This window comes from Homarus americanus, unplaced genomic scaffold (assembly GCF_018991925.1).
Source record: "Homarus americanus isolate GMGI-L3 unplaced genomic scaffold, GMGI_Hamer_2.0 scaffold16712, whole genome shotgun sequence".
NCBI lineage: Eukaryota > Metazoa > Arthropoda > Malacostraca > Decapoda > Nephropidae > Homarus > Homarus americanus.
Genome location: NW_024757794.1, coordinates 769,559 through 838,232, shown reverse-complemented (window position 1 = coordinate 838,232; position 68,674 = coordinate 769,559). Strand labels below are relative to the sequence as shown.

The 68,674-nt window shown below is 42.7% G+C and overlaps 2 protein-coding genes across 2 annotated transcripts in view; one reads left to right on the top strand and one right to left on the bottom strand.

Moving 5' to 3' along the window:
* The first annotated feature begins 11,196 nt into the window (after positions 1-11,196).
* LOC121857641 lies at positions 11,197-41,955 on the top strand. Its single transcript, XM_042353701.1, has 7 exons — positions 11,197-11,517; positions 32,503-32,712; positions 34,880-35,033; positions 35,287-35,365; positions 36,293-36,388; positions 39,754-39,926; positions 40,720-41,955. The coding sequence occupies exons 1-7, from the start codon at positions 11,470-11,472 to the stop codon at positions 40,818-40,820; spliced, it is 861 nt and encodes a 286-aa protein (XP_042209635.1). The 5' UTR covers positions 11,197-11,469; the 3' UTR covers positions 40,821-41,955.
* Positions 41,956-58,531: 16,576 nt separating this feature from the next.
* Positions 58,532-68,674, bottom strand: part of LOC121857647 (transmembrane protein 151B-like) — a 14,501-nt gene continuing 4,358 nt past the window's right edge. The window contains exons 2-8 of the mRNA XM_042353709.1: positions 65,780-65,902; positions 65,036-65,194; positions 63,292-63,450; positions 62,731-62,852; positions 61,964-62,039; positions 59,925-60,134; positions 58,532-59,839 (exon numbers count right to left, since the gene is read on the bottom strand). Of these exons, the coding sequence (XP_042209643.1) occupies positions 59,267-59,839; positions 59,925-60,134; positions 61,964-62,039; positions 62,731-62,852; positions 63,292-63,450; positions 65,036-65,194; positions 65,780-65,902 (1,422 nt within the window). The 3' untranslated portion in view covers positions 58,532-59,266. The remainder of the gene's footprint in view (positions 59,840-59,924; positions 60,135-61,963; positions 62,040-62,730; positions 62,853-63,291; positions 63,451-65,035; positions 65,195-65,779; positions 65,903-68,674) is intronic.

The window sequence follows — 68,674 nt, the reverse complement described above, 5'->3', positions numbered from 1 at the left end:
GGGAGGAGAGGGAGGAGGGAAGGAGAGATAAAAGAAAGGGAGTTTCATAAAAGGGGTGAGAGTTGAGGAGAGAAAGAAAGGGAGGGAGAACGATGAGGGGAGGCAGTGACAGCTGGACAAAAAGAGAGGAGGTTTCAACAGGAGGTGAGGTCCGTTCATTCGCATCACCTGGCGGTCCACACACACACACACACACACAACAACACACACACACACACACACACACACGGGCCGGAAGAGTAAACACCGACATGCCGAAAGTGAGTAGTAGGATAAACAACTTTTTTTTGTATACAGACTGAGTGAAGTTCTATACATACATACATTCATTCATACATACATACATACATACATACATACATACATACATACACAGCAACTAAATGCAGTTAAGACACACACACACACACACACACACAACACACACACAGCTTAAGCCTAAAAGGTGATTGAGGATAAGTTACTGAGGGTCGTAGTTGGAGTTTGAGATGGGATTAGGGTCGGTTTAGCGGATGTGGATTAGAAGAGGATTAGCGAATGGAGATTAGGATGAAGGATTATATATTAGAGATGAAGGTTTGTTGAGGCTTTTGGTGGAACAATCTGCCAGAGAGTGTTGTGACGGCACCGAGTGTGAGCTGTTTCAAGACCAGACTCGACCAACACTGGAGCAGGTTCAGGTACATTCAGGAGCCAGTGACTGCCCAGTACTTGCCAACAGTGTGTAACAGAGACGTGACTGAGCGCCCGGGCTAACGAACCGTTCAGTGGCTACTTTGTATTCCTGCGTTCAAGGACTGGAGGTCTTCGGGTTGTGTGAGTGTATTATAGGACCTGACCTAACACCTTGGTATACGCATGCTGTGTATAAATGTGAGTATATGCTGACGATTTATTTTTATACTGTGTGTGTAATTTACTGTTATTTTCCCACACATGTTTCCATCACTCTCTTTATTTGAGGTTCCTGAATCCCTTGAACTCCTCCCACACAACCAACAGGATTACGTCACACACACTCTGCCTGTCGATGATGTCACTGGTCGATAGCCGGACACTGCTGCCGCCCCGAGCTGGTTAATGCTTGTGCAATAACACACCTGTAAGCTTTAGTAAGAGAGAAGAACATCTTGCATTATTTTGTTTAATTCTTTTTTAAGATATTTATGTTATCAGAGCATTTTACAAGATAACTTTTGTTTCCCCAAGTTTAGAAATTATCAGAGATCACCACAGAAAGGTTATTATCCCTTAAAATAGTCTAATATAAATATGATATATTAAATACTGAAGAATTGTAATGATTCTCAGGGCCGCCTCGCTATACAACCTGACCCTCGACACAAGCTTGGAGTGAACCCTCTTACTGCATCTAGTCTCGTCTCTCTCTCTCGTCACGCAGCTGTGTTCATTCCTATATCTTCATTTATGGGGAAAATTATCGTACGGAGGTTTTTCTATTAACGCCGAGTGTCATAACCTCACGTGTAAACAAAGAATATCGTCGGGTTTGGGAGAATTGTCGTATAAGAATAAAAACAAAATTCGTTCCTCTACATAAAATCAATACAGAAATAGGTAGTGTGTGTGTCGCCTCATATGGTAACAACCAAACAACTTCAACAAATTAAAGTTTTAACTAAAGGATAATGGGCCTTCCATGTGTGCACGGACCCTTATGTGTGCACCGAGACCCTCCATGTGTACGGACCCGTGTGCACTGACCCTCCATGTGTGCACGGACTTATGTGTGCACTGGACCTCCATGTGCACGAACTTATGTGTGCACCGGGACCCTCCATGTTGAACCCTTATGTGCACCGGGACCCTCCATGTGCACGGACCCTTATGTGTGCACCGGGACCCTCCATGTGTGCACTAAACCTCAGTTCCTTCATGTGTGCAAAAAGCCCCTTTATGTAAAAATATGGCTCTCTCTATGTACTGTGTACACTAACTCCCCGTGTGTACACTAACCCTCCATGTGTACACTAACCCTCCATGTGCACACTAAGGCCCTCCATGTGTACACTAAGGCCTTCCATGTGCACACTAAGGCGACATTAAGACCTCTTGGTCCCTCCATGTGCACACTAAGGCCTTCTGTGTACACTAAGACCCTCTGTGTACACTAAGACCCTCTGTGTACACTAAGCCCTCCATGTACACACTAAGGCCACCTGTGTGGAGAGGAGCGACTGAACTGACTCACCTGTACGGACGCTGGTGATTACAGGTGGAGGCTAACATAGAGAATCAATACCCACTAGTTGGTTTAGAAGAGCGCCCATCCCCCCCCCCACTGCTGCTGTGTTATGGTGCTGTGGTGTTGTACGTGGTGCTGTGTTGTAGCTGTGTTGTGGTGCTGCTGTGGTGTTACTGTCCATGCGGTAGGTGGTGTGTGTGTGTGTGGTAGGTAGGTCTGTGTTGTGGTGCTGTGGTGTTGTATTGTGGTGCTGTGTTGTGGTGCTGTGTTGTTGTAGCCAGGTGCTGGGTTAGGCGGTCCTGTGTGTTGTGGTGCCAGGTGTTGTATTGTGTGCTGGGTTATGGTCCTGTGTTGTGGTGCTGTGGTGTTCATTGTGGTGCTAAGCTATATCCTGTGTTGTGGTGCTGTGGTGTTGTATTGTGGTGCTGGTGTTGTGGTGCTGTGGTGTTGTATTGTGGTGCTGCTGGTGGTCCTGTGTTGTGGGTGCTGTGTTGTATTGTGGTGCTGTGTTGTGGTGCTGTGGTGTTGTATTGTGGTGCTGGGTTATGGTCCCAGTGTTGTGGTGCTGTGTGTTATTGTGGTATGGTTATAATCCTGTGTGTTGTGGTGTGCTGTGGTGTTGTATTGTGGTGCTGGGTTATGGGTCCTGTGTTGTGGTGCTGTGGTGTTGTATCATTGTGGTGCTGGGTTATGGTCCTGTGTTATGGTGCTGTGGTGTTGTATTGTGGTGCTGTGTTGTGGTGCTGTGTTGTTGTATTGTGGTGCTGGGTTATGGTCCTGTGTTGTGCGGTGCTGTGGTGTTGTATTGTGGTGCTGTGTTGTGGTGTGCTGTGTTGTTGTATTGTGGTGCTGGGTTATGGTCCTAAAAGGCGGTGCTGTGGGTGTTGTATTGTGGTGCTGTGTTGTGGTGCTGTATGTTGAAGCCAGGGTGCTGGGTTATGGTCCTGTGTTGTGGGAAAGTGGTGTTGGTATTGTGGTGCTGGGTTAAGTGGTCCTGGTGTTATGGTGCTGTGGTGTTGTATTGTAAAAGGTGTTGTGGTATGCTGTGTTGGTTGGGATTGTAAAAGGTTATGGTCCTGTGTTGTGGTGCTGTGGTGTTGTATTGTGGTGCTGTGTTGTGGTGCGCTGTGGTGTTGTATTGTGGTGCTGTTGGTGGTCCTTGTGTTGGTGGTGCTGTGGTGTTGTATTGTGGTGCTGTGTGTGGTGCTGTGTTGTTGTATTGTGGTGCTGGGTTATGGTCCTGTGTTGTGGTGCTGTGGTGTTGGGTATTGTGGTGCTGTGTTGTGTGCTGTGTTGTTGCATTGTGGTGCTGTGGTTGGGTGGTCCTGTGTTATGGTGCTGTGGTGTTGTATTGTGGTGCTGGGTTATGGTCCTGTGTTGTGGTGCTGTGTGGGTGTTGTATTGTGGTGCTGTGTTGTGGGTGCTGTGGTGTTGTATTGTGGTGCTGTGTTGTGGGTGCTGTGGTGTTGTATTGTGCTGGGTTATGGTCCCGTGTTGTGTGCTGTGGAAGTTGTATTGTGGTGCCAAGGTGGTCCTGTGTTGTGGTGCTGTGGTGTTGTATTGTGGTGCTGTGTTGTGGTGCTGTGGTGTTGGTATTGTGGTGCTGCTGTACAGGGTGCTGTGGTGTTGCATTGTGGTGCTGTTGCTATCCTGTGTTGTGGTGTGCTGTGGGTGTTGTATTGTGGTGCTGCTGGCGGTCCTGTGTTGTGGTGCTGTGGTGTTGCATTGTGGTGCTGTTGTGGTCCTGTGCTGTGGTGCTGTGGTGTTGTATTGTGGTGTGCTGGGTTATGGTCCTGTGTTATGGTGCTGCTGTGGTGTTGTATTAGGAAAAGTGTGTTGTGGTGCTGTGTTGTTGTATTGTGGTGCTGGGCTTATGGGTCCCTGTGTTGTGGTGCTGTGGGTGTTGTATTGTGGTGCTGTGTGTTGTGGTGCTGTGTTGTTGTATTGTGGTGCTGGGTTATGGCCTCTGTGTTGTGGTGCTGTGGTGTTGTATTACTTGTGGTGCTGGGTTGGTGGTCCTGTGTTGGTGGGTGCTGTGGTGTTGGTGGTATTGTGGTGCTGTGTTGTGGTGCTGCGGTGTTGTATTGTGGTGCTGTTGGTGGTCCTGTGTTATGGTGCATGGTGTTGGGTTGTGGTGCGTTGTGTCAGGTGCTGTGTTGTTGCATTGTGGTGCTGTTGTGGTCCCGTGTTGTGGTGCTGTGGTGTTGTATTGTGGTGCTGTGTTGTGGTGCTGTGGTGTGGTGCTGCTGTTGTATTGTGGTGCTGGTTATGGTCCTGTGTTGTGGTGCTGTGGTGTTGTATTGTGGTGTTGTGTTGTGGTGCTGTGGGTGTTGTATTGTGTGCTGGTTATGGTCCTGTGGTGTTATGGTGCTGTGGGTGTTGTATTGTGGTGCTGCTGCGTCCTGTGTTGTGGTGCTGTGTGTTGTATTGTGGTGCTGGGTTATGAATCCAGTTGTGGTGCTGTGTTGTTGTATTGTGGTGCTGTGGGTTATGGTCCTGTGTGTTGTGGTGCTGTGGTGTTGTATTGTGGTGCTGGCTGGTGGGTCCTGTGTTGTGTGCCGGTGTTGGTATTGTGGTGCTGGGTTATGGTCCTGTGTGTTATGGTGCTGTGGTGTTGTATTGTGGTGCTGGGTTATGGTCCTGTGTTGTGGTGCTGTGGTGTTGTATTGTGGTGCTTTGTTGTGGTGCTTTGGTTGTGGTGTTGTGGTTTGTGTTGTGGTGCTGTGGTGTTGTATTGTGGTGCTGGTTATGGTCCTGTGTTGTGGTGTTAAAGTTGTTAAATTGTGGTGCTGGGTTATGGTCCTGTGTTGTGGTGCTGTGTTGTTGTATTGTGGTGCTGGGTTATATCCTTGTGTTGTGGTGCTGTGGTGTTGTGGTTGTGGTGCTGTGGGTTAGGGGTGCTGGTGTTGGTATTGTGGTGCTGGGTTATGGTCCTGTGTTGTGGTGCTGTGGTGTTGTATTGTGGTGCTTTGTTGTGGTGTGCTGGTTGTGGTGTTGTGGTTTCAGTTGTGGTGCCAGGTGTTGTATTGTGGTGCTGGGTTATGGTCCTGTGTTGGTGGTGTGCTGTGTTGTTGTATTGTGGTGCTGGGTTATGGTCCTGTATGGTGCTGTGTGTGGTGTTGTATTGTGGTGTTGTGTTGTGGTGCTGTGGTGCTGTAATAGGTGCTGGGTTATGGTCCTGTGTTATGCAGCTGTGGTGTTGTACGCGTGCTAGTTATGCGGTAGGTCCTGGTAAGTTGTGGTGCTGTGTTGTTGTATTGTGGTGCTGGGTTATGGTCCTGTGTTATGGTGTCGTGGTGTTGTATTGTGGTGCTGGGTTGTGGTCCTGTGTTATGGTGCTGTAGGTGTTGTACAGGTGCTGGGTTATGGTCCTGTGTTGTGGTGCTGTGGTGTTGGTATTGTGGTGCTTTGTTGTGGTGCTGCTTTGTTGTGGTGTTGTGGTTTGTGTTGTGGTGCTGTGGTGTTGTATTGTGGTGCTGGGTTATGGTCCTGTGTTGTGGTGCTGTGTTGTTGTATTGTGGTGCTGGGGTTATGGTCCTGCAGGGTTGGTGGTGCTGTGTTGTTGTATTGTGGTGTTGGGTTATGGTCCAGTGTTGTGGTGCTGTGTTGTTGTATTGTGGTGCTGGGTTATGGTCCTCAGTTAGGTGTTGTGGTGTTGTATTGTGGTGCTGGGTTATGGTCTCCAAAGCGGTGCTGTGGTGTTGTATTGTGGTGCTTTTGTTGTTGTGGTGCTTTGTTGTGGGTGTTGTGGTTTGTGTTGTGGTGCTGTGTGGGTGTTGTATTGTGGTGCTGGGTTGGCGGTCCTGTGTTGTGGGTGCTGTGTGTTGTTGTATTGTAGGTGCTGTTATGGTCCTGTGTTGTGGTGCTGTGTTGTTGTATTACAAAGTTGGGTTATGGTCCTGTGTTGTGGTGCTGTGGTGTTGTATTGTGGTGCTGTGGTTGTGGTGCTGTGGTGTTGTATTGTGGTGCTGGGTTGGTGTCCTGTGTTGTGGTGCTGTGGTGTTGTATTGTGGTGCTTGTTGTGGTGCTTTGTTGTGGTGTTGTGGTTTTGTTAGGGTGCTGTGGTGTTGTATGTGGTGCTGGGTTAAGTGGTCCTGTGTGTTGTGGTGCTGTGGTGTTGCTGTATTGTGGTGCTGGGTTATGGTCCTGTGTTGGTGGTGCTGTGGTGTTGTATTGTGGTGCTGTGTTGTGGTGCTGTGGGTGTTGTATTGTGGTGCTGGTTATGGTCCTGTGTTATGGTGCTGTGGTGTTGGTATCAGGGTGCTGGGTTGGTGGTCCTGTGTTGTGGTGCTGTGTTGTTGTATTGTGGTGCTGGGTTATGGTCCTGTGTTGGTGGTGCTGTGGTGTTGTATTGTGGTGCTGGGGTTATGGTCCTGTGTTATGGTGTGCTGTAGGGCGCGTATTGTGAAAAAGGGTTATGGTCCTGTGTTGTGGTGTGCTGTGGTGTTGTATTGTGGTGCTTTGTTGTGGTGCTTGTTGTGGGTGTTGTGGTTTTAAAGTGGTGCTGTGGTGTTGTATTGTGGTGCTGGGTTATGGTCCTGTGTTGTGGTGCTGTGTTGTTGTATTGTGGTGTTGCTTATGGTCCTGTGTTGTGTGCTGTGTTGTTGTATTGTGGTGCTGGGTTATGGTCCTGTGTTGTGGTGCTGTTGTTGTATTGTGGTGCTGGGTTATGGTCCTGTGTTATGGTGGTGCTGTGTGTTGTATTGTGGTGCTGGGTTATGGTCCTGTGTTGTGGTGCTGGTGTTGTATTGTGGTGCTTGTTGTGGTGCTTTCTTGTTGTGGTGTTGTGGTTTGTGTTGTAGGTGCTGTGGGTGTTGTATTGTGGTGCTGGGTTATGGTCCTGTGTTGTGGGTGCTGCCAGCAGCTAGACAGGTGCTGTTATGTGGTCCTGTGTTGTGGTGCTGTGGTGTTGTATTGTGTGCTGTTGTGGTGCTGTGGTGTTGTATTGTGGTGCTGGGTTATGGTCCCTGTGTTATGGGTGCTGTGGTGTTGTATTGTGGTGCTAAGCCATGGTCCCAGGTTGTGGTGCCAGGTGTTGTAGCCGGTGTGCTGAGTTATATCCTGTGTTATGGTGCTGTGGTGTTGTATTGTGGTGCTGTGTTGTGGTGCTGTGGGTTAGGTTGTATTGTGGTGCTGGGTTATGGTCCTGTGTTAGGTGCTGTGTTGTTGTATTGTGGTGCTGGGTTATGGTCCTGTGTGTTGTGGTGCTGTGGTGTTGTATTGTGGTGCTGTGTTGTGGTGTTGCAAAGTTGTTGTATTGTGGTGCTGGGTTAGGTCCCTGTGGTTGTGGTGCTGTGTTGTTGTATTGTGGTGCTACATGGTCCTGTGTTGTGGTGCTGTGGTGTTGTATTGTGCTGGGGTTATGGGTCCTGTGTTGTGGTGCTGTGGTGTTGTATTGTGGTGCTGGGTTATGGTCCTGTGTTGTGGTGCTGTGGTGTTGTATTGTGGTGCTGCTATGGTCCTGTGTTGTGGTGCTGTGGTGTTGTATTGTGGTGCTAAGGTGGTCCAAAGTTGTGGTGCTGTGGTGTTGTATTGTGTGCTGTGTTGTGGTGCTGTGTTTGTTTGTGGTGCTGTCCTATGCTCCCTGGCAAGTAAAGCGTGATGGTGCTGGGTTATGGTGCTGTGTTGTGGTGCTGTGTTAAGCTGTATTGTGGTGCTGGGTTATAGTCCTGTGTTGTGGTGCTGTGTTGTTGTATTGGGGAAGTGGGTTGTATCCTGTGTTGTGGTGGGTGCTGTGGGGTTAAGTTGTATTGTGGTGCTGTTATGGTCCTGTGTTGTGGGTGCTGTGGTGTTGTATTGTGGTGCTGGGTTATGGTCCTGTGTTGTGGTGCCGTGATGGTGCCGTGTTGTGGTGCTGTGCTATGCTCCTATGTTGTGGTGCCGTGATGGTGCTGGGTTATGGTCCCATGTTTAATATAATTTCACCCCTGTTATTGTGACCCTTGATGTACATGTGCACGAGTTAATATGTGTATATGTGTATGTGTGTGTGTACCAAGTCACGTCCCGGAGCGCTGGTTGACAAGATGAGGGCAGCGCGACAGAGGATGATAAAATAGACAATCTGAGCACAATAGAGAGGTTGGCGCCACACCCGCAGCTCCTTACACCAAACTGCCCTCACACACATCCAACTCTTCATCTCCATCACAAAATTTCAGTAAATCTTGGCCACTGTGACACACTAACTGAGCCACATTAAGTAATTTATGTGAATTGGCTCCCAGGGCAAATATTTCACCACAAGAACTTCAAACACTCCGAGTCATCAACGGTTTATTGAAGCTTTAAGTAGACGTCAACACATCAGACAATTTGTATTACACTCCGTTGATTCTTTTTATTTAGTCTATGATCATTAGTTATCTATTTGGTATACGTTAGTGTCGTCGCTTGTTGGGGAAAAGGATGAATAAATTTGGCAACATAGCGGCGTGTGGCAATATCACACCAATACTATTCTTAAATATATATTTTGGGTCGAAGAATTAGTTTTGCTCCAGATATCAGTAGAGGTAGTCCTCCACACGTTAAGTAAGTATCTGTGGTGGAAATTTTGAAATTTTGATATAATTAATTCTGATAATTAAGTGTTCTCATATCAATTAGCAATATAATTAATTATGCGAATTAATATGATGACACTTAATAATCAAATTAATTATCAAAAGTCAACATTTCGACCACAGATCCTTTAGACAGAATACCACGATGAACAACAATGGTCCAACTCAAGGGGCACTGTATGAGCTCAGGCACATGTAACATTTATTAAAATAATTTTTATCCAAACATTGCTTCTATTTATTTTATTATTTATATAAATTCCCCAGATACGCAAGAGCCATAATTAAGCCCAGATAGGTAAGTCAGAAACCCAAGGTATTTCACTGATGTTGCACTAGACGGGCTCACTACCACTCGTTTCAGTACATTAAATTCATATATTATAGCATATTAATTTTCCCTCACAGTCATCACCGTCCTCATCAGGCTCAGTCTTTCCCTCGCCAGGAAAGTCACCGTAACAATATTTGATAACGAGAGCCTCTTATTGTGTTATCTTATTCGGCAACCTCTTTTAATTCTGAAGACGAGTCTTCTCACACAGGCTGCGGACTCTGACCACTAGGACCGTGAGTAATAGGCTGACAATGCTATAATGCCATGCTTTGAAAGATAACCTGCATTACCTACAAATAAGTATTACTAATACCTGCAACACGTTGAGAATGCATTCAGTGGTACCATAATAAGTGTCGGTAAATAAATATTAAAGTTAGTCTTCCTCGTGTTTACGTTTTCTCTGATACAGAGAAAACGATACTGGCAGAATAAACTGTTTGAAGGTAAACTCTTCTAGATACAAACACGTGCTAACTTGTCAAGTAAGTTAATTTACTAATTTATAATGTAGCTATCCCAGGTAATAGTAGAGTATATTAAGATGTTTATAAAGTTATAACTTGTTTATGCTTATATGAGCTTAGAATAATTAATCACTTGTTATTGCCATGATTTAATATTAAATAAGTTTAGTACTGTATATTTCTGTTTAGCGATGCATTAGAAAATAATCTTCAACCAAAATGTCCCAAAATGGCATTTTGAGAATACGATTTTGTCACGTATGCACCAACTGAAAATGCCATTCGCCAGACCTGGAGACGTCATCACCCATGTTATTTAGTCCGCAACATGTGTGCCTAACCAAGGAAGTTCGTTTCATAATACATTCTTACAATGTTACGATAGCATAACTTCTTCACGTCTGGCCAGATCAAGGTGTCACTGGAGGACACAGCACCGCCACCAACCTGCTTGATCTAGTACTGAGACTACTGCCTATCAGATGGATGACCTGTTTCTGAAAGCTTCTTACGATGAAGTGTCTTCGTGTTGATAGATGAATGCACTTCACCGATTGACTTGGGCTGAAATACAAAACATAAAAAAATAACATCATATTACACTCAGGCTTCTAACCTGGCACCAGTTATGAGATAAAGTTACATAAGCACTTCTAGAAAATTATCTCCCTTAGCTGGTGGTATGGTGCATGTACAGTACCTACGACAAATATTCATGTGTCTCTGAAAGTCTGGTCTGGTTACACACGTCCATCGCTATGATAAGTATGTTAGTAAAATCCTTCAGTACCTCACCATACAGTACTCATACTGCTTAGAGAACCGTCCGTGCCTTAGTATTTTCCCTTAATTATATTTACTGATATTACATAATTCTAATGTGTTTCCTCTATTAAATTATGAAAAATACTAATGGATTATTCAATAGTATTATCTTAAAATTCAAGTCATATTTAAAATCTAAAAATAGGGCATGGCATCATAGATAATATATGTGGTGAGCGAGTACTTGTCATACCAATTTCTGGAATTTGAAATGTTATGTACTGTACAGTGTTAAGTAAATATTTAACATTTACCTTTAATTAACCTCATTGACAGTGAAAAGATATGACCTAGTTTCAAATCATAGTTTAACAAAGATTACTGGAAGTTATCTTAATTTATCACTTGAAGCTTACAATGTGTCCTAAATGAGTAAAGAAACACTTATGAATACACATCCATGAGTCACTCACACATGGCAGCAGGCAACTTACCATCTCACTGCTCTTCCATGCAAACATCATGTAAAACCAGCGTCAACATTTTTCCTGCTTAGTGGAGTCAAGCTTTAAGGCTATTGGTCAGCAGCACATCACGTGTTCATCTACACCGTCGTGCGGCGCGTGAGTCGTCTTAGGCCACATACTAAATTACCGGCTTTTTAATATATGGGTTATACCCTTTACGTCACTTCTTTACAATACTTCAGCAAATATGAACTGGATATAGTGTTAGTTAAGGGAATTGTGGAAAAAGAGGAGTCTTAAAGATACAAGTGCCAGTGGAGAGAAATCGTACGTCCGGCAGCGTGTAAATGGCAGCTGTTGCTGAAAAACCAAATAAGCAAAACTTGTTGATTACTTATCAAGCTCCATTTTCATATGAAACATAGAATTTATTGTGCATTATGCTGAGTACATCAATGAGGTAAACTAAGAAAATAATGCTGTTACAAACAAACTGAAGGAGAGAGGAAATAAGGCAGCCCCGCCCCGGCACCCAACACCAAACTCACCAACGTGAACAAATTCAGTACGGCGGTCGCCCACCTCAGACCGGGAGTGATACTATTTACAATTTTACAGCAGTGTGCGAAAGTGACTAAGATAGTAACGAAATCATTAAACTATGGCTGTGAACAACGTTGTATCAACGCTTCGTCGAAGTGCTCCGTCGGTAAGTATTAAGCGTGAAAATGCTTACTGTGGGAGTTTTTATTTTTCACATTTAAACGTAATATTTCTATTTTTATTCCAGGAAACAGTGACGTGAAGGTGACTTACATTATAATTTTCACGTGACTGGAAGGCCTAATGGCGTTTTTCGAAGATTAAAATCAATAATGTATTCTTGGCAGCATTGATAATAAATGCCATAACTTTAAGTTAGGAGCATCACTGCACTTACCTGAGGCTTCCGTTGCCAGGTTGTCACACTCGGCAAAAGTCCATAGTGAAGAATTATATGTGATTGATGGTGACAAATGACCAAGTTGGGAAACAATGAATTCATTTCTTGTTTCATTCAGAAGTTAATGTTCAGAATACCTGTCTGACAATTATTTATACATTTTGTCATGTTTTTCAAGTTATTGATTTTAATTGGATGTCAAAGGCGTGTAAACTATGGTTCCGTAGTTTCTAAAACATTTATATTACACACACCAAGTTATAAAGTTAACGACACACGAACATAGTGAAATACAATCGTGCTTTGAGGAAAATTAGGAAACCCTAGTGCAAATGTTGAATGTTTCTAAAGTATGTCAGCTTATTGTAACTGATATTACACATAAACGTCTGTTATAGCAAGTATGTAGTTTCGCATTTTCCATATATTGTAACTAGAACGTGGCAGTAAGGTACGCATAAGAAATTACTGACAAATATAAAGGTGACCGGTCAGGAGTATCAAATGATTGGAGAGGTTAAGTAACTTGCTCGATCAGTGTTACCACAACGAGCGCCTTCATTCTAGGGATTACAATTAGGCTACAATTATTACTATTTTGTTTCTCATATGAAACTTGGATAATATTTTGTTTGCTGGTGTCTGCAAGTGTAGTGTGGCCGGGGAGGAGGGCTGTGGCTGCATGACATCATTCACCAGCTGTGGTACCAGTTACCGCCGGCCTGGTGAGTTTCTCGTCTTTTTCCACAACCTGGAATTGAGTATTCTTTTTTCTCTACCGCTTTGTTTCATCCTTCTCCTCTCTTAACTCCCCAACTTAACCCCCACTTCCAATATACCGTAGAAAGGTGACATTCTCTCAGGGCTGTGAGAGTTGGTAATGACAGGAAAGTTTTAAGGTCAGGATGTCGTCAGACTTGCACGCGAGAGAGTGTGTGTGTGTGTGTGTGTAGGATATCTTAATTATAAACGTTTTTATTTATTTTAGTTCGCCGTCTGTAGCCATTTTAATTATATGTCTTGAATTAGTTAATAAAATATTAATGTCATTGTTATTTTTATCACTGGCATCCTGACTTGTATTATAATTACATTGTTGTTGCTCTGGTACTCTCTTTAATAGAATAGGACAGTATGATATAAGTATTTATAATTTTTGTAATTATATGCTGTTCTTTCATTTATTATTTTATGGTTATTTCCGCTTTCATTATAATCATTAAGCATATTACTGTTGTCACCCTAGCGACGTTGACATACACTGAAGTTCAACGTCAATCTAGAATAAGAGTGTTTACGGAAAATGTTTGGAAGCGCTCATTAGGTTCCAGACCAGTAGCTGAACTTTAACTCCAAAATACCATCTTGGTGACATTTTCGGGTTCGTGTGCATCTCTTTGCCAAATTTCAGCTCTACAGAATCTTCAAAACTGTAGCTATATATAGCGAACAACTACACAATAAAATGAACATGTTTATAACTGGCATAAAATCATTACTTATAACCGTACCGGAATGTTTTTGTGGTCTGTTAACTGCATCTTTTGGTAAATATAATCTTTTGTTTACTCTAGGTATAAAGAGGGGAGGGGTCGGGAGGAGAGCGTTACACTGTCCACCAGAATTGTGAATGAGCTGAGAAACTTGGTGAACGACTTAAGCTACAGAGTATACTTTTTATTCTAAAGTTAGAGGGTATAACCCGGTATATTATGGAATATCTGTAGCAGAATAATCAGACAGTGTTGTAGTGTGAGTAGGTTAGGTTGCATAGGAGTCTTAGTAATGGTCTCTGTTGGACTGTGATATTTTGTTATTGTTTGCTAATGCACGTGTTTCCTTTGTCTTAGCGGCCGTCTGTAGCCTAAATTTTCTTTACTACTACTACGACTACTAATACTACTTTTTTTTTTTAACGTGGCCTCCAGCCTCCCCCAATAGCCACACCTTCGCCACCATTTATTTACCTTAATATTAAATATCCTAATACATAAGAAGCTATCCTATCTGTGTTAAATTAGTTGAGCCGCAGATCTATGCGGCATTCAGTGACTGTAGCCTCAGTCAATATCTGCAGCAGTTGTCGGAGTAGGGGCGGAAGCTCTCGTTCCCCTGAGGCAGAGCAAAGCCGACCGAAGGAGAGAGAAGGACAGTCGACATCTCATCCAGGCTGTAACATAACTTCTGGGCTGCTGCTTCTGTTCGGAGATCAGCTCCGCGAGTCTGGCGTAGAAACATCTTGCACTTGGGCCCATCCCACCCGAGGTTGTGAACACTAGAGGAGTGAAGCTGCCTTGATCAACATTTTGTATTCTCTCCCCGTATGCCCTTCTCTTGTCGTTCTCGTTCCTCCTATGCGCAGCATCGAGAGCTAGGTTACGGTGACAAACGGCCATGGGATCAAAAATCCTGATGTCGAAGAAAGCTCGCTGTCCCCGCGTCCAGAATCCTCGAGCACTGACGTCCACACGGGCTTCGTTAGAAGTGTTTGAAGTCCTATGTTGGAAGATCTCGCCATCCAGTGGAAGGAGGGTCGGTTCTACCATGACGTCCCGGCAGATTTCCTTCAACATATTTGCTGTGAGATCCCTTACCTCGTCATGCCTCATGCATATGAAGCCCCCCTTCTTGCAGACCATGGCGTGATCGCCATCATAGGGAGAGCCACACACGCATTGGGAGGGCAAACCATCTACTGGCCAACCGTACCTTAGAGCAATGTCATCTGTAAATTCTTGTTTGTTAAGGCTGAAACCATTTGCCCTTATCGGTAACGTAGTTAACCAGTTCGAGGCGCCCACCTCCTGCGCTATAGCAACTTTTTTTGTCAAATTTTCTGGAACCAGCAGCAATAGTTGCTGCAACATGTCATTTTGGCAGTGCTGCCGATCTGTTGTAATGGACCTACGGATCTTATTAACTTCGCTGGTGTCCACTTCCCCTGTTGCATTCTGGGCTATTATGTGGTCAGTGAGGGCTGCCGTGAGCTTAAGTGAATTTTGATGTTCAGAGTCAGCAATCTCCTCTGGATTAGTTAGTCCCATCCCTCCCAGTCTTGGTGGAAGTGCAAGAAGTGTTCTTTCTGCTCGGGTTAAGTCAGGGTGTTTCACTAGTTTGGGAATGAACTTGACACTGATTGCTTCTTCCAAAGGGTGGAGGAGGGGTCCGATCTCAGGGATGGTACGCATCAGGTAGTTCCAACGATGCTTGACTCCATGGGTGAATGCTGCAAAGGCCGCATGTGGCTCTGTGTTAGCGATCTCCGATAGAGCTTGGATTTCGCTAACCCACTCATTCACCTTTCCCGATACGTACTGGGTCTTGAAGTCCGTAGTGCCAATTACTGCGCCTAGATGTCTTTGGCCGTCCTTAGTTATTTTGACCTCACTTTCGCCGAAAACCTCCAAAGCCCGATCATAATGATCTGGCTTCACGATGAGGAAGGATTTACTGGCGTTTGGGTGGTACCCTATTTGTGGACCTCGCGTTGTTACCAGGTCCCACCACTTTTTGATGTCCTCCACTTTTCCTGCTCCTGTGAGGTCATCAGCATATGCCACTTGTTTGACCCCAGTTGTTTCAAACTTTATTTCTTGTTGGAGCACTGATAGGCCTATTGCATACATTGCCATTGCAACGGGGTCCCCCTGTGTTGTTCCCTCAGTCGACTGCAGGATGGTATCACCTCGTAGAGCCTTGTTGTTTACTATGTAGAGGTCTGATGGATTCCTATACGAATTTTCAACATACATCGCAAAGCTAGGACACTTGATCTTGATGTTGTGCAGTGCAGCCTTGCGGTTAAGTATGTTGAATGCGTTTGAAGCATCCACCAGGAGAACGGCCTCACAATCACGCTGCTCGAATATCAATCTCATGGCGTGAATGGCCGCCTCCCCACCAGCCTGGTGGCCAGCACACACTTGTAGGTTCCCTGCTGCTGCCCTGACATCGTCCTTTACCACCTCCATTATGCACTTTCCGATAATCCGCCTCAGCACTTCCCCCACCCCTATAGGTCTACATCCTGGTTTCTTTTCCAGAGGAATAAGGCGGCAGGCCGTCAGGGCCTGGAGATGATGGCAGCAAGAGGATGCAAGCTTTCTTGTAAGGGCGGCAATGGCAATGGCCTTGTGTTTAAAATTCTTGGCTGTTAAACTGTTCTTGGTTATTTAAAAATGTTGTTTAAGGAAATAACTTTGTATTGAGTGGCGGGAAATGATTAACAATAGTAAACAATTTATCAACAGGTTGTGATATGCTTTTGCTTGGGGGTAGTGGGAGGTGTGGGGGTTGGTTGGGGGAGGGGACTGGCAACGATGCTCGGGGAGGAAGTCTTGCCAAGTCAACGATAAAGTGAGTTAAGTGTGCACAGTAACAAAGCCGGTTCAGTCAGGCACCTGTAACTCCGTCTGGCAAAACCATTCACTGCCATTGGTGCTTTATTGTGCTCTAACATATATCGTCTTCATCCGGGTTGTTTTTATTTATTTTTATATGTTTCTTCTATATTTGTTGTCATATTAATCTTCTGATTCCTTAGTTTTTAGTTAACTCTCGTCATCTTTGTATTGGGGACAGAGCGACCTACTCTTGTCTCTATTCTAAACAAACGAAGTAAACGTCCAAAACAGATTGTGTAAGTATTTAGGTATTCCTCTTTATAACAAACTCCTCGTGATGTGTGGAAACAGCACTAATGAAGACTGGTCGTATATTAGTATTCTTTACAGATGTTTGCAATTTATTTTCGCTGATTACTTGGAGTTGTGGAGTTTGAGGCAGCAGTGAAATATTCCAACAGCGCTGCCACAGGTGGGTGAGTTGTACCACCACTTGCTGTGTCAAGAATGTAATTACTCGACTCCTCGGCCAGACAGCGACAGGTTCCCGCCACACTGGGCAGGACTAGGCTCCGGTGACCTTGCTTCATCACTTGTTACTACCCGCAGCGTTATATAATAGCTGTGGTTCCCAACTGAGCTTCCCTGGCACAAGAGGGAGGGTTTCACACGTGTCTTACAGGGTTGGCAACACTGATTTATAGCACCGTCAGTTGCCCTTCACAATTCCTTATCCCTCATGCCCTCCCCTCCAACCTATCCCCTTTTCCCTATTTTCTTTCCCTTTCCTAACTTTCCTCCATCCTTCCTCTTCCATCTTCCTCCCTCGCTCTTCTGCCTTCCTCCCATTCTTATCTTACCTCCTCTCCCGTTTATCTTAGCTTCTCACCTTTCCTATGCTCCTACCTACCTACCCTTTTCCATCTCAGTCCTTCCCCACTTCCTTCCCTCCCTCCCTGCCTCCCACCTCGTCAGTCCCATCCCATTCTTCGCTGCACCGACTCTAGTGAATTTATATCCATTCTATAATAGGGGCACCAGAACTGAACCGCATAATCGAGGTGTGGCCTGATTATGCGGTTCAGTTCTGGTTCCCCTATTATAGAATGGATATAAATTCACTAGAGTCGGTGCAGCGAAGAATGACAAAAATGATTCCGGGACTTAGAAACCTTCCATATCAGGATAGGTTAAAGAAACTTAACTTGCATTCCCTAGAAAGACGAAGAGTGCGGGGAGATATGATAGAAGTATTTAAGTGGGTGAAAGGAATCAATAAAGGGGATATAGATAAAGTTCTTATAATATCCGAGCAGGATAGGACTCGGAGCAACGGATTCAAGTTGGATAAGTTTAGGTTTAGGAGGGAGATAGGAAGGAACTGGTTCACAAATAGGGTGGTGGACGAGTGGAACAAGCTTAACAACTTTGTAGTAAGTGCGGGAACTCTGGAAAGTTTTAAAAGGAGGCTAGATAGATTCATGGATGATAGAGAGTGGTAGTAACTCTCGACAGGAGCTGCCATGCACAGGCCAACCGGCCTATTGCAGACTCCTTATTTTCTTATGTTCTTATCTGTACGTGTACTGCCTCGCCCTTCCCTCCCTGCCCCCCTCATCCTTATCAATTGTCACATTTCTCCTGATACTTTTGTGTTGTCCGCCATCTTTATTGCTCTACCAGTGTAATAAAACGATTGTATCCGGACGTAACTACAACACACACACACACACACACAGCTTCCGGGCTAACTCTTTTGTTCCTAAACAACTTGGGTTACAGCCACAACTGCCTCGACAGCAGTCACCTCTCGTCTGGCACAATGTATCAGTCTTTGGTCACACATCCTGTACCTCTCTAGTGCCTAACCATAACATTAATTAATCTGTTATACCTTTATCGACAGTTCTTGACGGGTGTGTGGGGGGGGGGTCGTCATGCATCCCTACATCACACTCAAGACGTAGGAAGGTCACTTAATGTGGTCAGTTTTACAAGAGTCAGAACCCAAATAGTTGTCAGCGTCGGTTTTGTTATTTAGGGCAACAAGAAGACTCGCCAATGTTATGAGTCAAAAGTTTAACATTCTAGAGTGGGGGAGCTGTGATGACTACTGTGTGGGGGGGGAGGGGGGATGGTAATTTTTTAATATAGTTTGTTAATAAAATGCGTAAATTTATAAACTGAGACGTTTATTTACAAGTGTAGTGTTATATTTTTTTTAGCGGGGGACAAGATTGGTGTTAAATACTGCCATATTTTTTTTATGAGTGGTCTTAAGTGTTATCATAAATCTGATAATTACGGAGTTATCTTATAATAAATTAATAAAGCTATCTGGCGTAAAAGTATAAAAAAGTAGGTTTTATACTGTTATAATTCAGCATCAGGGTAACGTAGAAACAGACAGCCTTGGAAACCTGTGAAGCCTAGTAGAATTTTGTAGTCAATTAGACCTCAGCAGAATATTACAACACACTATTTCACACACACACACACACACACACACACTATACCGCCCTTCAGGATTTATTGAACAGTCTCCAAAACTGGGACACCAACAACCATGTCACCATCAACCATACCAAACCATGGTTATGCACATCAACCTCTCCTCCGACATTGTCCCACTTCCTTCCATTACTCTAGGTCCGAACACACTCCAGGTTGTAGATTCCACGAAGCTCCTCGGCGTCACCATAGACAACAAACTAAATTGGAAACCACACTTAAGTGAAGTTGTCAAATCCTCCAGTTTCCGTCTCCACCTCCTCCGCCGACTCAAGTCCTCGGAGTTCCTGCACCGAGCTCCTCAGTGTTTACACAACATTCATACTTCCCAAGCTCACCTATGCCCTCCCCCACCTGGTCTTCCTCCCTAAATGCCACACAACGTAAACACCTAGAAAAGTGCAAAAGAGGGCATGCAAGATTATTCTCTCCCCTTCCTACTCCACATATCAAGAAGCGCTCAACACACTGACCCTTTCGACTCTCACTGACCATCACCACGACCTCATCTGCAAATTTGGTAAGAAGCTTCTACACCATCCTCGACACCGGCCCTACTACCACCTGAGATCCCTAGCCCGAGAATTGCTGTTCGACACCACAACCGCATCCAGCCCATATGTGCACGAACTGATCGCTATAAGAACAGCCCAGTCCCAACCATTGTAAAAATTATCAATAACTTGTAATAAACCAGTGTATTCACTCCCAGTAAATACTACTTCTTGCACTGTCACTATGTTGAAATGCACTGTAGTTTGAGCTTTTCCCCATCTAGTTATTATATGTCTTATTTGTATCACTTATGTTACTTGTATATTATTTGTAATTCGAAACCCATTCCCCAAATATGTAACTGTATATTTTCAGCCTTCTGGCTGCCAAGCTCTTTCAATAAACCGTTAATTATTATTATTACACACACACACACCCATACCTACACACGTACTCATACACCTAAGTCAGGATGGTACAGTAGTGTGTTAAAATAGATAAGCAGGTAAAGACGATGTGTGTGGTTGGCAGCAGGTGGTGGTGGTAGTGGCTATTACTATATTGGCTTCTGTGACTCAATCTACACCTCCTCCTCATGGCCGGGTTCTAAGTAGCTACCCCTCCGTACCCCCTCCTCGCCTAAGTAGCTACCCCTCCCTCCCTACCCCATCACCGTCTAAGTAGCTACCCCTCCGTACCCCCTCCTCGCTACCCCTCCCTCCCTACCCCATCACCGTCTAAGTACCTACCCCTCCCTCTCTCCTCCTTCCCCCTTCCGTGCTGGTTTTTCTATAATATACTCTTGATAATTCCCATGACTCGATTTTTATTTTACTACAGAACAAAAAATATCTAAAAGGAATCAATATTTGAAAACCTGCCTTGCCAAAACCTCGGGAGCAACCCATTTAGCGTGCGGTAGTACTTGGTTGCATAAATCGCGCGATAAATTAGAACCAATCAGGGCCTATGTTGGTAAGTCACATGATCAGTCAGTCATGTGACTCGTGTAGTCAGTAATAGATGGAAGTGAACTCTGTGAACTCTGTTGTATGTCTGTTCCACTGTAGACGTCATGTTTTTTTTCTTCATATACTAGAGGCTATCCTTAATGGTGTGTGTGTGTGTGTGTGTGTGTGTGTGTGTTTCTCTAAATGTTCCTTCCCTTACTGTTGTTATTAAACCTGATCATTCCTAATCTTAACCTTGCTTACCTAACCTAACCCAATCCAACCCAACCTAACGTAATATAACTCACCGCGACCCTCTGTTAGTTCTGGTAGTGTTCTCTCTTCACCTTTTATTATGGGACACTTTTATACCCCCAAACTTTCGGACATTAACTATAAAACCCAGTTGTTTGTTTTCGGACACCCCTCATATCTTCCCTGCTTGTTGACAGTCGCTGTATCGAGGTTGTTTTCGGACAGTCGCGCCACCACACTCCTCCCCCCCACAACACACATTACGCCACACTGACCAATGAGACGAGTGTTGAGAAATTGAAATCAAACTTTGTTATTGCTACAGGAGTGGGGGAGGGAAGGAGAGGGTGAGGGAGGGAGGGAGGGGATGATTGAGGGAGGGTGTGAGTAAGGAAGGGAGAGCATGACAGATGTATTAGTCAATCTAGGATGGTAAAGGGAGAGGAATCCAGCCTTATCGACCACTGTGATGACGTCAGTGACCTCTGGATTATACTGTATACCTGTCTGACTCGGTGAACCTCGTACTGGTGGTGCAGCCCCGTGACTCCTCTTACTCCCGGGTCTACCTCATGACGGAACTTTTCCTTAGGGGGGTGTGGACGGGATGAATTGTGTTACCTTAAATAATTATGGTCAGTGTCATTATTTAAGTCTTGGAAGGAGTGAGTGAGTGAGGTAGGCCAGGAAGGGGCACTCAGCAGGAGGTGACTGAAGGTTATGTCATGTGTGTCTTAGTTGGTGCCAGGGACGATGTCTCAGGGTGTCAAGTAGCAACAACACTGGCACCAAGGGGTAACGGAGAGGGGGGGGGGGTCAGCAACGGTGTATATAACAGTAACTAGCACACACATTAACAATAATAACAGTAGCAACAGAAGAGCTTAGTATGCCCTTAGCAAAGTTGTTTAACATGTCCTTAAAAACAGGTGTAGTACCAGAATCCTGGAGGATAGCGAATGTAATACCGATTTTCAAGAAGGGGGCTAGATCACTATCCTCTAACTACCGCCCAATCAGTCTAACATCAATAGTAGGCAAATTACTGGAAGCAATCATTTCAAACTCTATTCGAAATCACCTGGAGAAGCACCAATTGATCAATGATTCCTAGCATGGCTTCACAAGCGGGCGTTCATGTCTAACTAATCTTTTAACATTCTTTTCATCAGTTTTCGAATCGGTGGACGAGGGGCACAATTATGATGTGGTATATCTCGACTTTAGCAAAGCCTTCGACAGAGTCCCCCACGAAAGACTAATTAGAAAGGTAGAAGCTCATGGCATCAAAGGCAATATCCTTAAATGGATTAGGGCGTGGTTACAGGACGAAACAGCGAGTGAGCATTAACGGCACTAAATCCCACTGGAGCAACGTCACTAGTGGCGTTCCCCAAGGCTCAGTACTTGAACCATTATTATTTATTATATACATAAACGACATAGATATCGGCATAGACAGCAACATAAGTAAATTTGCTGATGACACTAAAATAACGTGTTATTAAATCTGACGAAGACTCCGCAAAACTACAGGGAGATCTAAACAAATTTTTCGAATGGTCTGAAAAATGGCAGATGAAATTCAACGTGGACAAATGTAAAGTACTCAGTATAGGAGATGTAAACAGGGAAACCAGATACCAGATGAACAACGATGCCATAGAGAAATCCGACTGCGAGAGAGATTTAGGAGTAATGATACACTCTCCATGACACACGCTCCATGATACACGCCCCATGACACACGCTCCATGATACACGCCCCATGACACACGCTCCATGATACACGCCCCATGACACACGCCCCATGACACACGCTCCATGACAAGCTACGTGGTGACTCAGGCTTCCTTATAGAAACTCCGTGGCCTAGGCTCCGTCGGGATCCCTAACACAGGGTACGTGACTCCGCCTTGGGATCATGACTTGCCTATAAGCCGCGAATCATATGACTGACCGTGTGTGTGTGTGGGGGGTGACTTAGTTAACATATATACGTGTGTTTGAAGTGGCTGGTGTAGTGTGTTTGAAGTGGCTGGTGTAGTGTGTTTGAAGTGGCTGGTGTAGTGTGTATGTCATGGCCGTATGATTGTTATAGATCAAGTAATAACATAAACGCCGGGCCTTTGTTGACCAACCCCGTCATTACACGTGAGGGCTCTTATTTATGTACACGGAAGGCTTGTCGGCAGTGAGAGAGAGTCACCATCAGAGAGATCCTCCTCCTCGTCATCATAGACTGGCAACATATCTTAGACTACATACAGTATAGTGTATATGAACACATGTCACTATCATACTGGACGGATATTGTGTACAGTATAGACCTACAGTGTACCATCCCACCATCCCCAGGGCTGGTTCACCACAGATATATACTGACACATCACACTATAACCAGTGGTGGGAGTATAGTGACACGTGTGCCTGGGTGACAGCTTCACCCAGGCACCATAACGTGAGTGTATAGTGACAGCTTCACCCAGGGCTACAGTATAGTGCTAGGGTTGGTGTTAGTGTTGAAGCGGAGTACAGACGGTTAGTTGATGTCGACACTTAACACTGTCTTGGAAAGCCTTAGTTGTGTGAGAGGGGGAGGGGGGAGACTTGGAGATAATGTACGGTATATATCAGGTGCAGCTCAGGCTGTCAACTGGCTCAGCCATGTTAATATTGTTATTATTATCCACTCTGTACCTGTGTTTTTCTGGCTATGTAAACTGTTTCAATATCAAAGGAAGGGAGAGAGGTGGGAGAGGGGGTAGGAAGAGGGAGGGGTGGGAGAGGGGGTAGGAAGAGGGAGGGGTGAGAGAGGGGGTAGGAAGAGGGAGGGGTGAGAGAGGGGGTAGGAAGAGGGAGGGGTGGGAGAGGTGTGGAAGGAGGGGTGGGAAGGGGGAGGGAGGTGGTAGAGAGGTTGGGGAAGGTATTTATGATAGCAATAATAATGGAACAAATTTGAATATATTTGTTGAGAGAGAGTTTAATAATTAACGGTTTATTGAAAGAGCATGACAGCCGGATGGATGAACATATACAGTTACATAATTTAAATTGGGGAATGGGTCACTATAGACCAATAATATACAAGTGTGTGTGTGTGTGTGTTGGAGGGGAGCGGGTGGGGTGGGGTGGGGTGGCGGTGGGGGTATTGGCCTGCCGAGTTATTGTGCTTGTACCTAATGATATCAGGAATGAGGGAGGGAGAGGTGGAGGAGAGGAATGGAAGGGGCGATGGGAGAGGTGGAGGAGGTGTGAGAGTAGAGTCTGTCTGCAGTTTCATCACGTGACACTAAACCTCAAAGCTCTCTCTCTCTCTCTCTCTCTCTCTCTCTCTCTCTCTCTCTCGCCATGTGTCTTTATTGATGTAACATTTCGTCTGTCGTAGATATAAGCTTGAATAAGAGAGAGAGAGAGAGAGAGAGAGAGAGAGACCTCCGCCACCACTTTATAATAAATATTTACTTCCCATTTGCCAGCCGCTTGAGTTGATCGTAAAACCACACTCATTTATTATTGTTCAAGCTGTAGGAGAGTCCCCCCCCCCCACACTGAGGAGGGGTAGATGTGAGGTAAACCACATAGGAACATAAGAAAATAAGGAGTCTGCAATAGGCCGGTTGGCAGCTCCTGTCGAGAGTTACTACCACTCTCTATCATCCATGAATCTATCTAGCCTCCTTTTGAAACTTTCCAGACTTCCAGCACTTACTACAAAGTTGCTAAGCTTGTTCCACTCGTCCACCACCCTATTTGTGAACCAGTTTCTTCCTATCTCCCTCCTAAACCTAAACTTATCCAATCTTGAATCCGTTGCTCCGAGTCCTATCCTGCTCGGATATTATAAGAACTTTACCTATATCCCCTTTATTGATTCCTTTCGCCCACTTAAATACTTCTATCATATCTCCCCGCACTCTTCGTCTTTCTAGGGAATGCAAGTTAAGTATAACCTATCCTGATATGGAAGGTTTCTAAGTCCCGGAATAATTTTTGTCATTCTTCGCTGCACCGACTCTAGTGAATTTATATCCATTCTATAATAGGGGCACCAGAACTGAACCGCATAATCGAGGTGCGGCCTGACTAGCGCAAGATATAGCTGCAATAAGACCTCTGCACACTTGTTACTTACACTTCTAGATATAAAACCCAATACTCTGTTTGCCTTATTTCGAACATTAACGCACTGTTTTCTAGGCCGTAGGTCCGGGCTTACAAGTACCCCTAGGTCTCTTTCACAAGTCGACTTCTCTAGGTTGATGTTGTTAAGGCTGTATACATTATCAGTATTTGTTCTTCCAATATTAAGTACGCTGCACTTGCTGGTGTTGAATTTCATTTGCCATTTTTCAAACCACCCCTGCAGTTTATTTAGATCCTCCTGTAATGCATTTGCATCCTGCCCTGAATTAATCTGCCGCCCTATTTTGGTGCCATCCGCAAACTTGCTTATGTCACTGCTGTTCCCAGTATCTAGATCGTTTATGTAGATTATGAACATGAGTGAGCCTAGTACTGACCCCTGGGGAACCCCACTGGTTACACGGCCCCACTCAGATTTAACACCATCTATGCTGACCCTCTGCGTTCTATCGGTGAGCCATGACTTTATCCAATTTAAAACTTTCCCCTCGATACCATGAGCCTTAATTTTTCTCAGAAGCCTCTGATGCGGTACTCTGTCAAATGCTTTGCTAAAGTCTAAGTAAATAACATCTTAATTTTCGTCATTATCTACTACCTCAAAGACTTTCCTAAAAAACGTCAGCAGATTTGTTAGACAAGATTTTCCCATTGTAATCCCATGTTGAGAGTCGTAGATAAATTTGCTTTTCTCTAGATGCGATCGGATGCTATCTGCTATAATTGATTCAAGAAATTTCCCCACTACTGACGTCAAACTGGTTTACATGAGGAGGCCATTACAGAGACGGGGTGTGGTAACGTCTGGCGTTGCTGACTTAGTGGGGTTGAAAATATATATCGAGAAACATTGATTGATTGAAAACTGTGACTAAGTCCCAGGTTGCTGATCTGACTTACTGCCTCATTTACACGCAATTGCAGGGTTTCAATTGTTTCTCTTACTATTGACAACACAACAAACATATATTGTTTCTCACTTTTTAATTTTTTTTTAATTTCTGCATTTTATGGTTCTTTATTATTATTATTATTATTATTATTATTATTATTATTATAATAATAATAATAATAATTATTACATTTTCGCCCCCCAGGCCTCGATGTTGGTCAGTTACCTGTGCCCGGGTGGACTAATCCCCGTAAAAAAAAGTTACGTCAACATAATGAATGCGTTAAATCGACGTAAATTATAAAATAAATCAACAAAAATTCGACGGAAACAAAAAAAAGAAAAGAAAAAATATATAAACAAGTGAAACGACTGCTAAAAAAATATTATAGAGGTTAGTTTAGGTTGGGGTAAGAATTGAGGTCTCTGGCTGGCTGAGAACATTCCCTGTTGTATCTTCCGGAAATGTTGTCATATCCTGTTCAGGTTTGGGGATAGAAGAGGAGGAGGAGAGGAGGAAAGTTAAGTTGGAATAGAGTGTAAGAGATGGAGGGAGGGATGAGGAAAGAGAAATTGAACCTTGAGGGAGGAGGTGGGAGGGGGGTAAACGAGCGCATGCCAACAGAATATGTAAAACACAATCTAATCTTAGTACTTTCCTGTTTGGATTATTATTTTTTACCGAAAAATGTGACAATCTCTCTCACTCTTTCTTCCTCTCGTGTGTGTGTGTGTGTGTGTGTGTGTGTGTTGCCTCAAGAGTCAATCACTACAGCTTGCAGACACCTGGACAGCTAACCAACTCAAGGAGGCAATGGCAGGAGTGCTTCTTTCACTCTCTCTCTGGGGTTACAAGGGAGGGTGCAGGTCAGGGGTGTGAGGGAGGTGCAAGGTCAGGGTGTGAGTGAGGTGCAGGGGTGAGGGTGCAGGGTGAGGGTGTGAGGGAGGTGCAAGGTCAGGGTGTGAGTGAGGGTGCAGGGTGAGGGTGTGAGGGAGGGTGCAGGGTGAGGGTGTGAGTGAGGGTGAGGAGGGGGGCCTGGTAGAGGAACAGTGGGGGGTGGGGGGGCAGGAAGACAAAGACGACGACCCCTGTAGTAAAGAACTTGCAGAGTCACATGAACTCAATTTTGTCTTGCGGTGTTTTCCTTTGTGTGTGTGCGTGTGTAAGTTAATGTACAGAATACTCAACCTTAGTACTCAATGAATACTCAACCTTCGTACTCAATGAATATTCAACCTTAGTACTCAATGAATACTCAACCTTCGTACTCAATGAATACTCAACCTTAGTACTCAACCTTCATATTCAACATTAGTACTCAACAAGACAATGTAGGTGGCGCTTAACCAAGCACCGTACCCATCCACAGTTGGGTCGACTGGGGTTGGTCCAGCTAGTCACCCCATTTATATTATCGATATACTGTTAATCTGTCATCATCTTTGTTAACTGTATGAACTAATTTGTACTCTTTATATCTTGATAATCTGATAAACGAATTACTATTTTTGCTACTATAGTGGTTCAATTCCTAACATAAATAGGCTGGGTTGGGTTACGTCGTCACTGTACTGTACTGTGTTTGAACCGTTGCCTGACACACACAACCCTGTGTATATTGATTTAACCCAGTTCCTCGCGAATCGTCCCACGCTCCCTATACTGTACCACCACCCTCACTCTCCCTTGGTGAGGGAGGGGAACAACAGGTGATGGAGGGGAACTAGAGGTGGGTACAACAGGTGAGGCGCTACCGTTCACAACAGACGGTAGGGACAACATTAAAGCTCAACAGGTAGGTGCAGCATGTGAGGCAGGAGGAGGACTGGTGGTTGAGGGGGAGGAGGGTGAAGGGGAGGGAGGAAGGGTGAAGAAGAGGGAGGAAGGATGAAGAAGAGGGAGGAAGGGTGAAGAAGAAAGGGAGGGTGAAGAGGAAGGAAAAATGGAGGGGGTGGGGGGAGGGGGATGAGGGAGGGAGAATGGAGGGTGGGATAGGATCAACCATTAGAGAAGCAGGTGCTGTCATTGATCTCATTCTTGTGCTGTATAGTTCCTGAACAAACAGTATTACCAACTCCTCTTCCTCACGTACCTCTCCATATCTTCCTTAACCTTGGCCTCCTATTTTTCTTTATCTCGCTTCACTTTTTATACCTCTGCGTGTGAATATTTATCCCTCGACGTTGGTATAAAATCGTCAAACTTGAATGCTGTCTACAGGGCCGTCCCTAGGAGGGTGCGGGGCCCGAGGCAACTCAGCCACTGCGGGGCCCCAGAAAATATATATACGGAGTCAGCTTATGCGGTCAGAGGAACCCACCCCCATCAACCCCCATGGGACTGTCGCTATGGATGGTAAGGTCACGGTTGCGATGGTGGCGTAAGCCGTCAGGTCAGATTAACCAGTCAACAGGTAATGTGTCCGAGGTCACTGGGTCTAGTGCTGGGCCCCGCGGGGCCCCCACACGCGCGGGGCCCCGGGCGGTCGCCCCTGTTTGCCCCCCCCCCCTAAAGGACGGGCCTGGCTGTCTATGTTGTTAGGAGAAACGGGAGACCTACCTGACGAAACTCACCTGGGTCTCTCGTCTACCTGTTGATGAGGGAGACCTACACCTGACGAAGCTCATCTGGATATCTAAAGGTGACGTGAGAGGGAGCTAGTTAACTACCTCACCTCAGCCATGGGCAGGACCCGTGTGGATGGTACATGTAGTATTGATCCTCCAGAAGGCCAGAGGTGAAGGTGTTGACTCACCTATTAAAGAGAACACTTCGCGACCCGCCCCAGACTGGACCCTATCAATGGGGCCCACAGTCCTTCATTGAGGGATCTCTTTGTAAACTATAAATAATCACGGAAAAATAATCTATATGACAAGGATGGGAATCTCTAGTGTGGCGATAGAGTCTTTAACAAACACTTTATTACACTTTTTACCCACTAGGGGATCGAACGTGGATCCTGAAAACGTTCGTCCAACACCTGCACTAAGACGTTATCATTTTAACACAAGACTGCTGCTACTAGTCAGACCATCACCAATATTTAGTTCCAACTTCGACTTTACACTTAAGACCCTCGCACATTATATCCAGCCTGAACCCCGTGGACTGACTATTATGTTGGTTATCGTGTGTGTGTGTGTGTGTCGTTAACGAGGCAATTGTGAGGATGTGTGATGGTTGTGGCCTATTACACAGTTTTTAGTTACAATTTTAGGTGATGATCTTACAAGACTTTTCTATGTAAAATAAAATTCATAACGTTGAATTCATAGGCAGTTTTAACCAAAATACTATGCATACAGTTTTATACAACACTTCACAACCACCACCACGCCACCATCCCAACAACCACCACACCACCATCACAACAGCACTACCACCACCACAAATACATTACCACGAGGATATGATGAAAGCTAACCAGATTAGGGATTAAGTTAATAAGTGTGGGGAGTTGTAGTGGTGTGCTGACCATTGCACGCCATATTTCTCATCACGACTCATGTTGACGTAACCAGGCGTCTCTCTCTCCGTTTTTGGTGGTTCTTTGAGAAGCCTCCGAGCTAAGCGAGAAGAACACCATAGAAATCGATGGATCTTTCATCCAGTAACATATACTTTTACTATGTTGTTTTTAAGAGACGAGTAGAACATAACATAAAAATTATAATATTGAATTTAATAATAATTATAATGAATATATACAGTACGATAACTTTCCCTCCTTCAGTACGATATATTCATCTCCTTGAAAATGATGACGTCACATCATTGCATACAATACCTTACCCATTTGTGTATAACTTAAATAATCCCTTTGAGTACGATAACTTTACCACTTGATAGCATTATACCTTCACCTTCTTGTGTACGACAACTTCACCGCTGCCAGTACGGTACGGTGAATTCGTCTCTTGGTTACCACTACGTTTATTTATGGCTTCAAACTTTCCAAGAAAATTCTAATGTTCTTACGTTTTGGAGACCAGTGGAGCTTGTTTTCCTACTTCAGATATTTCAGGGAAACAGTGTGGTTAATTCTGGTTTTATTTTCCGAATACCTGTACAGTGTATCATTTTTATTTAACAAAATAATTAAGAATAAAATGGCAGGTAAGCTGACAATATTGGTGGAATGGTTGTGTTAAGCTGACAATATTGGTGGAATGGTGGTGTTAAGCTGAGAACAGAGGTGGAGGGGGGGGGGGTTTAAGCCGAGAACACGATAGGGAGACTTATCCTTAAGTGGCGTTCCTGTTGACTGATGATGGGATTAGGTAACTTAGGAGATGGATAATGGTAGACAAAGAAACGATTTAGTAGGAATTACAAGTAGACAAAATGTCAGTGGTTTATGGCTATCGCAGGGCACAGTGCAGTATTGTCTTGTGTCATCAGTTAATAAAAATTTTGGACTAGTAGGATCTGGTAGGTAACGGTTGGGTTAGTTGAGTGATCCAGTGTACTGTGTCGCCACCACCCCGCCAGCTGCCTTCAACCGGTAGGTCTCGTTAAATATTGCATCATCTCCCATCCCTGTTACGATGCCAACTAACTTGACTTGTTTTATCTTCATTTCCAGGAATTGTTTTTTTTTTTTTACTTCCTGTCCTACTTTATCGGTGTTGTCAGTTTTGACATTAAGATGATGTGATTATTTATCCTCTAATGTATTTCGTGGAAGCTTTAGTCATTGTTGCCAACCACAAGTTCTCTTCCACTATTTTTTTTCTTGATCTCGTTGTGTTGTTAAGGTCTGGTTCCGGTACCATTTGCAAGATTGTTAGTCCATCTTTTCGTTTGTTATGTTGTTTTAGATTGGTATATTTAATAGAGAGAGAGAGATGTACACATACAATAAGCAACGCCAACAAACTGGCCAAAATAATCTATTACTTCACCCTCCATAATTAGCTGTGACACACCACAAACGTCTCCAGCGAACCCCCCAAGGTTAGGGTCGGGCCCGTGATTCGTAAACAACACTTACTAAGAATTAGTTTTTTAAAAGAAAATACTATTCTCTCCTTTACTGGGCTTAGTTATTGCAGTTCTTCTTCAAACTAGTATCTGTATCATAACTTTTATACCGGTTAAGGTGTTTGATAATGATTTTCAGGGTGATAGGAGGGTCACGATGACACCACGTGTACCATAAGGTGTTCATAATGACCCCAAGTGACTGACCGATGTGGAGCAGCGTAGAGTATATGTGTAATTGATGGTATACGAGTATAGTATAGCTGGCATCTTGTGAGGCCGTTGATATATTAATATACTACAATACTGTATTTCAACAACTAAGGTCTTTAACCGCGTAAGCTAGATTAGTAAATTAACTAAGTTAGTTATTAACAATTGAATTACGTTAAGGTAGTATTGACTCGCTGAATCTTTTAGTGGCTGAGCTTTTCCTAGGAGACCTTTCTGCTGGAGTTGGCACTAGCTGAGGCGAAACAAATTTTCGGATTTGGTTCTCTCGCTTGGTGTATCACTGTGACACTCACATTCCACTTAGTTTACGTGCTCTCGGGGAAGTGAACTGCACTGTTTACATACTCTCAGGGAAGAAAACTGCACTTTGTTCACATACTCTTGGGTAAATTAGTTGCACTTTGTTTATGTACTTTAAAATGCAATTTTGATCATAAAGTGGGCAGGGCTTTGAAGTACCAGTAGGGGAAGCGGTGAAAACACGCAAAAAAAAATGACGAAACCAACCTGAAACAACCTAACCCGACTATTTCAGGAAACTTTAAATATAGTTATATTTAAGAACAGATCTCCGGGGTAAGGAGCAGAGTTAAGAAAATTTTTCAGAAGAAGAAAATTTCTACAGTTTATGAAAAACATCCCCAAACAGGTGGAGGAAATGAATTTTGGCCGAAGAAAAAGATCATCAAGAACGTAACCTAAGGACTCTCAAATATCAATACAGGATGTAATGTACTGTACACCTCTAACCTATCCTAACCAGAGAACCAGAACGATCTTACCTATCTCCTAGCCAGGGGAGCTCTGCCTTCCTGGACCCCCTGGGTAAACCTAACTTAACCGAACAAGATAAAAAAAAATGAACCTAAAGAACCAAACCTGAAATTGAAAGTCAGAAGAACTTGAAAAGTATAAATTTCCGACGACAATGCTGTATTATATTTATTTTGGGCAATTTCCCTTTATACAAATCAATATAGTTCCATGGTTGACCTTTTCCGAATCTTAAGCAAATACTATACAGTACTGTACTGTACTTACAATATTATTTCTGTGTTGATGTTATACTGTAATGTGGTTCATTGTGCATAGCAAGAAGTGTCAAGGTAATCAATGCACCAGCCGTGTTGCAATGGCACCGAGTGTGAAGCTCATTCAAGACCCATATATTCAGAAGCCAGTTCATGCCCAGTACAGTACTTGCCAACAGTGGGTAACAGAGAGGTGACCGACCGCCCAAGCAGCTAATGAGCCGATCAGTGGCGAAGAGGATAGAAGTAAAGTAAGCCATGCAATTGTGGAAAACTGCCTTAAAACATTGATGATGAAGGACCCCCCCTGCCTCTCAATACTGTACATGTCTCGGTGACTAATGTTTCTGAAATAACACTGGGTTGCTATCTCACTAAATTTAATGCTTTGGTGCCATTACTATGCAGGTATTCACTTATTTACTGGAGTGCTTTGATAATGTATTGCTGGTGACATCATTTTACAATATATTCATCCTCATAATGTTCAGTACAGGGGGTCCCCGGGCTACGAACGGGTTCCGTTCCTGAGGACGTTCATAAGTCGGATTTGTATGCAAGTTGGAACACATGCTATGTGCATACCATACTTGCAGAACAATGTTTAAAATCCCACTATATCACAGCCCAAGTCCTTATATACATCTAAAATCACTTAATTTAAGACAAAAGAAGAAATAGAATGACAAAATACAGTAAATGTAAGTGAAAAATAAGTCATCTGGTAAATAAAATACAGTAATGTAAATTTTGAGTTCAACCACATTCGTATCAGCGGGCGTTTGTAAGTCAGACCCCCTGTATGTGGATAAGATTCCTACTCACATATGTTGTTTTAGTATGTTTTCTTCTTTTACATGTGAAGTGTTTTGGTTCAGACTTAAATGTACAAATCCTTGTTCTACAGGTTGTGGAATGCTTCAAGAATGCTCAATTGTACCGACGTCAAAATGTATCGACTGATCAGCCGAGAGAGATGGTAGTGCTCTTCACATGGCTGGGAGCCAAGCAGAAGTACGCCCACAAGTATGCTAATTGCTGGACACACCGAGGACATGATGTCTTGCATGTCACAACCTCTGTGATGGATCTCCTCTTTCCTAGAACTGGAGCAGAGGTTTGTATAGTTATTCCAGTTATGGGTGAAGTTCTTTTGATTACACATTTATAAGTACAGTACAGTACTATATTGTACGGTATTAAGATTCCTGTGGTAAAGAAGAAGTAGGATAGAATGTCAATCCTGCTGGGTTGTTATGATATAAATAAAATTATTTAAATCTTGTGATTTAAATCTGGGTGGAAAAAAATCATGATTTAAATCAAAATTATTTTGTTTACCAATAGTACATGTACAGTACAGTACTTTACAGTAATTGAAATACCTATACAATACATCTTTTTTCCTGTGGGTTCTTTGTGGTAGTTCATTATAGCTACCGTGGATAATATACATTTACAGTATTTAGGATGTAGTACAGGGGGCCATTGTTAGACGATGTGCCGATATACAGACCGAAACATTGTCATCAAATATACTGTAATATTCTTATTGTGTGGATGTTTGTTTACCAGATTTTCAGACACTGAGGATTACCTAATGGACTGTACTGTACTATATTAGTGCAACATTATACAAGTGACTAGGAGACCTACTTGAATGGTAAGATATCTCAGTCACACTAGGTAGAGAAAGAGTTTTCTTATTGTGAATGACATTTGGGGAATAAAAGGGAATCCTTGAACTGTGTTGATTTATCATTAAACTGTAGAAACATGAGGACATTGACTACTGTACAGTACAGTATTTGTAATGAAACATTCTTTAACTCTCGATTCTTATAATTTCCAATTTTTACAGATTTGCAATATTGTTTAAATCCTTTTTAGAATATTAAGTACAATACTGTACAGTGCACTGTATTGTTTCATGTACAATACTGTACAGGTATGTTTTTATGTACTGTACTGTATGAGTTTTATATATATATATATATATATATATATATATATATATATATATATATATATATATATATATATATATATATATATATATATATATATATATATATGCTAAGGCCTGCTGGTACTGTACTTACATTACCATAATTTTAGCCAAGGCTAGTCTGTACAGGCCCATATCCAGACCTCCAATCCGACCAATACAAATTCTCTATTTACATCACTGCTTCCTGCCTCTTGCATTTAAGATATTTTAACTGTAAACATAATTTTGGGAAGGTATTTTATTATATTGCAGCTAAAAACTTTGCTGTGATTAACGTGAACATGTTGTTGTTATAGTATTATGACAACGAAGGTCTTATAGCGCATAACAAGGTTAGTAATACACTACTGTACTGTATTCCGACAACAATTAAAAATTATGAGATTGAAGTCTCGGTTGTGTGAGCACAGGAAGTTAAGGGTTACAGGTTAAGACAAGTGGAGACAATGATAGCCAGGTCATCTGACTGACCCAACCAGCTACTGTACTCTACCTGCATCTACCTATGTTAATGTAACTTAATGCAGCTGTTCTGTGTCTCATTACAATCTTTGTTATGGTTGTGGGCTTAATATAGTGTACAGTACAGGTGGTTAGGTTTGGGCCCATCGCATGACTTGCTATTTATAGACTCGAGCTGATCATCAGTCATCATCACCATTGTACTTCTCTATATTCCACTGAAATTATGTCTATTTCTTCCCAAGTAGCAGCACATTTACATTAAGTTTACATCCACCCGACACCTGGGTATTACTCCACTCTCAAGGCTGCCAAAAGTGCATTCTGATAAACACCCTTCTTCCATAGTGTTTGCAGGGTAACTGAGCAGCTACAAACTTTCTTGTGTGAATTATTGGTGCTGGCAACATACAGCTTCCTTACATGGCTTATGGTTGTTCCAGGATATTTGAAATGATTACATCCCACTTGGATGATCGTCTATTTTATGCAATTTAATGTAACCTAACGTAATGTAACCTAACCAGATCCTTTAACTAAAGCTGGTAAAAATCACATAAAACAGATGATCATCCAAGTGGGAATCGTTCAAGTGGGATGACACCATTTGAAACGGGGCGAGAAACATCAGCTTACGTATAGTACTGTACATGAGAAGGACTCTGGTCCCAAGTGTATGGGGTACATATGTGCAGTGAACTGAAAGGATTACCAAGCCATTTTCTTTTAATTTTTCTTAGTAAACATTATATTAAGTAGTTTTATTGAGGTACCTTTGATATGACATCTAACAAATTATTGATATAAACAGCAAACAGCATCTCGAGTGGTGGACTTCTTGAATGAAAAGGACAAGGACGTCATAATCCACGGTCTGAGTGTGGGTGGCTACCTTACTCAAAGGGTTCTCATGACGGCTCGTGACTCCACGGTGCGCATCTCACATCTAATATACGACAGTTTCAGTAAGTATTTATTTTTTTTAATGAGGCTTTGTGATGAAAGTACAGTACAGTATATTAAGTGTAAATTTCCTAAGACTTTCGGAATCTTGTATCATATCCCAGAATTTTAATTAATGAACACAAGGCCCAAAAATGAACTCAAATTTATATCCTTTTAATGCTTAACAGACTTATACAATGTATTAGATGAACGATCTGAATAAACATCCGACAATGAAATTCTATAATTCTGTAATTTGTTGAATCATTGCAGCAAATTGTGTAGGCATCGAAGCAGGGGTTCAGAATGCTGTCCATCCAAACTATCGCTCCTTGGCCAAAGTTGGTGTAAGGTAAGTACAAATATAAACAAGATGAGCAGGATCAGGTGCAGTAGTGTAAAGGCTTATACAGTGGTCCCTCGGTTAGCGAGCACAATCCGTTCCAGCAGGTTGCTCGTTAACCGAGGGACCACTGTACAGTATGTAGACAGGTATCTCTTACTTAACAATGGGGTTGTGTTCCTGAAAATATGACGTTAAGAAAAATTATCGCCAAACGAGGGATAACAGCGAAGCACGGAGGGTGAAGATCAGGTTCAAATGGCAGGGCAGTAAACACTGAGTACAATATAGTATTCCCTCCTTTAAAATGAGTTCATAATTAACAGTTTCAAAGTTAAACAATTAATTTATTAACACCAAAAAAATTATATGTAAATGATGTGGATCAGAGTTAATGATTTAGTTAACACAAGATGAGCCTAATTTGAACAAACTGCAATGTCAAAAATTTGCAATAATTGTTATGATGCACAGTAAAATTGATACATAGTACGGGCTATCAGAAAATATGTCTTGTTTATACTGTGCGTCAGGATATGTTGCAGAGAAATGCGATTTTTAGTGAAAAATTTTACATAGGTGATGAGGAATTTTCCCCCATAAGAATTAATGTAATTAGGGTTTAATTACTTGCTCACATGCACCCAACATCCTACATATAGAAAGTGCAAAAAAAAAAAATAAATAAAATTATTTTAAGGTCAGAAACATACCCGTAACAGACTTGATCTTAAATGATAACGACCTGAACTCGTCCATTTCGTGAAACATTTAACAACAAGGTCGAGATTTTACAGTAGCCAACAGTGATAAAAAAAATTTCTTGAAACAACTTGTGCAATAACCTGCCCTTATATAACTACAGTATTCTTTATTAATGTGGTTGTAATCAGTCTAAGCATGAAATTTAACTAGATTTTTTTCTCTGTTTTTCAGGGCTTATTGTAAATTTGCGGATTTATCCAGTATAAATGAAGCACAAAACTTTGTCTTAACTTCTCCATACCGTGCACCAACCTTGTTTATTCACAGGTGAGTATATCTCTACAGGACTGGGAGGGGGAGTGTATTACTGATGTAAAAGCTTTGTAATATTGTACCAGAATTTCCATTGTTCTAAAGTTTACCTCTGTAGTAATTAGTCCAGTTAATTGATGGAGTACTTATTACTGTATTTTCTTTTATATACCTGTATGTGTTTTTAAATTACAGGGAATCTATGTAACTAAATGTTTTTTGTAAACCCTAAAATATTCAGGAATTTATCACCACTGCCATCATCACATATTACGTGATATCTTTGGAATTTGATATTTTCATGAAATCACTAATTTTTAGGTTGTCTTGTTACAAGAAGTCCCAAACAGCTTAGTATCAGTGAATCTATACAGTACAGTATGTGATGGTGAAGAACTGTAACTAACACAACAAAAGAACATTTAATGGTTAGGTTAGCAGACAGTTGTTGCAATTACATTTAATTCCTGAACTCTCTCTCTCTCTCTCTTCGTGCATGTGTCACTTGTACACGGTCAAGTAATTGTGACCCTTTTGTGCACAGTCTGGATTCACTTATTCATGGTTTAGCATGGTTATGGTCAGCACTTGGACCAGAGGAGCACACCTTGAGTGACCCAAGCACAAGTGAGGAGGAAGTGCAGGAACCAATTCAACCAAGCACCAGTGAGGAGGAGGAGGTGAAGGTGGTACAAAGCTGCGGCTAACACTGAAGAGAGTAGATAAGAGTTTTTGAATGGCCAAGAATATCAGAGACTTTATTTTTGCTGAGGAATAATTTATGGGATGGTGCTTGATATTAAAGGGGGAAATTGAGGGTGTACTTTGTCTTTACATTATGAAGCCAAACAAATGATCGTCAGTTTTTCTTTCACTATCAACACAACCACCCCTATCACTATCAACACAACCACCCCTATCACTATCAACACAACCACCCCTATCACTATCAACACAACCACCCCTATCACTATCAACACAGCCACCCCTATCACTATCAACACAGCCACCCCTATCACTATCAACACAACCACCCCTATCACTATCAACACAACCCCTATCACTATCAACACAGCCACCCTATCACTATCAACACAACCACCCTATCACTTATCAACACAACCTCTATCACTATCAACACAAACCACCCTATCACTATCAACACAACCACCCCTATCACTATCAACACAACCTCCTACTATCAACACAACCACCCCTATCACTATCAACACAACCACCCTATCACTATCAACACAACCACCCCTATCACTATCAACACAGCCACCCCTATCACTATCAACACAACCACCCTATCACTATCAACACAGCCACCCCTATCACTATCAACACAACCACCCCTATCACTATCAACACAGCACCCTATCACTATCAACACAGCCCACCCTATCACTATCAACACAGCCACCCCTATCACTATCAACACAACCACCCCTGTCACTATCCTTGCAGCCACCCTATCACTATCAACATGCACCCTATCACTATCAGCACAACCACCCTATCACTTATCAGCAGCCACCCTATCACTATCAACACAGCCACCCTATCACTATCAACACAGCCACCCTATCACTATCAACACAGCCACCCTATCACTATCCTTTAGCCACCCTATCACTATCAACACAACCACCCCTATCACTATCAACACAACCACCCCTCACTATCAACACAACCACCCTATCTTTATCAACACAACCACCCTATCACTATCCTTTAACCACACCCCTATCACTATCAACACAACCACCCCTATCACTATCAGCGCCCACAGCCACCCTATCACCTCAACACGTACCCCTATCACCTCAACACAACCACCCCTGTCACTATCCAACCACAACCACCCCTGCTATCAACACAACCATCCCTATCACTATCAGCAGCCACCCTATCACCATCAACACAACCACCCTATCACTATCAACACAACCACCCCTATCACTATCAACACAACCACCCTATCACTATCAACACAACCACTTTATCTTCATCAACACAGCCACTATCACTATCAACACAGCCACCCTATCACTATCAACACAGCCACCCCTATCACTATCAACACAGCCACCCCTATCACTATCAACACAACCACCCCTATCACTATCAACACAACCACCCCTATCACTATCAACACAGCCACCCCTATCACTATCAACACAGCCACCCCTATCACTATCAACACAACCACCCCTATCACTATCAACACAGCCACCCCTATCACTATCAACACAGCCACCCCTATCACTATCAACACAACCACCCCTATCACTATCAACACAGCCACCCCTGTTACTCTCACCCCTATCATCATCACCATGTTTTTTCACAAGTGCAACACCACACATATCTATGGAAAAAAAAATTCCCAAAATGTCTTAAACGATACAAAATATATTTAATGGAAATTTGGGTGCACACAATGATTATAGGTCAACAAAATAACCCTTGACAAAATTATCAAGAACAAGAGAGGCCACTGACCTCCTTCCCTTAGTATGACCGCTTCTAGTGGGTGACCATAAGGCAAAATAATACATAAGTGAAATAGACACAGTGGAGGGCACACAAGTTGGAGAGAAACTGTACCACGGGTTGTGAGGCCCAGCCAAGACGTGATTATGGTCTTAAATTGGTAGTGACGCACCAACAATGAATACTTCATACTGTACTGTACATATATACAGTATACATGTTGAGATGCTTTCACTGGATTTGATTTTAGTTGAGGTTTTATCTGAAGAGGAAATGTTGAACTTATCCATTTCACATTTTATTCTCTCTATTGATATCAGATCATACTAACTTATCAGTGTTCTCTCATAGTGATCCTGTGAACCATGATAACTGAAAAATTACTGTTTTTTATTTCTGACTTACTTTATCACAGCAAAGAACAGTACAGTACCATATGTTGTTTAGTTTGTTCTTATAAACTGCTCAGGTCTGGTACACGAAGCCCTGTGGTGTCTGTACTAGCATTTCAGCATCTTCTAATGCCACGGTGAAAAAATAATAATTGTGACTTTGGATTTTTTGTGTATAGAGAGTCATTGTTAATTGAGGACTGTCTACTATTGTCTTACTGCCACAAAAATGTCCTCTTAAATTTCCATCCAGTGATAAAGTTGAACCGTGGTAAATATACCCAAGATACCCATGACATCTACACAACATATGTCCATTTATGTAGAACTTATTTAATGGGGTCAATTGCAATTACAGTACAGGTGTATTTATATTTCTAGCCAAACATATAAAAGCAGCATTTACACATGCAGATTAAATGCTGTACTGTATAGAGTTTATACTTATATACTTAAAGAATAAATACTTAATGCTTTTAATTCTTTCAGTATGGCTGATCAAGTTTCTTTATACCCGGACATGCAACCAGTTATATGTGCACAGGCGCAAGTTTCCCCAGTCACCAAATACATAATTCCTCAGGAACTGCAGGTTCCACATGTCACAATCATGAGGTACCTCGGAGAACAGAAGTACATGGGATTAATCGACAGTTTTGTAGGTAAGACCTTATTTAAACATGTAAACTAATGTGTTGTGCTGTTCATTTGATCTTTATACTCAGTCCAGGTGAGTGGTGTTGGCTTCAGGTGAAACATGTTAAGCTTTTCACCATAAGCTTCAGGTATTTTTGTGGAGGCTACTATTTTTATGGCTGTGAACATGGTTCATAATCAAACTACCTTGGGAAGGTCTCTGTAAATTCTCTGTTCTTTTTTAATGTAACAAGAGATGTACATAACTTTAACTGATACAGTTTACTTATACTGATGTTTATAGTACTGTACAGTATACAGTTCTCTCTCTATTCATAAGGAAAATTTTATGGTTACTTACATACCGGTACTCATATAACACTTTCCAATAAGTTTTCTTGATTATTTTGTAGTTTTCTATACCTACAGCCATTTTTATTGAGGTTTAAAGTAATTCTCATTTCTAACTGAGTGAACAGCAAGGAATGAGAAAAAAGGAGGAACAGGAAGCTGTGCAAACACAATGACTCATGAACACCAGTGTGTGCAAAGACCAGAGAAAAATATATTTATGGGACATGCAATAATTTCTGGGTCCAGGAAAGCATCCCAATACAGTATGTCACATGAGAAGTAAACTTTGATAGAGAGAAAACAAGAGAGATTGTTAATTAGACCACGAGAAATGAGAATGCAGTGTAGTCATTTGTTGAACATACTTTTAATCATTTGTAATTTGTATTTGTTAAGTAAATCAGTTATTTTACTGTTGAAGTATAAATAAACTGATTTATTTATAATTTTTCTTGTCTTTTGCAGAAAAACACAGAAATTATGTATCTTCAAAATGCCAAAGAGACGTGTCATCAGTGCCAATCAACAACACTCCAAGCTCAGAAGCTGCCATACTCTCAATGTAAAGACACTAAGAATAATAATATATATACTGTATCTTGTACACCTTTTATCTCTGTAACAGCAACAAGGTGACCCATGTGAAGTCTTCACCAAGGATTTGACTGTTGACCATTTTATTAGTCAACAGAACTCAGAACCAGTGCTCAAAATATTTGGTGAATTCTGCATGTTGGTCTGGCTCTCACTAATGAGAGTCAGGTCACCAGTTGCTGATACTTAATTTAATATCACTGCAAAAGAATAAAACAATTACTAACTGGGACCAATTTATTTTGGTGTTTCATTTCAATAACTTGCACAAGGAGTTTATTTTTGCAGTGAGTTTGCCATCCCTCTTGAAGCACATGAACTTCACTAGAGTTGGAGAAACAGACGAGATTTTGACCTATACTAATGAATGTCAATTGAAATATATGAACAAGAGAGTTTAACTTGTGGAGCTTTTACTGTATATTGAAGAAACAAACTTATTTTTAAATGATGAGGTATGACGCGACAGAGACGGCCAAATGGCTTTGCCTTTTTGTAGTTTATCGTCACTACCATTATTACTTTTGTTTCTGGACCATATTTGAGCTGACTGACAACACATTATTTTGAGGTGATATTATCACCTTTTGTTAATTTTAGTATCTTAGTTTTTTTTATATATCTAAGGCTATTATATTCTTGAGAAGGATTAAGTCTTTATGCTTTTAATATGAAACAAATTTGTGTTAGTTTACTGTACTGTTTACTACATTATATTCACTGCATTTGGGTGATGGTGCACTGCAAGTAAAATTTCAAAACTGATACATATTCGGTATTCTAAATTTTAGATTTTCACCGCATTCTTAGTTTGAGATTATTTTAAGTACGTACATTTATCTCAACCCATTACTTATCACCACACACTGTCTTGGGATGTTGTCCCTAGAAGGTCCTGTACTATTATTATTACATTATTATTATTATTATTATTATTAGTAGGCCTATGTTTCTTTGTACCACAACAGCTTCTCAAACAATCTGCTTCAAGTTTGGACTCGTAAGCCTTGGTATTGTTAACTATGTTGTATTATTTTCTGGGGGTAATGTTTCCTTTTGCTTGTTGTAACGATAACTGTACAAACCAAAGTAAAATTATCTTCCCAACGGGTGTTTAACTTATACAGTGTGTGTGTGTGTGTGTGTGAAGAGCAAACCTAATGGAAATTTAGTTACCATTTCTGAATAGATAAGTTTAGCAATTTTGATCTACAAAAAGTTAATTCAAGCATACTAATATTATTTTTTAAATTTATTCATTTATTTCTTATTTTGTTTGTATATATGAAATTACATCTCAACAACAAGAAATATATATATTTTTTTAATGTTACAATTATTCAGCTTGTTTAATTTTCTATACACATATACCACTAGTATGCAGGACTGGGTTCCCTCCTCCTACATTAACCCTTTAATATTCACCATTAAAATGACTGTTACTGGTGGTGTTGGCTGTTGTTGGAATAACTCTTTTGTGAGGTAACATCCTAACGATGGTTATGAAGTAAACTACTGGCTGGTGAATGATAAGAATCAAGGGATCAGCACCTGTCTGGTCGATTACATTCACTTGAACGACTGTCTATTTTATGCTATTTAACATAACCTAATCTCATCTAACCTATCTTTTAACCAAGATGGTAAAAATCTCATAAAACAGATGATCGTCCAAGTGGGATGACAATGTGTGGCCATCCTCTTGGAAAAAGCTTGCTAGTCTTCCCATATGACCCCTCCTGCACTATAATACAGGTTGAGAGGAACTATACAGCATTTTGTAATTTTTATTTATGCCTAAAATACTTGATGCAAGGTGGTTGGAAACGAACAAATACACTGTCCCCTCACTTAACATAGGGATTGTGTTTACATCTAAATAATAATAATAATCATACAGTACTTTTAATGTATTCACATATGAAGGGTATGAAAAATAATGGTGGTGTAGGATGTTGGTTGGTGGTGATAGCAAGCGAAAAAAGGAAGTTAATCCAAGTGAAGTTTTTGTTTGTGGCTGAACCAAGCACTAGCTAAATTCTGACCCCAAATGGCATGGTGATGCTACCAGTGGACTGTAATGGACTCTACTGCTGGCCTGCATAAAACGTTTTCTAGCTAACTACGTTCAGCAGAATTTTTCTGTGTTAGCCCAGCTCGACCCTCGTTCAAGCGAATCTCCGCCCCGTGTTAAGCAATACCGGGTAGTAATAAAAAATCGTGTCGAGCAAATGCACGTTGAACAATCCTGCGTTAAGCCATGGGGCAGTGTACACATACATACACACCCACACATTATACAGGTGCATTGTGTAAATTTATCTTTCAATCATTTATTTTATTTCTGTTAAAATGTCTTACTATAGTAGTATCCTTCCACAATAAATCCCCAATTTTTTGTTTTTACTTTTTGTCAAAGGTGAGAGTTTCTTTATATGGGCCAACTGATGATTGCCATCCTTGTTGCTGTACTTTACACCGGCAGTAACACAACAGAAGTAATGTCATGCTATACAGTCTGTCTTAAATCACAGAAACTGTATCTCTTTCCTTTAGTATTATTCCTTGTTTTCTACGTATAAAATATAAACTAATTAGCTGGACCAATTAAAGCACAGATAGTCGTATCAAAACATCAAACACAATAAGAAATCAAGTACAGTACTTCTGTTTCCTACCTCAAACAACATTGGAAAGATAGGGCTCATAATTTGTCGTGAGAGGATTATACAGTATTTGCCGGCCATATAAAATGCATCCCTATACAGTATTACCCGGTACATGAATAAATTTTGAAAAAATACAACTCATAATACTGTATTGTACATGTATTGAAGCCAATTGTATTTTTTTTTCCAAGAGAAAAATACTAGATTTTTGTACCTGTACCGGTAAATACAGTACAGTATTACCCCGCCTAACGCGGTTTCACTTAGCGCGTTTTTGCATATACGCGGTGCCTTGCCAGAGCTGAACTTTCACTTAACACGGATTTTTTCCACATATACGCGGTGAGTGTCCGTCTCGAGATGCTATTTTTAGATTTTGCCCACGCGCCACCCGCCCACCCGCCTGCCTCTCCCTCCTCCTCCCTCCGCTTGGGCAAGCCGCGCGGTAAGGTTGCGCAGTGTGTGTCTTTGTTGCGTTATCACTGACGTCATATGACGTATCGGACTGTGATTGGCCATGCATCCCTACCCCCCTCTGCTGCTAGCTGTAATTGGCTTAAAGTATTATGACGTGACCACCCCGGGGAGGGAGGGAGGGAGGGAGGAGAGACGACGCTTGACCTAGCCGCGGCAGTTTCATCCCTCAAGGCCACCCCGGGTTAACGCGCATCCATTGTTCCGTAAAATGGCTTCCGCCGGACCACCACCGCCCCCAGAGAGAGACCTTTCCTTACCTGGACCCAGCGGCACTAAGCCAAAGAAGACACGACGTTCATTAAGCTACGAGGTGAAGTACCAAATTGTTCAAGATTTGGAGAAAGGAAGACGGCAAGTTGATCTCGCGCGCCAGCATGGCGTCAACGAATCTACGATTCGTACGATCAAGAAGGATGCAGCCAAGATCAAAGAGCACATGAAAATCACAAAGTCTGCAGGTGCTTCATCTATCAGGTATTGCCAGAACAGGGTGCTGGCAAAAGTGGAAAATTTGCTGGTGAGTTATTTGGTGCGTCAGGCGCGACGCAACATGGCGGTGGACACGCGCTCAGTGCAGGAGTACGCACGTGAGCTATACGCAGCAGTGACACGTAAACTGGGAATTGCAGAGCCCAAACCCTTCAATGCTTCCTCTGGTTGGCTGCATAGGTTTAAGAAGAGGAACAAGATCACCAACATCAACATTGGTGGTGAGGAAGCGAGTGCTGACCGTGTGGCGGCTAGAGATTTTCCTCCGTTTTTACGTGAGATTATGGAGGAAGGACAGTACAGTGACGACCAGGTGTTTAACATGGACGAATCTGGTCTTTTCTGGAAAAAGTTACCTTCCAAGACCTTCGTTGTCCAGTCTGCCAGCAAGGTAAGGGGTCGGAAGTTGCAGAAGGAACGCATCACCGTCCTGTTTACCACCAATGCCTCCGGTACCTGTAAACCAAAGTTATCGGTGATTCACACAGCCCGCAAGCCGCACGCCTACAAGAATATGGACATGAACAAGCTTAATGTCCACTGGCTAACCGCACGTAAGGCGTGGATGTCCTCTTCTCTGTCCCTCTTCTGGTTTGACAACTGTTTTGTTCCCGACGTGAAGAAATTCTGCGAGCAACAGAATGTTCCATTCAATATTTTGTTGCTCCTTGACAACGCACCTGGACACTCGCCCCTACTTATGGATCGTCACCCCAACGTAAAAGTGGTCTTCCTTCCTCCCAACACTACGTCATTAATCCAGCCCATGGACCAGGAGTTGATCTGCAATGTGAAAGCTGCGTACTCTGCAAAGAAGTTCAAGCTCCTGAACGACTCTACCAACACCAAGGATGAGTTGCGTAAGCTGGGTGACACCGACAGCGAGAGCAAAAGCGACGAGGACAAGGAACAAGAGGCGGTGACTCAAGAACTTCTCGTCAAACAATTTTGGAAGAAGTTTAACGTTAAACAAGCTGTAGACTTCTTGGTGGAGGCATGGGATCTGCTGACTATTGCTACGATTCGTCACGCATGGAGACATGTGTTGCATGGCATACCAGGTGAGAGGAGGAGTGAACCTGTGACTGGTGAGGTTCAGACTGTTGCAGTAGCAGTGGACCTTGCCAGAGAAGCTGCGCTCAATATTACAGCTGAAGGCTTCTCCGAGACCACCAACGAAGACATCCTGGAGGTGATCAAAGATCCTGAAGTGACTGCCGACGAGATGTTGGAAGAAGAACACGCCAGTGAAGAGGAGGAAGAAGGTGCGTCATTCTCCGAAGAACCTAGTTTAAGTCATAGTGATATTAAGTGTGTCATAGAGTTTACAGAAAAAATTAAGTCCGTCCTTTCCCGCGACAATGACGATGAACGCTATGAAGTCTTCCATACCCGACTGGTGCAGGCTATGGAGCCGTACATCAAGGTGTATCACGACAACATCAACACCAGCCGTCAGCAAAGCATAACCGAGTTCTTCGCCCGCAACCCACCACAGCCAGCCCAAGCCAGTGATAGTGAAAGTGAAGTTGACTTTGAGGGATTTGTCAGGGAAGCCCTGACAACTGTAAGTGACAGTGATGTTGATTCACCTAGTAATGGTGATTCACCTGAGGGCCAGTAATCTGCCCTCTGCCTCGGAACCAGCCTCCATCCCCGTATGCCGACCCATCTCTTCTACTACCGTAAGTGTTCCACAAAATTTTTCGTTTTTTAACCTATTCTTTATTTTTCCTATGTTAACCTTTATCTTTCCTAACCTAACCTCTTCTATATTACTTGTTTTTTCATACCATCATAAAGTTAAGATAGAATTTTTACTACAACATAGTTATGTGTCGTCAAAAAGTGGAGTTTGGGGGTCGGGCTGGGTTCTATTGGAATTAATCCCATATGTTCTGTTGTTCACTTAGCGCGGGACCCTCTGGGTTCAATTGACCGCGTTAAGTGGGGTACAACTGTATGTACCAGAATACTGTACAGTAAGAGTAGGTAATTATAAGTTCTGGATATGTAATAATATTCATCATTTTCGTGGGTCATTTATGGTGAACAATAGCTACCCTAGATATATTTTTGTTGCTACATTAAGAATAGAACCTCATTCACTATATATGCCACTTTAAATCTGAAAATACCTTTGCATCAGTTAACATCGCTGGTGGCATTTTTGTTAAAGTTAGAATCACTACTGAAACAATATCCCCCTATCCCTCTCCCTACCTTCCTGAGCTGTGAGCTATGTTATGGTTATTATTCAACTCGTAATTTTGGTTACATGCTGTATACTATACGTAACTTTCTTCATAATATTTTATTTAGTTACATGCACACACAATCCTACATACAGAATGTACAAAAATAAATAAAGGTAATAATTATCATAAGGTCAAAACAATATAGGAAATAAACATTTCTTTATGTGCGAGAGCTTGCACACTGAATGGGGGAGCAGGAGGGAGGAGTGGAGTGAGGAAGCCTGGTTTTGCTAGGGGGTAAACAGAGGCAGCATCCTAGCTAGTCTCTATTGCCATATCACATGTTGAAGTCAAGCAATCAGCCAGCATTTCTGAGACTGTCATTTTCTCAGTCATTCAGGAGCTAACTCCCAAGATGTCTGAGAAAATGGCTGTATGATGCAGTGTGTACATTAATTGTATTATTTTTTTTAAATGCTTGTTTTATTGCTATTCATATGCTTTTGTTATTTCTGATTGTAAGCTTACAATTTAAGTTATGAATACCATATATAGCAAGCAGCAAAAAGTTAAAATAAAACAATGTAGCATAAAGGTTTTATTCATCATCCTCAAAGCCTGGAAGTTCACTATCCTTGAAGACTGAAAAAAATATCGGTCTTGAACTTTATATTGCAACAGTGTCTTCATTGCTTTTGAGCCATAGGATAATGTAAATTTAAGCGTAAAAACTTAGGGGAGGAAGTAGAATGCCACTCCAATCTAATTGATAAGCTGTGTTAGTTATGAATGTTTTGTTTTGGTTGCTTATTGCATCTTTGCAAGTGGTGATTTTGTTAAACTTTCATTTAGCTTATCTTTGGTGGTTTTAACTTAATTTTTTTGCAACTTGATAGTATAGAAATGTTGCTTGAAGCAGCACAATTGTTAAATAACTTTAGAAATGTAGGTATGATTTGTGAATGTTGTATATGTTTGAGCGGTACCAGGGAGAGCCTATGACATCACACTGAGGGCAACTAATTTGCTTTTCACAACTGTAGTTATATTGTTACTATGGAGCCTGCAGAAGAATGTTAAAAGATTACAACCAGTATGCCTATCGATATGGGAGAAGGGGAACAATGGGAGCAACTCAAATGCAGGAAAAATATAAAACTATTGTTTGGAACCCCTGAAAGTCAATCAGAAGAAGCTGAAATCAGGAATGACAAGGAGTTTTGTGACTGGCCGCCCAAACAGCCAACGAGCCAATCAGTGGCGAAGAGGATAGAAGTAAAAAAAAGTAAATGTATTATTTGTATAGAGGCTCTACACCTGTCAGCTCCCCGTTATGCAGTGAGGAGGCTAGGACAGACACAGGGAATAAGCCCCACTCCCTCAGGATCACGCTAGAGAATGAGGAAATGAAATGTGATGTTATTTGGCAGGCAAAAAAACTTAGCAAGGAATGAAGCATTTTGGAACATATTCATTAAGTCTACATTGCAAGGTAATACAGAGGGAACAGCACAAAGAACTGATGTGTTTGAGGCTGAAAAGGGAGGATTTGATGCGTTACCATATATACTGTACTTGAGACAAGTGTGTCGGTACAGAACCAAGAGACAGTGAGGCACCCCTGCCCCCCTAGACCTCCCACCCAGGAGGAGGCACACACCATGTAAATGGTGTCATCTCTGGTCACCCTACAAAATATGGTGAGTTTAGTAAACGAGGCAGCTGCTGAGAATAGTGGGAGGCCAGAGTCACTACCAAGACCAGAGTCGTTACCAAGATCTATTTCCGGCTTGATTGTTATGTACGGTCTCACACAAAAGTTAGTCAACTCTGTCTGCTTCAGATGTTTGAAACTGTCTCAGTACCAACCAGAACATGAAACTGATACGAATGAATCTAAAGGTTCGAAGTAACAGACTCAAGTTTCCGGTTCCTTAGCTAATGGCAGGGGCGAATCCAGGAATAACAAAAGGGGGGGGGGTCCAAGAAGTTGTGAGTGGGGGGAAAATGGCGAGCGCAGCAAGCCCACCTAGGTCAGGGGGTGTCTGTAGCCCCTCCGAAATTGTTTTGAAATCTGACCAATATCACAGGCATTTTAGGGCCATTTTGAAGCCAAGCGCACTAAATATTAGAAGATATTCTGAAGTCAATAGTAAATACTTTTTACAATACAAAAATGCCTGAGTACAATGTTGTATTAAAGAAAAAATACTGGAGTTTTCTGGTGAAAAGGGAAGGGGTCCGCACCACCAGGACCCACCTGGATCCGCCCTTGAATGGGAGTCCATGTGTCTACAAAGATGTCATAGGAATGCTATGTAATAACACTTGAACCTTTTTTTTCAACTGGTAGAAAGGCGGGAGTGAGGGCCATTGAGAGAAAATAAACAAAACGGAGAGGAGAGAGGCTGGCGGCACGTGGCGTGTATGTTCCTGTTTGCATGACACGACTGTTTACATGTTAGAAAACCCAAAACGTTTTACTCTGATTGTATAATGTTATCAGGTTGTTTGTCTAAGCTATCTTACACATTAAAGTACTCGACAAAGAAGTAAGCAGCGCCTCCCATCCCACTCGTGACGAAAAAAAATATAAAAATAAATAAAAATGTGTACTGTACTCACCAACCAGTTAGTAGTCAAAAGGCTTCCCATTCCTTATACACTCCCTCAGTTGTAGAGGAACAGACGCAGATAGATTCTTGTAGAGCTCGGGGTCCAAATTAGTCCACTCTTCACGGATGGCGGCCTCCAACTTTGGAATTGACACATCCCTCCCATGCAGTTGTCGCTTGATGACTGCCCAGAGGTTCTCAAGTGAATTGACTAGCCAATCCGCAATAAAGTTCACATGACAATCACGATGCCACCCAACTACTGACTTGGCTGTACGCCAATGTGCACCATCCAGCATAAATGTATTGGCATTGCACTTTTCAAATGATCCGGGGCAATAATCACACGAAAGCTCCAAGTAGTAGAATTGATTAACTGTTCGGTTTGGGCAACACAACCAAGTCACCTCCACCACAGTTACCAAAACAACCCCACACCATCAAAGAGACAAAATGTTTAACAGTGTGGCGCGTATATTTAGGGCTCAGTTCATCACTACCTTTCCGGGGGTAAACCTTGCCAGCCCTGTAATGCTAGTTACAGACAAGGAAGGTCGCTTCATCACTCCATAGTATGTGTTTCCACTTAGACCTAGACCACACTTGATATATCTTGCTAAAGGCGACCCTACACTCTCGCTGCTTATGGGTGGCGAGTGGCTTCTTCCGTGGGCGGTGGCTGAGATACTTAAGGTCATCGAGAAGGCCCCGGTGAACGGTCCTGAGACTTCACTGAAGATCCTGGGGTTCTGTTCCCTTAAGTCCCTTGCGGTTTATCTTGGATTTGACTCAACTTGCTTTTTGATTACTGTTAGAGGACGTGAAGTTTCCCTGCTCCTCCCAGGACCTATAGCATGGACCAGTGTCATCCTTGAATTTACTGATCCATCTTTGTACAGATCTCTCACTCACACGAACAATTTTCGGTATTATTGCAGTTTCAGCCCAAACTTGGTTAGGGCAATTCTGCAAGGGGGTGATAATTCAATAACCACTCAATTGCGAAGGAAATAAAGGTCAAATTCGTATGAATTGGCCAAATATCATGAAAACAAAAATTAATGGTTGAACAATAGTTGGGGCCGAAACTGCAAATTTGCCCAATTTTCGCAATATCTTTTCACTGACTTATTTCTGCCTTGTACAGACCGATCATACACACAATCTATTCCTTGGATAAGTGACTATTTCCCCAGCATAATCGTATAAATGCCAAAGGGGTGCACATCAGGGGGGCGGGAGAGTTGAACTGCTTATAAAAAAATACACTGCACTCCACGAGACAGCGAAACACTAGCCTAAGCCAGGTTGGGAGACTGTCACTAGACTGGGTAGCGCACCTGCCGCACCAACACCTTTGCATCACTGCCAGACGTACGACAATTGCTATAACTACAGGTGGTAGGGGCGACGAGAAGTTTCTGCCAGAGCAGTAGTCGCTCGTCCCCCTCCTGCCTACTTCTTTGTCGAGTACTATACTATATTTTTCATTCTATTTTATTCATGTGCATATGCATATTCAGTATTTAAATGAATACATTGTCAGTGTAAGCTAAGTATAATAGAAAATATTGTGTTTGATTTTTTCCTACACTTCCATCTCTGCAAAAGAAACAAATCTACGAAATTTGAGCAAAGCAGAATGTATGGGTGACAAAACGCCCAAAATAAATAACAATTACAAAATAAACACAGACCTTTTCACCACATACAACACTCACATATACAAAGTAAAACTGTCAGCTAACATCATTCAAAGACATGATGGGCTGCAACACATAATCATTCGTCTTACTTGTTGGGTCTCGGTGTATGGCGTGTGACTGTTGCTACCACTCAGCGACGAAGTATAATTATTGCGAGTGTTGGCAGTTATTAAGATCACCATAAATGGGAGAAAGGTTATTCGAATGATCTGTAAAAAGCAGGAACTAAGAGGATAGATGATAATAAGTGAATTGTGTAAAAAAAAAGTCATTATTTTCGTTTTCGGTAACTTTCCATCGTGTTTACTTTTCTCCAATTATTTCATTTCGTTGTCATGTCTTTTACCATGAATTCATCATCCTATTTTCTAAGCTATTTTAACCTTTAACACAACACAGGAGGGATAATAAAACTAGACATGAGTGCAATAAATCTCTTACTAATCACAGTTCAACTTTGTCTCTGCCATCAAGCCTGGCGGGCCACCACGACCACCATCACCATACACTACGGAAGCACCTCAGAGATAACGTTAGAAATATATAAACTAACATACAAAGATAAATGAAACAAAATAGAGAATGCGCAAAAATATGATTGTTTAGGATAGAGGATTATGTAACCATTAAAATTATATAAATCAGAGTTGTGTACAGTGGAGTGCGACCACCATTCCCCTGAGCACATAAGACATTGGAGGGCGTGTGATAAGCTCTCCTGAAAGAACTGGTATAGCCATCTACATCTCGCTGTGTTATAGACCGTTTATGAACTCGTTGCATTGGAGAGATCTACATGCAGTAAACGTCAACCATTAGAAATGAAATCCATATCACAAGACGGAAACAATAGTTTTAATGAGCAGTGAGTGACATCGTTGTGCGTTGTCATCTGAAGAGGATGTCACTGGTTATCGACATTGTACTGTTATGGTAAAAAGTTTAATCTTTTGGTGTTGGTTTACTGTGAATCTTTTTTGTCTTTTTTAACACTTTTTGTCTCCTTTGTTATATAAGATGGTCATTGACTCGTAACTGCTGTAGAAGACTGTGGGTGATACCCTCCACAACTAGGTTCCATAACACCTCTCTCCTATACCCTAACCTGTAGCATCACACATGTTTGCAAACTTTATAACAAATTATTATCAAGCATTGTGAGGTTAAGACACGACAGATTCCTCCTTCACTATGAGCTTACGGCAACGTATTGATTACTCTTTCCCGTCAGGCCTCAGTAAGTTAATCATTCTCATTACTGTCAACATTATCTAGCACAGTGTATATCACTCTAGAGGCTGTAAAATATAAACTAAGGTGACAGTTCTCTGGTAAACTAAGGTGACAGTCTCAGGTAGGTGAAGGTGGTCTGGAGTGGCTGGGCACCGTATAGGCTGTGAGGCGCAGCGATATGTACAAACATCTGCAGCAGCCGGGTGGACCATTAATTAACTTCCCTGTCTCTCCTCAAGGTATCTTTGGACGTCCTTAGGTACCTTCAGGTGTCCCAGGTGTCCCAGGTACCTTCAGGCGCCTTTATTTACACTTTGGTATCCTAAAGTACCATTGATGTTATAATGTTTAAGCACATAAATAGTTTAATAATTACACTAGTTCCATCAACAATTACAAAAATACAAGACATGTTACTCTTGTGTTATATACCTGTGAGTATTCTCGGCTGCGCTCGGCTTTAGGTCCAGCTGACTTTCAAAATAAACAATGGCAAATGATCTGGAGAAAACATCGGGCGCTTGGGAGGTTTGGACCATAACAAAAACCACCAGATCACACCTGGGACTAGAACATCCCAGTAAGTGTTTACCCTAATTCACTTTTCTGTCTTATTACAGGTAAAACAAGACAGTAATTCAGCGACAGATTCTCTCCTGATGGTTTTATGTAAAGGTTGAAGGTACAATGGGCTCTCCCAGCACTAACTGTTAGGATTGGGATTCTCACTATTACCAGGACTTGTTAGGATTGGGACCCATTAGTAGCAGGACCCATTAGTACCAAGACCTGTTAGGATTGGGGCCCATTAGCGTCAGGACCTGTTAGGATTGGGGCCCATTAGACTAGCCACCATTATACAGTAAGTGTGTTGGTGGAGAAGTGACGGTGTTTTGGCCATCTCCTGAGGTAGACGCAGTGAGCAATGTGCCTGGAAAATGTTCTCTGCTACTGGGGTACCCGTGTGATCTGTCCTCCCTCCCTTCCCTCGTAAAATAATCCTCCACAAGCTCCACCACTCATGGGTACTCGATTCACAAGCCCTGTTACTCTAGACGAGGTTCTTCCAACTCACAATGTCTGTTTTCATAACATTACTCTTGGCACGAAGTCCTTCCTACTCAAAAATAGTAACCTCATAACACATGGGTTTTCTCTACTCATAAAATACTTAAAACGTCATTACTCATACTATTCTTGATATAGTATTCTTTAGACTAGAATTACATACTCAAAAGTTTCTTTACTCATAATGGTCTTAGTATGAGATCCTATTGACCTACAAGTAAGTAACTCATAATATGGTCCTCTTGACTCACAAAAATCTCTCCACAAGTCGATCCATAAATTATAATATTTCAGGAATGAAGTCCTTTAATCACAAATGCACAGGAAGTTCACAAGTTCAATTACTCACACATCACTCGTTCTGATGTACAGTACGTTGGTAAAAAATACAAAGTTCAGCTACCGTCACTCACCAACATTCTGTCACTCACCAACATTCCGAGTCATTTGTTTTTGCTGTCAAACCAACAAATATATTTTGAACTACTTTATACACGAGTATTGTATATCTTTCCTGAGCTTTACTCACAAATCATAACAACAACAAAACACCGTTCTTCGTCGTTCATTATGATTTAAAGTGTTCACCAGTCACCCTCTCTCTTGGGACAATTATCATCACCACACTTCCTCGGATTCACTATTCACAAGAGTAATCCTAAAAACATTATAAAGTTATACGGACTATATCATAGGAGACGTTTCTTGCTCTATCAGGATAAAACACTTTCCGGATTACTGTCACATAATCACCATCACCTCGAGGTTCAAAAATTGTTACAGTACTTTATCCAGATCGGTGTACTCTTTCTCTTTGCTAATAGAGACCCAGGCAATGGAACTCTCAGCTCTAAGGCTTTTAGGTTTTACAAACAATGTTTTAAGTTCCGTTTTAGACCAGAAATCACTTAACTGTTTCTTTAATAATGTTCTAAAGTCCTTCTTCGGCTAGAGGTCACGTTCATACCTCTTAAACAACACTATAGTTGCTTTTTATATCAGGGATCACTTCATTATATCTGCAAAAATGCTCCAAAGTCCATATTTGACCAGAGGTAACGTAAATTATCCTTAATGAATAAATCTAATTTCCGTCTAGTTCACAAGTCACTAATACACCTCTAGGAAACACCTTTCGTGTCCTCTGAGATGTACGACACGTTTTCCCTCATTGCCGTCCTGACCGACTCAGTGTCTCGCCAATAGGGAACACTTTTTATACCTGTCTGAAACTGTTTGCTGACTTCGCACACCAACATAAATTTGCCTTATTGCGAAGTATTATCTCAATAAACTATTCCCCTTTAACTTCCCCTTATCAAAAGAAAGTTAATGGTTACATAATCGGCGACTCGGTGAGGATTATAAATACCATACTTAGGTTTACAATAAATATTTACCATTTTACCCTAATCTAACGTAACTTCACCTAAATTACGTAGCGTTAGGTTAGGTCAGCTTGAAGATTAAGTTAGGTTAGTGTAGCAATTTAGAATGGGCTGTTATACATGCTAGTTTAGGCTTAGTTTAATAACATAAGCTTAGGAATGTTTAGGTTAAGTTTGGTTTCATTTGCTGGTCAATGTTTTATGTTAGGTTAAGGTTTAAGTTAAATTTTGATTTGGTTTATTTAGGTTAGATTAGGCATTAGTTAGTTTAGATTTTGTTTGGTTTGGTTAGTTTAGCTTAGCTTAGCTTGAGGTAGATCAGGTTAGGTTAGGCTTAGTTGGGTTAATTTAGTTTAGGATATCCAGTTTCTAGATTAGCTTAAGTTGAATCAAATTAGGTTAGGTTGTATTAATTGTTTAGAATAAGTTTAGTTTCTTAAATTTGGTTAGGTTAGGTTAGGACGATAAATATTCACCGTCTACATAAATCTGTCAGATATTCGTCTCTGTGTCGCTCACTGCTCACTCGGTAACAACAGACACCACCACAAGTCAACAACACGGAACACTGTACGATGCATCACCTGGGATGTTGAATCTGAAGCTGATCTGTGTTCCTCTGATGCATTGGTCCATAGGTTAGCGTGGGTTAGGGTAGGTTAGTCTGGGTTAGCGTGGGTTAGGGTAGGTTAGTCTGGGTTAGCGTGGGTTAGGGTAGGTTAGTCTGGGTTAACGTGGGTTAGGGTAGGTTAGTCTGGGTTAACGTGGGTTAGGGTAGGTTAATCTGGGTTAACGTGGGTTAGGGTAGGTTAATCTGGGTTAGCGTGGGTTAGGGTAGGTTAGTCTGGGTTAGCGTGGGTTAGGGTAGGTTAGTCTGGGTTAACGTGGGTTAGGGTAGGTTAGTCTGGGTTAACGTGGGTTAGGGTAGGTTAGTCTGGGTTAGCGTGGGTTAGGGTAGGTTAGTCTGGGTTAGGTGGGTTAGGGTAGGTTAGTCTGGGTTAGCGTGGGTTAGGGTAGGTTAGTCTGGGTTAACGTGGGGGTTAGGGTAGGTTAGTCTGGGTTAGCTGGGTTAACGTGGGTTAGGGTAGGTTAGTCTGGGTTAGCGTGGGTTAGGGGTTAGCGTGGGTTAGGGTAGGTTAGTCTGGGTTAACGTGGGTTAGGGTAGGTTAGTCTGGGTTAACGTGGGTTAGGTTAGGTTATTTAAGGTTAAAGTAGGTTAAATTTGGTTAGGATGGATTGGATTGGGTTTGGTTTGGTTGAGTTAAGTTAGCTTGGATTAGGTTAGTTCGGGTTTGATCAGATTAGTTTGGATGGATTGGGTTAGGTTGGAATGAGTTAGGTTAGTTTAAGTTAGTTCAGGTTAGATAAGCAATTAACCTTGGTACCAATGAACCGTTGGAAGGTAGCCTGGTCACCCCGGGCAACACTATAGAGGCGAGAAGCGTCACGTGTGTACAACAGCACCATACATGAAGCTCCACACACAGCACCATAAACAGTGAAGAATGATGGTGCTTCTATTAAACACCGTCTCGCGCCATTATGCAGATCAGCGGCAGCGGCGGCGGCAGCAAAGGCGCTCTATATCAAACTAAATTTCACACCATAAAGGCATATCACTGAGGAAGCGCTCTATAAGACTCGTAACGGGGAAATTATGCGCTGACAAGCAAATAAAGAACTAGACTGTCAATAACAGAGAAATACTGCACCACTTGGCAGTAAGGGAGGCAGACGCTAGAGTTAGTGTTCAGGTGTGGTGTAGCGTAAGCCTAGTGTGTGTTTCCTTACGTTCTCAGGACTGTTTGGTGGGAGAATGAGTTAATGTTCTTGCTGCGAGAGTTCTTATTCCTCGTTTGATAGTTTACACTGTACAAAGTTAATAATGTGGTATTATAAGTCATAAATGCCCAGTTGTTGTTGTTATCGTGTGCAGATGGGGGGGGGGGGTGTAAAAGTCATACTGAGCTCTTGTGTTTTGGTTTATCTGTACACAAGTCACTGTTCTATGGCCTCATGCCGCACATACTGATAATCTGATATAGTGTTTATTTAGCATCTATACCAAGAGTAAACAGGCGTGTGTGTTTGTGTATGCAGCTCACCGACTAATATATACTGGATTCCTCTCTATAAAAACCTCTTCCGACTATGTTTTTCAGTAAGGGTAGACGTCACGGCACCCAAAATTTACGCTATTAGAAACATTTACAAACCATGATTATCACAACCATAAAAAGAAAAGATTAATCCAACAATATCCTTTCCTATCCATAATTAGGGCAGTATAAAATGGGAGTCATTATAGCTCTGTATGGGTGTTAATTGATCTTTTAATCCAATTATAGACTAACTGACAGTGTAAAAGCATCTCGTCACATGGGGGAATAAACCTGAGCACTCTACAGTCTGGCGCTGCCTTCTCTTGTTGCAGCCTCTTGTACATGCTAGAGACCGAGGAAACTATAATACAGAATCTTGGTAGAAAATCTGTACTTTAAATTTCAATTGATGCTAAAGGAACATATGTACAGTAATTAAGGTCGAATTTCAGTGTTATTTTGATACTAATTATGGACACCTCTTCGGTATTACAGCCCAAGGCAACCAACCGTATTAGGCGAATTATATTAAAGAATATATTTCGCCGCGAACGTTTGAAAATCTTGTAATGACGACGGTTTTATTTGGCATCTCTCTCTCGGTGATGACTAACGTGATTTATTCCATGTTTTCTTGTACACACTTGTTGAACATTCATCAAAGGTTGTGTGACGGGTGGGGGTGGAGGTAGTGTGGGGGTGGGGGAAGGGGGTGGGGGTGGGGGGGTGGGGTGGGTGGGGTGGGGTGGAGAGGTGGGCAGTGGGGTTGGGGGAAGAAGGGTGGGGTGGGGTGGGGTGGTATGGGGTGTGGGTGGAGGTTGTGGTGTCTCCTAGGATCTGAACTCTTCGTTACTCATTATATATCTGCCTTCCTGACTACTCCATTCATCCTATACCTTCTCTTTCATTTAGCCTCTCTTCGTCTTTCCCTTTTTCTGTTTCTCCTCTACATATTCTTTCTCCTTCTTCCTTCCGTTGTTCCTCCTCCTTCTCTCCTTCTCCCCAGCTCCTCTTTCATTCCCACCTCGTATCCTCTCCTCCTCCGCCTCGTCCTTCCTGCACCAGCCCTTTTATGTATACCATTTGAATATTTACACACCCAAGGGCAGGAGGGGAGACGACGCCACTCCTGGGAGATCTAAACACACACACACACACACACACACACACATATTACTAATACTACTTTACTGTCACTCGTAATCGAGTATGACGATCATCCAGCTATGATACAATGATATGAGTTATTAGGGATGTCACCTTCGTTGGTGAGCTCTGAGGTGCCTAGAGAGGCCGATACGGGACCGGCAAGGTCGTCCACAGATGTTGCACATGTGGGGGGCTACATCTAGTGAGGGAGGGGCGGCTGCAGCGTCTTTCTGGGGTTGGCGCTTGTCTGCCTCGTTATGTAGTTGGGCTAACTCGAAAGTATTGACACCTTCTTGTGTGGTGCTTCGCCAAGCGTTATGGTGTGGAGTGATCGTCTCCCAGGTGAGGGGGTCGATTTGGCACTTTTTCAGGTACTGTTTGTCTTAAGACTGTCCTTATACCTTTTCAGTTGCCTGCCGGCGTTACGTTTACTATTCGTTAGGTGACTGTAAAGTGGCTGCTTTGGCAGTCTACTGTCGTCCATGAGGGTATCATGGCCAGTGCAACGTAGTTGTTCATGGATAATGGTAGCCTCGTGTGTGTGTGTGTGTGTGTGTGTGTGTGTGTGTGTGTGTGTGTGTGTGTGTGTGTGTGTGTGTGTGTGTGTGTGTGTGTGTGTGTGTGTGTGTGTGTTCAGCTCCGTACAGTTTATAAAATGGTTGTCGTAACTCAAGGGAGACAGTGTTCTTTCCAATGTAACGTCATCACAGGTCTTTTGTGTGTCGCCTTTGAAATTCTAGAAAGTCATTTCCTTGAAATTGAATTTCTATCGCTACGGTGATTCTTAAATTATGGGAAGCGAAAACTGTGTACGTGTGGTACATTGACAACTATAGTAACAGTCTCTACCGTGTGTGTGTGTGTGTGTGTGTGTGTGTGTGTGTGTGTGTGTGTGTGTGTGTGTGTGTGTGTGTGTGTGTACAACTGGGCATGTGCAACATTCAACAGTTTGTATATCATCAGGACTGAGGTCTTTTAATAAGCGTATATTCTGCGTAAAAATTTACTTATTTATTAACTTGAATAAAAACGTTTGTGCGTGAGTGTGTTGTCAGCAGTGTCTCTGTGTGGATTAAATTAGGCGTTATTCACGTACGTGTGTGTGTGTGTGTGTGTGTGCGTATTGTGTATGCTGTAGTGTGGAGTAATGGTGGTGTGTGTGTCTCGGAGTGTATTAAACTTGTGAGCTCGCATAATTACTGTTGGTGTGTAGGTGTACATGAGAGTGTGAATGGGTGTAAGGGTGTGTATGGGCATCAGGCTTGACCCTACACGACCACGCTGGACAACACAGGGGTCCGGCGGCGCCAGTGACAAGCGGCGGTCATAGTTGTGTCTCAAGATCGTAGTGACAAGAATGTCGGGGAAGTGCCAGACGCGGCGTGGAGGGGATGTCCCTCTCTGTGTGTGACCTCCGCATTGGCGACGGTGACATCGTTCCTAAAAGCGGTGCGGAGACTCTGAGGGCGTCGTCGTACGTCGGGGGGTTCTCTGTAGGTGTGGTGCGGCGTCGTCCCTGGAAAGGATCGGTGGGGAAGCAGGGCATGAGGGGTGATGGATGATACAGAATATAACCATTGTGTAGGGAGGTTCTGGAGGCTGCCGGGCCAGTCGACGACCCCGGCAACAGTTCTGAGCCGACGCTAGCAGACGACGCCGCCGCTGGCAGACTTCCTCCGCCGTTCTGAATGTTGCCGTTGGCGTCGACAGAGGGCGTAAGGATAGAGGTAGGCGTGGCTCCCGCCTCCATTAGCAGCGCCTCGCTGTAGGAGGGGATGAGGGTGCAGTTGTTGGCGATGGTCAGCTCCAGGTCATGACTATCGGTGGTGGCTGACCCTCGTGACGCCCGACCACCGCTCACCGGCGTCGTGTAGTTCACACCAAACAGCTTGGTTACCTGCAAGTGTACAGGAGGGATTAGTGGCTGACCACACACACACACACACACACACACACACACACACACACACACACACACACACCTGGTAGTGGACATAAGAAGTGTTGTACTCTATCACGAGACGTAGAGGCCACGACAGCAGGAGCAAGGAGGCGGCCCAGAACACGGCGTGTCTACTGTACCAAGGAGGCCGTTTGGTGTCTCTCCGCGCGATGACAAACTCCTTGAAGTTCACGTTCGTCAGGTCCAAACCCTCCCTCAGCTCCATGTAGTCGTCCCGCCGCTCATTCTCCTGCGGGGGGAACGTAAGGCAGGGTGTGAAGAAGGCAGGTCGTTCGTGTGGTGATGTGAGGAACGTAAGGCAGGGTGTGAAGAAGGCAGGTCGTTAGTGTGGTGATGTGAGGAACGTAAGACAGGGCGTGAAGAAGGCAGGTCGTTAGTGTAGTGATGTGAGGAACGTAAGGCAGAGCGTGAGGAAAGGGTCTAGTTATCCTGGTGGTGAGGAAAAGTGAGACATAATGAGGATTAACTGTTTTATTAAGGCAGTTGAGGACAGATGAGGTGGTTAACTCGTTTAACTTGGTGAGGTGGTGAGTTGAGACAAGAGAGAGAGAGAGAGAGAGAGAGAGAGAGAGAGAGAGAGAGAGAGAGTAAAGAATGGTGATCAAGTTTACCTGTACAGTTGGTCACAAATCTGGTCCTACACCTCCAACAAACTACAGCTCCAACTATGTACTCAAAAAGGTCACACAAGGGCATCCAATTCCAGCACTACACAGATGTCAACAGATGGCTCTCAATGATCCTATTATTTTGACGACTATTGCTGTTATTGTGGGCTGTTCAACCTTATTACTGTACTACCCAGGTTGTACTGATCCCCCATTATACTTATGGTTTTCAATTCCACTGTAATTTATGTATATACTTATAATATAAATAAAAAAAATTAACTAACAAAATAAAATAATAAATAAATAAAATAAATGAATATTGAAGTGATAACCGTGGTAACATTATGAGATGTTCTTATTACCACCATGCTATTGTACTATTCCAGATGATACTAAATGTTACATAATACTTCCTTGAGATAAATGTACAGGATATATCAGGTGCCTAAAAGAGAACTCAGGTTCTCAACTGGCTCAGCCATGTTAATATTGTTATTATTATCCACTCTGTACCTGTGTTTTTCTGGCTAAATAAACTGTTTCAATTCAATGATGCTTGTTAGGAGGAGGAGACGGAGGGGGAAGAGGAGGGAGACTGTGGTGGGTGGACTGTGGGTGGAAGAACAACACCCAATCACAGGCAACTTAAAAGACAGGAACAATTAATATGAGAGGAAAGACGAAGAGGTTTTAACAAGACGGGGGAGAGCTGGTCGACCGGCAGCTTCTATCGGCCAATGTGAAGTCCAATGGAGAGGCCTTGTGTCTGTCACCCGGAGGGCTCTTGTGGGCCTCTTGTGGGCCTCTTGTGGGCCTCTTGTGGAGCCTCTTGTGGAGCTTCTCGTGGAGCCTCTTGTGGAGCCTCTTGTGGGCTTCTTGTGGAGATCTTAAGGATCGCTTTTGTGGATTCAGATGCGACATAAGGGGATATCGACTCCTTCCCGCACTCACTCAACTCACTCACTCAACTCACTCACTCACTCACTCACTCAACTCACTCACTCACTCACTCCAGTTTTTCTCCCCGTTAACTTCACTTCCTCTCCCCTCCCGTCATTTACTCCAGTCTATTCTCCCTGCCACTCCCCTCCCCTTCCTACTCTTCTCCCTACTACAATATTTCTCCCCACCACCCCACCCCCCACTCCCCACTCCCCCTTGCCAAACGCATAGTAAACAAAGAAGAACAATCCACTAATGAGGGCTCAGGTCCCTCCCCAACGCCACCTTGTTAGCTCATTGGCACATTCACCACCCAACCAGTGTGTGTGTGTGTGTGTGTGTGTGTGTGTGTGTGTGTGTGTGTGTGTGTGTTTTTCCCCTCCTCTCCTTCCATCAAACTGTGTTCTTTTTACTCAACTATTTACCGGATTTTTCTGCTTTTCTATTCATATCTCTCTCTCTCTCTCTCTCTCCAAATACATACAGTAAGAGCCTAAGACCTCACCTGGAAGAAGCGAGCTCTCTGTTCCTCAAACTCGTTGGCAGTCTCCAGGTTGGCGAAGGCGAAACCCTTGGAGAACCTGTAACATCATCATCTATTAACACTGACGCAGCATCAACACATTATTAACAGTGACAGTAGTATGGGTTGTAAGGACAAACGTTTATTGATACTCGGCTCAAATACACAGGTATGAGTTTACAGGTAATGAGGTACAGACGTGGGTACACAGTACAGGTACAGTTATCCTCATATGACGACAGTATCAGTAAGGAAGTGTCATAGACCTGTATTACCCGGAACCCAATATAACTGTTGTCATCAAAGAGTTTATTAAAGACCACAAGACACCATCAGACGTCCAGAGCCCATCACCCCCTGCCACTACGGTCCCGACATGAGTAAACTAAACACAATTTTTTTTCCTTTACTCACAAACACTTGAAATTTACATATCAAAAAGGTATTGTAAGAGCTGTTGATCCTCGTGGGGGGGCACCTGCGTGGGGAAGGGGTGAGAGTTTTCATTACCCAACAGCAACACGGAAGATGAGGAAGACTTTGTGAGTGTATCGAGGTTCTTGTGTCAACAGAGGGCGTGGTAGGTAACGTGACTATACCACACCAGCCCTGCCACACACACTGTAACTGAGTGGGAAGCATCCAGCGCCACCTGTTACTGAGTGAGTGTACTACTGAGAGAGACCGAGACCTGAAAAAATGGTCTCGAGACCTACATCGCTGTTGGACAGACAGAGCGCGTACAGTACCTGATCTTGGTACAGGAGTACTTGGAGAGGTTGACCAGCTTCTTGGAGATGTCCTTCACGCCACAGTTGGAGAAGAGAAAACAGGTGCCGGCAGCGTGTGAGTTGACCCGCTCATAGAACACCTGTAATTACCAGCACCAGGTGAAATACCCGTGTGTACAGTGTATGTGTGTTTGTTCATATTATTATTATTATTATTATTATTATTATTATTAATATAATTATTATTATTATTATTATTATGAAGACTAAAGACGGTTTAAATACAGTAGCAGCATATATATGAACCTTAACACTGGCTTACGCACCACATATATTATACAGTATAAGTGAGGTGTGTCTCTGTAATATGTGTCTCAGTGAGGTGTCCTAATTATGTCTCAATGAGGTTTCACAGTATTATATCTCAGTAAGGTAGGTGTCTCAGTAAGGTAGGTGTCTCAGTAAGGTAGGTGTCTCAGTAAGGTAGGTGTCTCAGTAAGGCAGGTGTCTCAGTAAGGTAGGTGTCTCAGTAAGGTAGGTGTCTCAGTAAGGCAGGTGTCTCATTAAGGAGTTACCTACCTGGGTGGAGGTATAAGCGTCGCCGTTGCGGTACCTGGTGATGTGTCGAGAGCGTCTCACGTAATGGTAACACATGGCCTTCCACCAGATAACAGGCTGGGCGCTCCTCATCGACTCTATCATGGTGGATACGTGGGAGGCCGGCGTTGTGTGGGTCAACTGTGGGGGAGTGGGCGGTGAGAGTGAGGCTGGGGCTTATAAGGCCGCTAGTCAATCACCATTCATCAGAAGTTAGGTATTAATTAATTGTCTTCCGAGCGTGGCGGCTGTAACACCTGTATACACCTGTATACATCTGTCCACACCTGTATACACCTGTCCACACCTGTATGAGACGAGACAAGTGATGGACAGACAGGTGTGACACATTCAAGTAATTTTTAATCTTAAGTCTTTTGTTTTGACAGAAATGTTGGAAAAATTGCTCCATATTAAACTTCTAAGCTAAACAGAAAGTTCTTATCGTAATTTACGGTGGATTAAAACTCCTTTGTCCCGGGTACATGACGTCAGAGGCGCTGTTGATAAAATTTAGCCAATCAGCATCGACCTATCGAGTCATACGAGAATTTGGCCAATAAAAACCAGGCGTACAAGGAGAGCAGCAAGGGCAGCAGTGTGCAGCCAATAGACTTCTATTTTCTTGATGGAAATTTGGCCAATAAGAAGGATTTTTATTACACAAGAGGATAGACGTGAACCAATCAGCGCTCTAATACAATGTCAAAGAACCAAATAATGAAAATTTTGATTCGCCAGCTTACGTATGACGTCAGGGGTACCAAATGACATGACTTATTCATTTTTTTTCATATAGACATCCTTCCTGATCTGGCTGCTGGATGTTGTGTGAGGGAGAAGGATGTGTCGTTTTGTCCTATAATTGACGTAACATTCAGTGACCAAATACCTTCCTTCGACTCTAATTAAGGTAAAGAAAATTAACCTGATATGTTTAATTTCTTCTTTAAGTAAAAATTCCAGGTTTGGGGTTCACAAATATTCTCAAACTTTTTTTTTTTTTATCTCTATATTGGTACAAAGTCAACGGTTCTACTTAACATTGAGTCTTAGTTGCATTATGACGCCATTTTGGATGTTATTACGTCAGAAGGATGTGGTCTTAACGTCACCATTCAGGAGGAAAATTAAATCTGTGAACTTTTGAATTGACTTTGACCTGATGATGTTATCTTAAAATGTCCATCGACCAGACTCTGTTTTATTAACCACTTCAACCATATGATATTTTACGTGTGTCTTATGAGAAGTTGTCGACCAGTAGGCAGCACAGAGCGTAAACCCGTCAGTTACCGCTAAATGATCAACCAAACAGCCTCTTTGGATCGCTTACTGTCTCAAATTCGACCAGACAACCAGAGAACCTTTCCTGTACCACCTACCATAACCCATTCAACCAGACAACCTCCCATGAACAGCCTACCATAACCCATTCGACCAGACAACCAGAGAACCTTTCCTGTACCACCTACCATAACCCATTCAACCAGACAACCTCCCATGAACAACCTACCATAACCCATTCAACCAGACAACCAGAGAACCTCCCCTGAACAACCTACCATAACCCATTCAACCATACAACCTCCCCAGAACAACCTACCATAACCCGTTCAACCAGACAACCAGAGAACCTTTCCTGTACCACCTACCATAACCCATTCAACCAGACAACCTCCCCTGAACAACCTACCATAACCCATTCGACCATAGAGTGACTTACCTGTATCCTGGTAGGGCAGTGGAAGCATTCGACCAGGTACACCAGGTAGAGCATAGCGAGGAAGGCTATAGGTATGTACAGGTAACCGTCCTCGCAAGGGCTCAGGTGACGGGTTCTGGTGATGGGGAAGGTGTCGAAGTTCACAATCACCTTTGTTACCTGTACGGGACGACCAGAGATTAATTAGTGGTGATTAGAGAGATTGAAGGTGATTTGAGAACGACGATTGCATTAGATTATGATGGATGGATGTGATTGGTTGTGATGAATGTGGTGATTAGGATAGATTAATTTGGACACAGGTAAACACAGGTAGACACAGGTGAACACAGGTAGACACAGGTAGACACAGGTGAACACAGGTAGACACAGGTGAACACAGGTAGACACAGGTGAACACAGGTGAGCACAAGTAGACTGGGTGAACCTGGGTGGAGCCTGAGAGTGGGCACAGGTGAACACAAGGTGAACCTGGAGTGAACACAGGTGGGTACAGGTGAACACAGGTGGAGCCTGGTGGGCACAGGTGAACTGAGGTAGACACAGGTGAACACAAGGTGGGGCACAGGTGGACACTGAGTGGACACAGGTGACACAGGTAGACACAGGTGAACACAGGTAGACACAGGTAGACACAGGTAGACACAGGTGAACACAGGTAGACACAGGTGAACACAGGTAGACACAGGTAGACACAGGTGAACACAGGTGAACACAGGTGAAAGATAGACTAGAGTGTGTTACCTGGGTGAGTCTACACCAGGTGATGGCAGCCAGACACGACACTATCAGTAAGGTCAGGATGAAACACTTCCAGTTGGCCCCGTGGCGCAGAGTCTCACATACCGTCTGCCGTACTGGCCGTTGCTGTGAGACAACACGGATTAGTTGAGAGAAATGTAATCTTAACCTAACGTAACCTAACCTAACTTAACCTAACCTAACCTAACCTAAAACTACCTTAACCAAACCAAAAACTAACTTAAAACTAGCCTAACCTAAAATTACCTTAACCTAACTAAACTTATTATATAATTTTTACAACGATATTTCGAAACTAAAGTAATAATAAAAATTTAAAGTGGAAATATTTGATACTCCATTATTTTGTAAAGGCTTAAATGAACAGTTAGTTACGTGTTTCCATTGTTTACTAGGAGAAAACTGAGGAATATTTGAGAATCCAATATCTTCTCACAGTTTAGGCTAAAGAAGCTTATTAACCTACGAAACTTAGAGAGAATTTATCTTTATAAAACAAGTGAACGACGTAGCTAAGTTGTAACATCAGTAGTTAGGGGAAAATATATCGTAGGAACATTTGAGACTTTGAGGCTGAGGGAATTATCGCGACACACACACACACACCACACACACACACACACACACACACACACACACACACACACACACACACACACACACACACACACACACCTCGGCCCAAAAGTATCTTTACGATTTCGTGTGAGACAATGTAATGCAATAGACGAAGGATTTTGACAACCCTGCCGAGACAATAGGAGTTACAGTGTTCATTTTAAAAGTCATTGAATCCCTCCGTGAAGATATTTTCTGGAGCGAATATTTTGTACACACACACACACATACAAAAGATACAAACACCGTTACGTACATAAATACACACATACACAGGAGCCTCACATACATACACATCACTACACAAATCGTCAGCTTTTACGCTTTTAGGATTAACCCAGTATCGGAACGTTCCTGATACTTGCCAGTGAACGCTACAATTACTTAATTATTTTTATCATTTTATCTTGTTTCAGATTATCATTATTAATATATTACATCTTATACTTATTGAAAAAAATATTGCGTCAGTTTACAAGTAGTGTTTTTATGTTTTAAAGTGAAAATAAGTAAATAAAAAAGTGAAATTTGTGAAAACGTATAAAAAAAGGGTAACTGGCACCTGCAGGAGTCCAGCCGAAGTAATATGCGATTCCGTCACTTTGTAGACAGAATGTTACCAACGGCGTGAAGGATTTTTATATACAAATACTTTTTTAAATTCATATATACAGAGATTTGGATATACATGAGAGAGAGAGAGAGAGAGTACAGGACATATTGACCATTGGACTAAGTGGAGACTTCCCCCCTCTAGTGGCTAAGAAAGTGGTGGGGACAGGAGAAGAAGGAGGGGAGTATAAGCTGCAGGAAAAGAACATTATCTAATTCCCCTAAACAACTACAGGACACTACCTACCCTCACCGTCCCTCTCTCTCTGTTCTTCAGCCTCACACTGTACACACAGAACATTTTACCCCGTCCAAAAAGTTGAATGACAGAGCGTTTGTCAGCGTCCACACAGCGACACCTGGCCGGACCAACAATGACTGATAGTTTAAGAATAGACTGTCCACTGTCGTAATTGTAACTGCAGACGAAGACAGATCCTCAGCGACAGACAGACAGACGCTGAGAATGAATCAAAATCTCTCAGAATAATTTATGACCCATCATCAGAGGTAAAAAATACGACACAGTTCACCACTTGGCGCTCGGTCAAAAGATTTCACTCAAGTTTGTTAGGTTAGGTTAGGTTTGGTAAGGTAAGGTAAGGTAAGGTAAGGTAAGGTAAGGTAAGGTTAGGTAAGGTAAGGTAAGGTAAGGTAAGGTAAGGTAAGGTAAGGTAAGGTAAGGTAAGGTAAGGTAAGGTAAGGTTAGGTAAGGTCTGTTATTAACTCAGTCAGTAATGGAAGGTTTTGGGGACTTTATTACGTCATGTTTTGTTGTGCTAATAATTGAGAACATCACATGAGGCTGATATAAACCCTGATGGTGAATCTCCACTCTACTCTACTCTACTCTACTCTACTTCACTCTACTCTACTCCACTCTACTTTACTCCACTCTACTCTACTCTACTCCACTCTACTCTAAACCGTTTTAAAATATGACCTTCTTAAACAACAGGGTGAGTGGCCAGCGGCTCTTTGTCAGCAAGTTCCAATCATGTGTTACTGTATTACTGAGTTTACGTCACACACACACACGAACAGGGGGTGGTTACTTAATGGGGGTGGTGGTGCAGGGTGGTGGGTGGAGGGTGGTAGGAGGCGTGGGTGGGAGGTGTGGGTGGAGGGTGGTAGGAGGCGTGGGTGGAAGGTGTTGGTGGTAACGCCAGTACAGACAGTGTACTCGTGCCAGCTTGGGTCAATAGCCCACCCACGCCTTGTGCTGGGCCAAGGTCATTTGATCTTGGTCTAACCCTTGTGGTGGTAGTGTGGTAGTGTGGTGCGGTACTGTGGTGGTGGTGTGGTAGTGTGGTGCGGTACTGTGGTGGTGGTGTGGTAGTGTGGTGCGGTACTGTGGTGGTGGTGTGGTAGTGTGGTGCGGTACACTGTGGTGGTGGTGTGGTAGTGTGGTGCGGTACTGTGGTGGTGGTGTGGTAGTGTGGTGCGGTACTGTGGTGGTGGTGTGGTAGTATGGTGCGTACAGTGGTGGTGGTGTGGTAGTGTGGTGCGGTACTGTGGTGGTGGTGTGGTAGTGTGGTGCGGTACTGTGGTGGTGGTGTGGTAGTGTGGCGGTGAAATAATTCTCTAAGATAGTTTAGATTTTCTCTCTAAGATAGTTTAGATTTTCTCTCTAAGTTACGTTGTGTG

What these genes read in the sequence shown, in the direction of transcription:
- LOC121857641 (XM_042353701.1), top strand. Translation starts at nt 11,470, where the DNA reads ATGGCTGTGAACAACGTTGTATCAACGCTTCGTCGAAGTGCTCCGTCG. An exon ending in TTCCTAGAACTGGAGCAGAG is followed by an intron (nt 32,713 to 34,879) that starts GTTTGTATAGTT and finishes TGATATAAACAG; the next exon opens with CAAACAGCATCTCGAGTGGT. An exon ending in CCAACCTTGTTTATTCACAG is followed by an intron (nt 36,389 to 39,753) that starts GTGAGTATATCT and finishes TAATTCTTTCAG; the next exon opens with TATGGCTGATCAAGTTTCTT.